This window comes from Aegilops tauschii, chromosome 3 (assembly GCF_002575655.3).
Source record: "Aegilops tauschii subsp. strangulata cultivar AL8/78 chromosome 3, Aet v6.0, whole genome shotgun sequence".
Classification (NCBI taxonomy): Eukaryota; Viridiplantae; Streptophyta; class Magnoliopsida; order Poales; family Poaceae; genus Aegilops; species Aegilops tauschii.
The window spans coordinates 197,692,742-197,764,830 of record NC_053037.3 but is presented as its reverse complement, the minus strand read 5'-3'; positions in this window follow the sequence as shown (position 1 = coordinate 197,764,830).

The window sequence follows — 72,089 nt, the reverse complement described above, 5'->3', positions numbered from 1 at the left end:
GACACGAGAAAAAAATTGAAAGCAATAAGAGGCAATGGATATTGTTTCGTCCCCAAAGGTGGGACGTTCCCTACCGAAAACCATCATGCTTGTGGTGACTAGCTCCAGTTTGTGAGAAGCATATACCCAAACCTGCCCCAAATGGGACAAAATTTGTACCACAGCATGTTGATGCCGCTCCATGATAGCATGCCAATTTTCATGAATTTCAGACGAGTTTTGGATTTACTAGAATTTAAAAACCAGGCATCTCAATGTTTTGCCGGCAATCAACGATGCCCCGGTGTTTGAAATTAATTCCCATTTCTTGCATGGGACCTATGCATGCACCCAACGACACAGATTTGATTTTTCAACCAATTTATATGCACTTGAGCATGTGCATGTAGTTCAAATTTAATTATGCACAATAAATGCATTGAAAACTCAGTTAATGCATAAAAATGTCCAAACGAACCCCAAAAAAATCACACAACACTCCTGTTGTTCTATGTTGACACGAGAAAAAAAATTGAAAGCAATAAGAGGCAATGGATATCGTTTCGTCCCCAAAGGTGGGACGTTCCCTACCGAAAACCATCATGCTTGTTGTGAGAAGCTCCGGTTTGAGAGAAGCATATACCCAAACCTGCCCCAAATGGGACAAAATTTGTACCATGGCAAGTTGATGCCGCTCCATGATAGCATGCCAAGTTTCATGAATTTCAGACGAGTTTTGGATTTACTAGAATTTAAAAACCTGGCATCTCAATGTTTTGCCGGCAATCAACGGTGCCCCGGTGTTTGAAATTCATGCCCATTTCTTGCATGGGACCTAAGCATGCACCCGATGACACAAATTTGATTTTTCAACCTATTTATATGCACTAGAGCATGTGCATGTAGTTCAAATTTGAATTATGCACATAAAATGCACTGAAAACCGAGTTAATGCATAAAAATGTCCAAATGAACCCCAAAAATCACAAAAAATCACACAACACTCCTGTTGTTCTATGTTGACACGAGAAAAAAATTGAAAGCAATAAGAGGCAATGGATATTGTTTCGTCCCCAAAGGTTAGACGTTCCCTACCGAAAACCATCATGCTTGTTGTGAGTAGCTCCGGTTTGTGAGAAGCATATACCCAAACCTGCCCCAAATGGGACAAAATTTGTACCACAACATGTTGATGCCGCTCCATGATAGCATGCCAATTTTCATGAATTTCAGACGAGTTTTGGATTTACTAGAATTTAAAAACCAGGCATCTCAATGTTTTGCCGGCAATCAACGATGCCCCGGTGTTTGAAATTCATTCCCATTTCTTGCATGGGACCTAAGCATGCACCCAACGACACAGATTTGATTTTTCAACCAATTTATATGCACTTGAGCATGTGCATGTAGTTCAAATTTAATTATGCACAATAAATGCATTGAAAACTCAGTTAATGCATAAAAATGTCCAAATGAACCCCGAAAAAAATCACACAACACTCCTGTTGTTCTATGTTGACACGAGAAAAAAATTGAAAGCAATAAGAGGCAATGGATATTGTTTCGTCCCCAAAGGTTAGACGTTCCCTACCGAAAACCATCATGCTTGTTGTGAGTAGCTCCGGTTTGTGAGAAGCATATACCCAAACCTGCCCCAAATGGGACAAAATTTGTACCACAACATGTTGATGCCGCTCCATGATAGCATGCCAATTTTCATGAATTTCAGACGAGTTTTAGATTTACTAGAATTTAAAAACCAGGCATCTCAATGTTTTGCTGGCAATCAACGATGCCCCGGTGTTTGAAATTCATTCCCATTTCTTGCATGGGACCTAAGCATGCACCCAACGACACAGATTTGATTTTTCAACCAATTTATATGCACTTGAGCATGTGCATGTAGTTCAAATTTAATTATGCACAATAAATGCATTGAAAACTCAGTTAATGCATAAAAATGTCCAAATGAACCCCGAAAAAAATCACACAACACTCCTGTTGTTCTATGTTGACTCGAGAAAAAAATTGAAAGCAATAAGAGGCAATGGATATCGTTTCGTCCCCAAAGGTGGGACGTTCCCTACCGAAAACCATCATGCTTGTTGTGAGAAGCTCCGGTTTGTGAGAAGCATATACCCAAACCTGCCCCACATGGGACAAAATTTGTACCACGGCATGTTGATGCCGCTCCATGATAGCATGCCAAGTTTCATGAATTTCAGACGAGTTTTGGATTTACTAGAATTTAAAAACCTGGCATCTCAATGTTTTGCCGGCAATCAACGGTGCCCCTGTGTTTGAAATTCATGCCCATTTCTTGCATGGGACGTACGCATGCACCCGATGACACAAATTTGATTTTTCAACCAATTTATATGCACTAGAGCATGTGCATGTAGTTCAAATTTGAATTATGCACATAAAATGCACTGAAAACGGAGTTAATGCATAAAAATGTCCAAATGAACCCTGAAAAATCACAAAAATTCACACAACACTCCTGTTGTTCTATGTTGACACGAGAAAAAAATTGAAAGCAATAAGAGGCAATGGATATTGTTTCGTCCCCAAAGGTGGGACGTTCCCTACCGAAAACCATTATGGTTGTGGTGAGTAGCTCCGGTTTGTGAGAAGCATATACCCAAACCTGCCCCAAATGGGACAAAATTTGTACCACAACATGTTGATGCCGCTCCATGATAGCATGCCAATTTTCATGAATTTCAGACGAGTTTTGGATTTACTAGATTTAAAAACCAGGCATCTCAATGTTTTGCCGGCAATCAACGATGCCCCGGTGTTTGAAATTCATTCCCATTTCTTGCATGGGACCTATGCATGCACCCAACGATACATATTTGATTTTTCAACCAATTTATATGCACTTGAGCATGTGCATGTAGTTCAAATTTAATTATGCACAATAAATGCATTGAAAACTCAGTTAATGCATAAAAATGTCCAGACGAACCCCAAAAAAAATCACACAACACTCCTGTTGTTCTATGTTGACACGAGAAAAAAAATTGACAGCAATAAGAGGCAATGGATATCATTTCGTCCCCAAAGGTGGGACGTTCCCTACCGAAAACCATCATGCTTGTTGTGTGAAGCTTCGGTTTGTGAGAAGCATATACCCAAACCTGCCCCAAATGGGACGAAATTTGTACCACGACATGTTGATGCCGCTCAATGATAGCATGCCAAGTTTCATGAATTTCAGACGAGTTTTGGATTTACTAGAATTTAAAAACCTGGCATCTCAATGTTTTGCCGGCAATCAACGGTGCCCCGGTGTTTGAAATTCATGCCCATTTCTTGCATGGGACCTAAGCATGCACCCAATGACACAAATTTGATTTTTCAACCAATTTATATGCACTAGAGCATGTGCATGTAGTTCAAATTTGAATTATGCACATAAAATGCACTGAAAACCGAGTTAATGCATAAAAATGTCCAAATGAACCCCGAAAAATCACAAAAATTCACACAACACTCCTGTTGTTCTATGTTGACCCAAAAAAAATTGAAAGCAATAAGAGGCAATGGATATTGTTTCGTTCCCAAAGGTGGGACGTTCCCTACCGAAAACCATCATGCTTGTTGTGAGTAGCTCCGGTTTGTGAGAAGCATATACCCAAACCTGCCCCAAATGGGACAAAATTTGTACCACAGCATGTTGATGCCGCTCCATGATAGCATGCCAATTTTCATGAATTTCAGACGAGTTTTAGATTTACTAGAATTTAAAAACCATGCATCTCAGTGTTTTGCCGGCAATCAACGATGCCCCGGTGTTTGAAATTCATTCCCATTTCTTGCATGGGACCTAAGCATGCACCCAACGACACAGATTTGATTTTTCAACCAATTTATATGCAATTGAGCATGTGCATGTAGTTCAAATTTAATTATGCACAATAAATGCATTGAAAACTCAGTTAATGCATAAAAATGTCCAAACGAACCCCGAAAAAAATCACACAACACTCCTGTTGTTCTATGTTGACACGAGAAAAAAAATTGAAAGCAATAAGAGGCAATGGATATCGTTTCGTCCCCAAAGGTGGGACGTTCCCTACCGAAAATCATCATGCTTGTTGTGAGTAGCTCCGGTTTGTGAGAAGCATATAACCAAACTTGCCCCAAATGGGACAAAATTTGTACCACGGCATGTTGATGCCGCTCGATGATAGCATGCCAAGTTTCATGAATTTCAGACGAGTTTTGGATTTACTAGAATTTAAAAACCAGGCATCTCAATGTTTTGCCGGCAATCAACGGTGCCCCTGTGTTTGAAATTCATGCCCATTTCTTGCATGGGACGTACGCATGCACCCGATGACACAAATTTGATTTTTCAACCAATTTATATGCACTAGAGCATGTGCATGTAGTTCAAATTTGAATTATGCACATAAAATGCACTGAAAACGGAGTTAATGCATAAAAATGTCCAAATGAACCCTGAAAAATCACAAAAATTCACACAACACTCCTGTTGTTCTATGTTGACACGAGAAAAAAATTGAAAGCAATAAGAGGCAATGGATATTGTTTCGTCCCCAAAGGTGGGACGTTCCCTACCGAAAACCATCATGGTTGTGGTGAGTAGCTCCGGTTTGTGAGAAGCATATACCCAAACCTGCCCCAAATGGGACAAAATTTGTTCCACAACATGTTGATGCCGCTCCATGATAGCATGCCAATTTTCATGAATTTCAGACGAGTTTTGGATTTACTAGATTTAAAAACCAGGCATCTCAATGTTTTGCCGGCAATCAACGATGCCCCGGTGTTTGAAATTCATTCCCATTTCTTGCATGGGACCTATGCATGCACCCAACGATACATATTTGATTTTTCAACCAATTTATATGCACTTGAGCATGTGCATGTAGTTCAAATTTAATTATGCACAATTAATGCATTGAAAACTCAGTTAATGCATAAAAATGTCCAGACGAACCCCAAAAAAATCACACAACACTCCTGTTGTTCTATGTTGACACGAGAAAAAAAATTGACAGCAATAAGAGGCAATGGATATCATTTCGTCCCCAAAGGTGGGACGTTCCCTACCGAAAACCATCATGCTTGTTGTGTGAAGCTTCGGTTTGTGAGAAGCATATACCCAAACCTGCCCCAAATGGGACGAAATTTGTACCACGACATGTTGATGCCGCTCCATGATAGCATGCCAAGTTTCATGAATTTCAGACGAGTTTTGGATTTACTAGAATTTAAAAACCTGGCATCTCAATGTTTTGCCGGCAATCAACGGTGCCCCGGTGTTTGAAATTCATGCCCATTTCTTGCATGGGACCTAAGCATGCACCCGATGACACAAATTTGATTTTTCAACCAATTTATATGCACTAGAGCATGTGCATGTAGTTCAAATTTGAATTATGCACATAAAATGCACTGAAAACCGAGTTAATGCATAAAAATGTCCAAATGAACCCCGAAAAATCACAAAAATTCACACAACACTCCTGTTGTTCTATGTTGACCCAAAAAAAATTTGAAAGCAATAAGAGGCAATGGATATTGTTTCGTTCCCAAAGGTGGGACGTTCCCTACCGAAAACCATCATGCTTGTTGTGAGTAGCTCCGGTTTGTGAGAAGCATATACCCAAACCTGCCCCAAATGGGACAAAATTTGTACCACAGCATGTTGATGCCGCTCCATGATAGCATGCCAATTTTCATGAATTTCAGACGAGTTTTAGATTTACTAGAATTTAAAAACCATGCATCTCAGTGTTTTGCCGGCAATCAACGATGCCCCGGTGTTTGAAATTCATTCCCATTTCTTGCATGGGACCTAAGCATGCACCCAACGACACAGATTTGATTTTTCAACCAATTTATATGCAATTGAGCATGTGCATGTAGTTCAAATTTAATTATGCACAATAAATGCATTGAAAACTCAGTTAATGCATAAAAATGTCCAAACGAACCCCGAAAAAAATCACACAACACTCCTGTTGTTGTATGTTGACACGAGAAAAAAAATTGAAAGCAATAAGAGGCAATGGATATCGTTTCGTCCCCAAATGTGGGACGTTCCCTACCGAAAACCATCAGGCTTGTTGTGAGAAGCTCCGGTTTGTGAGAAGCATATACCCAAACCTGCCCCAAATGGGACAAAATTTGTACCACGGCATGTTGATGCCGCTCCATGATAGCATGCCAAGTTTCATGAATTTCAGACGAGTTTTGGATTTACTAGAATTTGAAAACCTGGCATCTCAATGTTTTGCCGGCAATCAACGGTGCCTCGGTGTTTGAAATTCATGCCCATTTCTTGCATGGGACCTAAGCGTGCACCCGATGACACAAATTTGATTTTTCAACCAATTTATATGCACTAGAGCATGTGCATGTAGTTCAAATTTGAATTATGCACATAAAATGCACTGAATACTGAGTTAATGCATAAAAATGTAAAAATGAACCCCGAAAAATCACAAAAATTCACACAACACTCCTGTTGTTCTATGTTGACACGAGAAAAAAATGAAAGCAATAAGAGGCAATGGATATTGTTTCGTCCCCAAAGGTGGGACGTTCCCTACCGAAAACCATCATGCTTGTTGTGAGTAGCTCCGGTTTGTGAGAAGCATATAACCAAACCTGCCCCAAATGGGACAAAATTTGTACCACAGCATGTTGATGCCGCTCCATGATAGCATGCCAATTTTCATGAATTTCAGACGAGTTTTGGATTTACTAGAATTTAAAAACCAGGCATCTCAATGTTTTGCCGGCAATCAACGATGCCCCGGTGTTTGAAATTCATTCCCATTTCTTGTATGGGACCTAAGCATGCACCCAACGACATAGATTTGATTTTTCAACCAATTTATATGCACTTGAGCATGCGCATGTAGTTCAAATTTAATTATGCACAATAAATGCATTGAAAACTCAGTTAAGGCATAAAAATGTCCAAACGAACCCCGAAAAAAAATCACACAACACTCCTGTTGTTGTATGTTGACACGAGAAAAAAAATTGAAAGCAATAAGAGGCAATGGATATCGTTTCGTCCCCAAATGTGGGACGTTCCCTACCGAAAACCATCATGCTTGTTGTGAGAAGCTCCGGTTTGTGAGAAGCATATACCCAAACCTGCCCCACATGGGACAAAATTTGTACCACGGCATGTTGATGCCGATCCATGATAGCATGCCAAGTTTCATGAATTTCAGACGAGTTTTGGATTTACTAGAATTTAAAAACCTGGCATCTCAATGTTTTGCCGGCAACCAACGGTGCCCCGGTGTTTGAAATTCATGCCCATTTCTTGCATGGGACCTAAGCAAGCACCCGATGACACAAATTTGATTTTTCAACCAATGTATATGGACTAGAGCATGTGCATGTAGTTCAAATTTGAATTATGCACATAAAATGCACTGAAAACCGAGTTCATGCATAAAAATGTCCAAATGAACCCCGAAAAATCACAAAAATTCACACAACACTCCTGTTGTTCTATGTTGACACGAGAAAAAAATTGAAAGCAATAAGAGGCAATGGATATTGTTTCGTCCCCAAAGGTGGGACGTTCCCTACCGAAAACCATCATGCTTGTTGTGAGTAGCTCCGGTTTGTGAGAAGCATATACCCAAACCTGCCCCAAATGGGACAAAATTTGTACCACAGCATGTTGATGCCGCTCCATGATAGCATGCCAATTTCATGAATTTCAGACGAGTTTTGGATTTACTAGAATATAAAAACCAGGCATCTCAATGTTTTGCCGGCAATCAACGATGCCCCGGTGTTTGAAATTCATTCCCATTTCTTGCATGGGACCTAAGCATGCACCCAACGACACAGATTTGATTTTTCAACCAATTTATATGCAATTGAGCATGTGCATGTAGTTCAAATTTAATTATGCACAATAAATGCATTGAAAACTCAGTTAATGCATAAAAATGTCCAAACGAACCCCGAAAAAAATCACACAACACTCCTGTTGTTCTATGTTGACACGAAAAAAAACATTGAAAGCAATAAGAGGCAATGGATATTGTTTCGTCCCCAAAGGTGGGACGTTCCCTACCGAAAACCATCATGCTTGTTGTGAGTAGCTCCGGTTTGTGAGAAGCATATAACCAAACTTGCCCCAAATGGGACAAAATTTGTACCACAGCATGTTGATGCCGCTCCATGATAGCATGCCAATTTTCCTGAATTTCAGACGAGTTTTGGATTTACTAGAATTTAAAAACCAGGCATCTCAATGTTTTGCCGGCAATCAACGATGCCCCGGTGTTTGAAATTCATTCCCATTTCTTGCATGGGACCTAAGCATGCACCCAACGACACAGATTTGATTTTTCAACCAATTTATATGCACTTGAGCATGTGCATGTAGTTCAAATTTAATTATGCACAATAAATGCATTGAAAACTCAGTTAATGCATAAAAATGTCCAAACGAACCCCGAAAAAAATCGCACAACACTCCTGTTGTTCTATGTTGAAACGAGAAAAAAAATTGAAAGCAATAAGAGGCAATGGATATCGTTTCGTCCCCAAAGGTGGGACGTTCCCTACCGAAAACCATCATGCTTGTTGTGAGAAGCTCCGGTTTGTGAGAAGCATATACCCAAACCTGCCCCACATGGGACAAAATTTGTACCACGGCATGTTGATGCCGATCCATGATAGCATGCCAAGTTTCATGATTTTCAGACGAGTTTTGGATTTACTAGAATTTAAAAACCTGGCATCTCAATGTTTTGCCGGCAATCAACGGTGCCCCGGTGTTTGAAATTCATGCCCATTTCTTGCATGGGACCTAAGCAAGCACCCGATGACACAAATATTATTTTTCAACCAATGTATATGGACTAGAGCATGTGCATGTAGTTCAAATTTGAATTATGCACATAAAATGCACTGAAAACCGAGTTAATGCATAAAAATGTCCAAATGAACCCCGAAAAATCACAAAAATTCACACAACACTCCTGTTGTTCTATGTTGACACGAGAAAAAAATTGAAAGCAATAAGAGGCAATGGATATTGTTTCGTCCCCAAAGGTGGGACGTTCCCTACCGAAAACCATCATGCTTGTTGTGAGTAGCTCCGGTTTGTGAGATGCATATACCCAAACCTGCCCCAAATGGGACAAAATTTGTACCATAGCATGTTGATGCCGCTCCATGATAGCATGCCAATTTTCCTGAATTTCAGACGAGTTTTGGATTTACTAGAATTTAAAAACCAGGCATCTCAATGTTTTGCCGGCAATCAACGATGCCCCGGTGTTTGAAATTCATTCCCATTTCTTGCATGGGACCTAAGCATGCACCCAACGACACAGATTTGATTTTTCAACCAATTTATATGCACTTGAGCATGTGCATGTAGTTCAAATTTAATTATGCACAATAAATGCATTGAAAACTCAGTTAATGCATAAAAATGTCCAAACGAACCCCGAAAAAAATCGCACAACACTCCTGTTGTTCTATGTTGACACGAGAAAAAAAATTGAAAGCAATAAGAGGCAATGGATATCGTTTCGTCCCCAAAGGTGGGACGTTCCCTACCGAAAACCATCATGCTTGTTGTGAGAAGCTCCGGTTTGTGAGAAGCATATACCCAAACCTGCCCCAAATGGGACAAAATTTGTACCACGGCATGTTGATGCCGCTCCATGATAGCATGCCATGTTTCATGAATTTCAGACGAGTTTTGGATTTACTAGAATTTAAAAACCTAGCATCTCAATGTTTTGCCGGCAATCAACGGTGCCCCGGTGTTTGAAATTCATGCCCATTTCTTGCATGGGACCTAAGCATGCACCCGATGACACAAATTTGATTTGTCAACCAATTTATATGCACTAGAGCATGTGCATGTAGTTCAAATTTGAATTATGCACATAAAATGCACTGAAAACCGAGTTAATGCATAAAAATGTCCAAATGAACCCCGAAAAATCACAAAAATTCACACAACACTCCTGTTGTTCTATGTTGACACGAGAAAAAAATGAAAGCAATAAGAGGCAATGGATATTGTTTCGTCCCCAAAGGTGGGACGTTCCCTACCGAAAACCATCATGCTTGTTGTGAGTAGCTCCGGTTTGTGAGAAGCATATAACCAAACCTGCCCCAAATGGGACAAAATTTGTACCACAGCATGTTGATGCCGCTCCATGATAGCATGCCAATTTTCATGAATTTCAGACGAGTTTTGGATTTACTAGAATTTAAAAACCAGGCATCTCAATGTTTTGCCGGCAATCAACGATGCCCCGGTGTTTGAAATTCATTCCCATTTCTTGTATGGGACCTAAGCATGCACCCAACGACATAGATTTGATTTTTCAACCAATTTATATGCACTTGAGCATGCGCATGTAGTTCAAATTTAATTATGCACAATAAATGCATTGAAAACTCAGTTAAGGCATAAAAATGTCCAAAGGAACCCCGAAAAAAATCACACAACACTCATGTTGTTGTATGTTGACACGAGAAAAAAAATTGAAAGCAATAAGAGGCAATGGATATCGTTTCGTCCCCAAATGTGGGACGTTCCCTACCGAAAACCATCATGCTTGTTGTGAGAAGCTCCGGTTTGTGAGAAGCATATACCCAAACCTGCCCCACATGGGACAAAATTTGTACCACGGCATGTTGATGCCGATCCATGATAGCATGCCAAGTTTCATGAATTTCAGACGAGTTTTGGATTTACTAGAATTTAAAAACCTGGCATCTCAATGTTTTGCCGGCAATCAACGGTGCCCCGGTGTTTCAAATTCATGCCCATTTCTTGCATGGGACCTAAGCAAGCACCCGGTGACACAAATTTGATTTTTCAACCAATGTATATGGACTAGAGCATGTGCATGTAGTTCAAATTTGAATTATGCACATAAAATGCACTGAAAACCGAGTTAATGCATAAAAATGTCCAAATGAACCCCGAAAAATCACAAAAATTCACACAACACTCCTGTTGTTCTATGTTGACACGAGAAAAAAATTGAAAGCAATAAGAGGCAATGGATATCGTTTCGTCCCCAAATGTGGGACGTTCCCTTCCGAAAACCATCATGCTTGTTGTGAGAAGCTCCGGTTTGTGAGAAGCATATACCCAAACCTGCCCCAAATGGGACAAAATTTGTACCACAACATGTTGATGCCGCTCCATGATAGCATGCCAATTTCATGAATTTCAGACGAGTTTTGGATTTACTAGAATTTTAAAACCAGGCATCTCAATGTTTTGCCGGCAATCAACGATGCCCCGGTGTTTGAAATTCATTCCCATTTCTTGCATGGGACCTAAGCATGCACCCAATGACACAGATTTGATTTTTCAACCAATTTATATGCAATTAAGCATGTGCATGTAGTTCAAATTTAATTATGCACAATAAATGCATTGAAAACTCAGTTAATGCATAAAAATGTCCAAACGAACCCCGAAAAAAATCACACAACACTCCTCTTGTTCTATGTTGACACGAAAAAAAACATTGAAAGCAATAAGAGGCAATGGATATTGTTTCGTCCCCAAAGGTGGGACGTTCCCTACCGAAAACCATCATGCTTGTTGTGAGTAGCTCCGGTTTGTGAGAAGTATATAACCAAACTTGCCCAAATGGGACAAAATTTGTACCACAGCATGTTGATGCCGCTCCATGATAGCATGCCAATTTTCCTGAATTTCAGACGAGTTTTGGATTTACTAGAATTTAAAAACCAGGCATCTCAATGTTTTGCCGGCAATCAACGATGCCCCGGTGTTTGAAATTCATTCCCATTTCTTGCATGGGACCTAAGCATGCACCCAACGACACAGATTTGATTTTTCAACCAATTTATATGCATTTGAGCATGTGCATGTAGTTAAAATTTAATTATGCACAATAAATGCATTGAAAACTCAGTTAATGCATAAAAATGTCCAAACGAACCCCGAAAAAAATCACACAACACTCCTGTTGTTCTATGTTGACACGAGAAAAAAAATTGAAAGCAATAAGAGGCAATGGATATCGTTTCGTCCCCAAAGGTGGGACGTTCCCTACCGAAAACCATCATGCTTGTTGTGAGAAGCTCCGGTTTGTGAGAAGCATATACCCAAACCTGCCCCAAATGGGACAAAATTTGTACCACGACATGTTGATGCCGCTCCATGATAGCATGCCAAGTTTCATGAATTTCAGACGAGTTTTGGATTTACTAGAATTTGAAAACCTGGCATCTCAATGTTTTGCCGGCAATCAACGGTGCCCCGGTGTTTGAAATTCATGCCCATTTCTTGCATGGGACCTAAGCATGCACCCGATGACACAAATTTGATTTTTCAACCAATTTATATGCACTAGAGCATGTGCATGTAGTTCAAATTTGAATTATGCACATAAAATGCACTGAAAACCGAGTTAATGCATAAAAATGTCCAAATGAACCCCGAAAAATCACAAAAATTCACACAACACTCCTGTTGTTCTATGTTGACACGAGAAAAAAAATTGAAAGCAATAAGAGGCAATGGATATCGTTTCGTCCCCAAAGGTGGGACGTTCCCTACCGAAAACCATCATGCTTGTTGTGAGAAGCTCCGGTTTGTGAGAAGCATATACCCAAACCTGCCCCAAATGGGACAAAATTTGTACCACGGCATGTTGATGCCGCTCCATGATAGCATGCCAAGTTTCATGAATTTCAGATGAGTTTTGGATTTACTAGAATTTAAAAACCTGGCATCTCAATGTTTTGCCGGCAATCAACGGTGCCCCGGTGTTTGAAATTCATGCCCATTTCTTGCATGGGACCTAAGCATGCACCCGATGACACAAATTTGATTTTTCAACCAATTTATATGCACTAGAGCATGTGCATGTAGTTCAAATTTGAATTATGCACATAAAATGCACTGAAAACCGAGTTAATGCATAAAAATGTCCAAATGAACCCCGAAAAATCACAAAAATTCACACAACACTCCTGTTGTTCTATGTTGACACGAGAAAAAAAAGAAAGCAATAAGAGGCAATGGATATTGTTTCGTCCCCAAAGGTGGGACGTTCCCTACCGAAAACCATCATGCTTGTTGTGAGTAGCTCCGGTTTGTGAGAAGCATATAACCAAACCTGCCCCAAATGGGACAAAATTTGTACCACAGCATGCTGATGCCGCTCCATGATAGCATGCCAATTTTCATGAATTTCAGACGAGTTTTGGATTTACTAGAATTTAAAAACCAGGCATCTCAATGTTTTGCCGGCAATCAACGATGCCCCGGTGTTTGAAATTCATTCCCATTTCTTGTATGGGACCTAAGCATGCACCCAACGACATAGATTTGTTTTTTCAACCAATTTATATGCACTTGAGCATGCGCATGTAGTTCAAATTTAATTATGCACAATAAATGCATTGAAAACTCAGTTAAGGCATAAAAATGTCCAAAGGAACCCCGAAAAAAAATCACACAACACTCATGTTGTTGTATGTTGACACGAAAAAAAAAATTGAAAGCAATAAGAGGCAATGGATATCGTTTCGTCCCCAAATGTGGGACGTTCCCTACCGAAAACCATCATGCTTGTTGTGAGAAGCTCCGGTTTGTGAGAAGCATATACCCAAACCTGCCCCACATGGGACAAAATTTGTACCACGGCATGTTGATGCCGATCCATGATAGCATGCCAAGTTTCATGAATTTCAGACGAGTTTTGGATTTACTAGAATTTAAAAACGTGGCATCTCAATGTTTTGCCGGCAATCAACGGTGCCCCGGTGTTTGAAATTCATGCCCATTTCTTGCATGGGACCTAAGCAAGCACCCGGTGACACAAATTTGATTTTTCAACCAATGTATATGGACTAGAGCATGTGCATGTAGTTCAAATTTGAATTATGCACATAAAATGCACTGAAAACCGAGTTAATGCATAGAAATGTCCAAATGAACCCCGAAAAATCACAAAAATTCACACAACACTCCTGTTGTTCTATGTTGACACGAGAAAAAAATTGAAAGCAATAAGAGGCAATGGATATTGTTTCGTCCCCAAAGGTGGGACGTTCCCTACCGAAAACCATCATGCTTGTTGTGAGTAGCTCCGGTTTGTGAGAAGCATATACCCAAACCTGCCCCAAATGGGACAAAATTTGTACCACAGCATGTTGATGCCGCTCCATGATAGCATGCCAATTTCATGAATTTCAGACGAGTTTTGGATTTACTAGAATTTAAAAACCAGGCATCTCAATGTTTTGCCGGCAATCAACGATGCCCCGGTGTTTGAAATTCATTCCCATTTCTTGCATGGGACCTAAGCATGCACCCAACGACACAGATTTGATTTTTCAACCAATTTATATGCAATTGAGCATGTGCATGTAGTTCAAATTTAATTATGCGCAATAAATGCATTGAAAACTCAGTTAATGCATAAAAATGTCCAAACGAACCCCGAAAAAAATCACACAACACTCCTGTTGTTCTATGTTGACACGAAAAAAAACATTGAAAGCAATAAGAGGCAATGGATATTGTTTCGTCCCCAAAGGTGGGACGTTCCCTACCGAAAACCATCATGCTTGTTGTGAGTAGCTCCGGTTTGTGAGAAGCATATAACCAAACTTGCCCCAAATGGGACAAAATTTGTACCACAGCATGTTGATGCCGCTCCATGATAGCATGCCAATTTTCCTGAATTTCTGACGAGTTTTGGATTTACTAGAATTTAAAAACCAGGCATCTCAATGTTTTGCCGGCAATCAACGATGCCCCGGTGTTTGAAATTCATTCCCATTTCTTGCACGGGACCTAAGCATGCACCCAACGACACAGATTTGATTTTTCAACCAATTTATATGCACTTGAGCATGTGCATGTAGTTCAAATTTAATTATGCACAATAAATGCATTGAAAACTCAGTTAATTCATAAAAATGTCCAAACGAACCCCGAAAAAAATCACACAACACTCCTGTTGTTGTATGTTGACACGAGAAAAAAAATTGAAAGCAATAAGAGGCAATGGCTATCGTTTCGTCCCCAAAGGTGGGACGTTCCCTACCGAAAACCATCATGCTTGTTGTGAGAAGCTCCGGTTTGTGAGAAGCATATACCCAAACCAGCCCCAAATGGGACAAAATTTGTACCACGACATGTTGATGCCGCTCCATGATAGCATGCCAAGTTTCATGAATTTCAGACGAGTTTTGGATTTACTAGAATTTGAAAACCTGGCATCTCAATGTTTTGCCGGCAATCAACGGTGCCCCGGTGTTTGAAATTCATGCCCATTTCTTGCATGGGACCTAAGCATGCACCCGATGACACAAATTTGATTTTTCAACCAATTTATATGCACTAGAGCATGTGCATGTAGTTCAAATTTGAATTATGTACATAAAATGCACTGAAAACCGAGTTAATGCATAAAAATGTCCAAATGAACCCCGAAAAATCACAAAAATTCACACAACACTCCTGTTGTTCTATGTTGACACGAGAAAAAAAATTGAAAGCAATAAGAGGCAATGGATATCGTTTCGTCCCCAAAGGTGGGACGTTCCCTACCGAAAACCATCATGCTTGTTGTGAGAAGCTCCGGTTTGTGAGAAGCATATACCCAAACCTGCCCCAAATGGGAGAAAATTTGTACCACGGCATGTTGATGCCGCTCCATGATAGCATGCCAAGTTTCATGAATTTCAGACGAGTTTTGGATTTACTAGAATTAAAAACCTGGCATCTCAATGTTTTGCCGGCAATCAACGGTGCCCCGGTGTTTGAAATTCATGCCCATTTCTTGCATGGGACCTAAGCATGCACCCGATGACACAAATTTGATTTTTCAACCAATTTATATGCACTAGAGCATGTGCATGTAGTTCAAATTTGAATTATGCACATAAAATGCACTGAAAACCGAGTTAATGCATAAAAATGTCCAAATGAACCCCGAAAAATCACAAAAATTCACACAACACTCCTGTTGTTCTATGTTGACACGAGAAAAAAAAGAAAGCAATAAGAGGCAATGGATATTGTTTCGTCCCCAAAGGTGGGACGTTCCCTACCGAAAACCATCATGCTTGTTGTGAGTAGCTCCGGTTTGTGAGAAGCATATAACCAAACCTGCCCCAAATGGGACAAAATTTGTACCACAGCATGCTGATGCCGCTCCATGATAGCATGCCAATTTTCATGAATTTCAGACGAGTTTTGGATTTACTAGAATTTAAAAACCAGGCATCTCAATGTTTTGCCGGCAATCAACGATGCCCCGGTGTTTGAAATTCATTCCCATTTCTTGTATGGGACCTAAGCATGCACCCAACGACATAGATTTGTTTTTTCAACCAATTTATATGCACTTGAGCATGCGCATGTAGTTCAAATTTAATTATGCACAATAAATGCATTGAAAACTCAGTTAAGGCATAAAAATGTCCAAAGGAACCCCGAAAAAAAATCACACAACACTCATGTTGTTGTATGTTGACACGAAAAAAAAAATTGAAAGCAATAAGAGGCAATGGATATCGTTTCGTCCCCAAATGTGGGACGTTCCCTACCGAAAACCATCATGCTTGTTGTGAGAAGCTCCGGTTTGTGAGAAGCATATACCCAAACCTGCCCCACATGGGACAAAATTTGTACCACGGCATGTTGATGCCGATCCATGATAGCATGCCAAGTTTCATGAATTTCAGACGAGTTTTGGATTTACTAGAATTTAAAAACGTGGCATCTCAATGTTTTGCCGGCAATCAACGGTGCCCCGGTGTTTGAAATTCATGCCCATTTCTTGCATGGGACCTAAGCAAGCACCCGGTGACACAAATTTGATTTTTCAACCAATGTATATGGACTAGAGCATGTGCATGTAGTTCAAATTTGAATTATGCACATAAAATGCACTGAAAACCGAGTTAATGCATAGAAATGTCCAAATGAACCCCGAAAAATCACAAAAATTCACACAACACTCCTGTTGTTCTATGTTGACACGAGAAAAAAATTGAAAGCAATAAGAGGCAATGGATATTGTTTCGTCCCCAAAGGTGGGACGTTCCCTACCGAAAACCATCATGCTTGTTGTGAGTAGCTCCGGTTTGTGAGAAGCATATACCCAAACCTGCCCCAAATGGGACAAAATTTGTACCACAGCATGTTGATGCCGCTCCATGATAGCATGCCAATTTCATGAATTTCAGACGAGTTTTGGATTTACTAGAATTTAAAAACCAGGCATCTCAATGTTTTGCCGGCAATCAACGATGCCCCGGTGTTTGAAATTCATTCCCATTTCTTGCATGGGACCTAAGCATGCACCCAACGACACAGATTTGATTTTTCAACCAATTTATATGCAATTGAGCATGTGCATGTAGTTCAAATTTAATTATGCGCAATAAATGCATTGAAAACTCAGTTAATGCATAAAAATGTCCAAACGAACCCCGAAAAAAATCACACAACACTCCTGTTGTTCTATGTTGACACGAAAAAAAACATTGAAAGCAATAAGAGGCAATGGATATTGTTTCGTCCCCAAAGGTGGGACGTTCCCTACCGAAAACCATCATGCTTGTTGTGAGTAGCTCCGGTTTGTGAGAAGCATATAACCAAACTTGCCCCAAATGGGACAAAATTTGTACCACAGCATGTTGATGCCGCTCCATGATAGCATGCCAATTTTCCTGAATTTCTGACGAGTTTTGGATTTACTAGAATTTAAAAACCAGGCATCTCAATGTTTTGCCGGCAATCAACGATGCCCCGGTGTTTGAAATTCATTCCCATTTCTTGCACGGGACCTAAGCATGCACCCAACGACACAGATTTGATTTTTCAACCAATTTATATGCACTTGAGCATGTGCATGTAGTTCAAATTTAATTATGCACAATAAATGCATTGAAAACTCAGTTAATTCATAAAAATGTCCAAACGAACCCCGAAAAAAATCACACAACACTCCTGTTGTTGTATGTTGACACGAGAAAAAAAATTGAAAGCAATAAGAGGCAATGGCTATCGTTTCGTCCCCAAAGGTGGGACGTTCCCTACCGAAAACCATCATGCTTGTTGTGAGAAGCTCCGGTTTGTGAGAAGCATATACCCAAACCAGCCCCAAATGGGACAAAATTTGTACCACGACATGTTGATGCCGCTCCATGATAGCATGCCAAGTTTCATGAATTTCAGACGAGTTTTGGATTTACTAGAATTTGAAAACCTGGCATCTCAATGTTTTGCCGGCAATCAACGGTGCCCCGGTGTTTGAAATTCATGCCCATTTCTTGCATGGGACCTAAGCATGCACCCGATGACACAAATTTGATTTTTCAACCAATTTATATGCACTAGAGCATGTGCATGTAGTTCAAATTTGAATTATGTACATAAAATGCACTGAAAACCGAGTTAATGCATAAAAATGTCCAAATGAACCCCGAAAAATCACAAAAATTCACACAACACTCCTGTTGTTCTATGTTGACACGAGAAAAAAAATTGAAAGCAATAAGAGGCAATGGATATCGTTTCGTCCCCAAAGGTGGGACGTTCCCTACCGAAAACCATCATGCTTGTTGTGAGAAGCTCCGGTTTGTGAGAAGCATATACCCAAACCTGCCCCAAATGGGAGAAAATTTGTACCACGGCATGTTGATGCCGCTCCATGATAGCATGCCAAGTTTCATGAATTTCAGACGAGTTTTGGATTTACTAGAATTAAAAACCTGGCATCTCAATGTTTTGCCGGCAATCAACGGTGCCCCGGTGTTTGAAATTCATGCTCATTTCTTGCATGGGACCTAAGCATGCACCCGATGACACAAATTTGATTTTTCAACCAATTTATATGCACTAGAGCATGTGCATGTAGTTCAAATTTGAATTATGCACATAAAATGCACTGAAAACCGAGTTAATGCATAAAAATGTCCAAATGAACCCCGAAAAATCACAAAAATTCACACAACACTCCTGTTGTTCTATGTTGACACGAGAAAAAAATGAAAGCAATAAGAGGCAATGGATATTGTTTCGTCCCCAAAGGTGGGACGTTCCCTACCGAAAACCATCATGCTTGTTGTGAGTAGCTCCGGTTTGTGAGAAGCATATAACCAAACCTGCCCCAAATGGGACAAAATTTGTACCACAGCATGTTGATGCCGCTCCATGATAGCATGCCAATTTTCATGAATTTCAGACGAGTTTTGGATTTACTAGAATTTAAAAACCAGGCATCTCAATGTTTTGCCGGCAATCAACGATGCCCCGGTGTTTGAAATTCATTCCCATTTCTTGTATGGGACCTAAGCATGCACCCAAAGACATAGATTTGATTTTTCAACCAATTTATATGCACTTGAGCATGCGCATGTAGTTCAAATTTAATTATGCACAATAAATGCATTGAAAACTCAGTTAAGGCATAAAAATGTCCAAACGAACCCCGAAAAAAATCACACAACACTCCTGTTGTTGTATGTTGACACGAGAAAAAAAATTGAAAGCAATAAGAGGCAATGGATATCGTTTCGTCCCCAAATGTGGGACGTTCCCTACCGAAAACCATCATGCTTGTTGTGAGAAGCTCCGGTTTGTGAGAAGCATATACCCAAACCTGCCCCACATGGGACAAAATTTGTACCACGGCATGTTGATGCCGCTCCATGATAGCATGCCAAGTTTCATGAATTTCAGACGAGTTTTGGATTACTAGAATTTAAAAACCTGGCATCTCAATGTTTTGCCGGCAATCAACGGTGCCCCGGTGTTTGAAATTCATGCCCATTTCTTGCATGGGACCTAAGCAAGCACCCGATGACACAAATTTATTTTTCAACCAATGTATATGGACTAGAGCATGTGCATGTAGTTCAAATTTGAATTATGCACATAAAATGCACTGAAAACCGAGTTAATGCATAGAAATGTCCAAATGAACCCCGAAAAATCACAAAAATTCACACAACACTCCTGTTGTTCTATGTTGACACGAGAAAAAAATTGAAAGCAATAAGAGGCAATGGATATTGTTTCGTCCCCAAAGGTGGGACGTTCCCTACCGAAAACCATCATGCTTGTTGTGAGATGCTCCGGTTTGTGAGAAGCATATACCCAAACCTGCCCCAAATGGGACAAAATTTGTACCACAGCATGTTGATGCCGCTCCATGATAGCATGCCAATTTCATGAATTTCAGACGAGTTTTGGATTTACTAGAATTTTAAAACCAGGCATCTCAATGTTTTGCCGGCAATCAACGATGCCCCGGTGTTTGAAATTCATTCCCATTTCTTGCATGGGACCTAAGCATGCACCCAATGACACAGATTTGATTTTTCAACCAATTTATATGCAATTAAGCATGTGCATGTAGTTCAAATTTAATTATGCACAATAAATGCATTGAAAACTCAGTTAATGCATAAAAATGTCCAAACGAACCCCGAAAAAAATCACACAACACTCCTCTTGTTCTATGTTGACACGAAAAAAAACATTGAAAGCAATAAGAGGCAATGGATATTGTTTCGTCCCCAAAGGTGGGACGTTCCCTACCGAAAGCCATCATGCTTGTTGTGAGTAGCTCCGGTTTGTGAGAAGCATATAACCAAACTTGCCCAAATGGGACAAAATTTGTACCACAGCATGTTGATGCCGCTCCATGATAGCATGCCAATTTTCCTGAATTTCAGACGAGTTTTGGATTTACTAGAATTTAAAAACCAGGCATCTCAATGTTTTGCCGGCAATCAACGATGCCCCGGTGTTTGAAATTCATTCCCATTTCTTGCATGGGACCTAAGCATGCACCCAACGACACAGATTTGATTTTTCAACCAATTTTTATGCATTTGAGCATGTGCATGTAGTTCAAATTTAATTATGCACAATAAATGCATTGAAAACTCAGTTAATGCAAAAAATGTCCAAACGAACCCCGAAAAAAATCACACAACACTCCTGTTGTTCTATGTTGACACGAGAAAAAAAATTAAAAGCAATAAGAGGCAATGGATATCGTTTCGTCCCCAAAGGTGGGACGTTCCCTACCGAAAACCATCATGCTTGTTGTGAGAAGCTCCGGTTTGTGAGAAGCATATACCCAAACCTGCCCCAAATGGGACAAAATTTGTACCACGACATGTTGATGCCGCTCCATGATAGCATGCCAAGTTTCATGAATTTCAGACGAGTTTTGGATTTACTAGAATTTGAAAACCTGGCATCTCAATGTTTTGCCGGCAATCAACGGTGCCCCGGTGTTTGAAATTCATGCCCATTTCTTGCATGGGACCTAAGCATGCACCCGATGACACAAATTTGATTTTTCAACCAATTTATATGCACTAGAGCATGTGCATGTAGTTCAAATTTGAATTATGCACATAAAATGCACTGAAAACCGAGTTAATGCATAAAAATGTCAAAATGAACCCCGAAAAATCACAAAAATTCACACAACACTCCTGTTGTTCTATGTTGACACGAGAAAAAAAATTGAAAGCAATAAGAGGCAATGGATATCGTTTCGTCCCCAAAGGTGGGACGTTCCCTACCGAAAACCATCATGCTTGTTGTGAGAAGCTCCGGTTTGTGAGAAGCATACACCCAAACCTGCCCCAAATGGGACAAAATTTGTACCACGGCATGTTGATGCCGCTCCATGATAGCATGCCAAGTTTCATGAATTTCAGACGAGTTTTGGATTTACTAGAATTTAAAAACCTGGCATCTCAATGTTTTGCCGGCAATCAACGGTGCCCCGGTGTTTGAAATTCATGCCCATTTCTTGCATGGGACCTAAGCATGCACCCGATGACACAAATTTGATTTTTCAACCAATTTATATGCACTAGAGCATGTGCATGTAGTTCAAATTTGAATTATGCACATAAAATGCACTGAAAACCGAGTTAATGCATAAAAATGTCCAAATGAACCCCGAAAAATCACAAAAATTCACACAACACTCCTGTTGTTCTATGTTGACACGAGAAAAAAAAGAAAGCAATAAGAGGCAATGGATATGGTTTCGTCCCCAAAGGTGGGACGTTCCCTACCGAAAACCATCATGCTTGTTGTGAGTAGCTCCGGTTTGTGAGAAGCATATAACCAAACCTGCCCTAAATGGGACAAAATTTGTACCACAGCATGTTGATGCCGCTCCATGATAGCATGCCAATTTTCATGAATTTCAGACGAGTTTTGGATTTACTAGAATTTAAAAACCAGGCATCTCAATGTTTTGCCGGCAATCAACGATGCCCCGGTGTTTGAAATTCATTCCCATTTCTTGTATGGGACCTAAGCATGCACCCAACGACACAGATTTGATTTTTCAACCAATTTATATGCACTTGAGCATGCGCATGTAGTTCAAATTTAATTATGCACAATAAATGCATTGAAAACTCAGTTAAGGCATAAAAATGTCCAAACGAACCCCGAAAAAAATCACACAACACTCCTGTTGTTGTATGTTGACACGAGACAAAAAATTGAAAGCAATAAGAGGCAATGGATATCGTTTCGTCCCCAAATGTGGGACGTTCCCTACCGAAAACCATCATGCTTGTTGTGAGAAGCTCCGGTTTGTGAGAAGCATATACACAAACCTGCCCCACATGGGACAAAATTTGTACCACGGCATGTTGATGCCGCTCCATGATAGCATGCCAAGTTTCATTAATTTCGGACGAGTTTTGGATTTACTAGAATTTGAAAACCTGGCATCTCAATGTTTTGCCGGCAATCAACGGTGCCCCGGTGTTTGAAATTCATGCCCATTTCTTGCATGGGACCTAAGCATGCACCCGATGACACAAATTTGATTTTTCAACCAATTTATATGCACTAGAGCATGTGCATGTAGTTCAAATTTGAATTATGCACATAAAATGCACTGAAAACCGAGTTAATGCATAAAAATGTCCAAATGAACCCCGAAAAATCACAAAAATTCACACAACACTCCTGTTGTTCTATGTTGACACGAGAAAAAAAAATTGAAAGCAATAAGAGGCAATGGATATCGTTTCGTCCCCAAAGGTGGGACGTTCCCTACCGAAAACCATCATGCTTGTTGTGAGAAGCTCCGGTTTGTGAGAAGCATATACCCAAACCTGCCCCAAATGGGACAAAATTTGTACCACGGCATGTTGATGTCGCTCCATGATAGCATGCCAAGTTTCATGAATTTCAGACGAGTTTTGGATTTACTAGAATTTAAAAACCTGGCATCTCAATGTTTTGCCGGCAATCAACGGTGCCCCGGTGTTTGAAATTCATGCCCATTTCTTGCATGGGACCTAAGCATGCACCCGATGACACAAATTTGATTTTTCAACCAATTTATATGCACTAGAGCATGTGCATGTAGTTCAAATTTGAATTATGCACATAAAATGCACTGAAAACCGAGTTAATGCATAAAAATGTCCAAATGAACCCCGAAAAATCACAAAAATTCACACAACACTCCTGTTGTTCTATGTTGACACGAGAAAAAAAAGAAAGCAATAAGAGGCAATGGATATTGTTTCGTCCCCAAAGGTGGGACGTTCCCTACCGAAAACCATCATGCTTGTTGTGAGTAGCTCCGGTTTGTGAGAAGCATATAACCAAACCTGCCCCAAATGGGACAAAATTTGTACCACAGCATGTTGATGCCGCTCCATGATAGCATGCCAATTTTCATGAATTTCAGACGAGTTTTGGATTTACTAGAATTTAAAAACCAGGCATCTCAATGTTTTGCCGGCAATCAACGATGCCCCGGTGTTTGAAATTCATTCCCATTTCTTGTATGGGACCTAAGCATGCACCCAACGACACAGATTTGATTTTTTCAACCAATTTATATGCACTTGAGCATGCGCATGTAGTTCAAATTTAATTATGCACAATAAATGCATTGAAAACTCAGTTAAGGCATAAAAATGTCCAAACGAACCCCGAAAAAAATCACACAACACTCCTGTTGTTGTATGTTGACACGAGACAAAAAATTGAAAGCAATAAGAGGCAATGGATATCGTTTCGTCCCCAAATGTGGGACGTTCCCTACCGAAAACCATCATGCTTGTTGTGAGAAGCTCCGGTTTGTGAGAAGCATATACCCAAACCTGCCCCACATGGGACAAAATTTGTACCACGGCATGTTGATGCCGCTCCATGATAGCATGCCAAGTTTCATGAATTTCGGACGAGTTTTGGATTTACTAGAATTTAAAAACCTGGCATCTCAATGTTTTGCCGGCAATCAACGGTGCCCCGGTGTTTGAAATTCATGCCCATTTCTTGCATGGGACCTAAGCATGCACCCGATGACACAAATTTGATTTTTCAACCAATTTATATGCACTAGAGCATGTGCATGTAGTTCAAATTTGAATTATGCACATAAAATGCACTGAAAACCGAGTTAATGCATAAAAATGTCTAAATGAACCCCGAAAAATCACAAAAATTCACAACACTCCTGTTGTTCTATGTTGACACGAGAAAAAATTGAAAGCAATAAGAGGCAATGGATATTGTTTCGTCCCCAAAGGTGGGACGTTCCCTACCGAAAACCATCATGCTTGTTGTGAGAAGCTCCGGTTTGTGAGAAGCATATACCCAAACCTGCCCCAAATGGGACAAAATTTGTACCACGGCATGTTGATGCCGCTCCATGATAGCATGCCAAGTCTCATGAATTTCAGACGAGTTTTGGATTTACTAGAATTTAAAAACCTGGCATCTCAATGTTTTGCCGGCAATCAACGGTGCCCCGGTGTTTGAAATTCATGCCCATTTCTTGCATGGGACCTAAGCATGCACCCGATGACACAAATTTGATTTTTCAACCAATTTATATGCACTAGAGCATGTGCATGTAGTTTAAATTTGAATTATGCACATAAAATGCAGTGAAAACCGAGTTAATGCATAAAAATGTCCAAATGAACCCCGAAAAATCACAAAAATTCACACAACACTCCTGTTGTTCTATGTTGACACGAGAAAAAAAATTGAAAGCAATAAGAGGCAATGGATATCGTTTCGTCCCCAAAGGTGGGACGTTCCCTACCGAAAACCATCATGCTTGTTGTGAGAAGCTCCGGTTTGTGAGAAGCATATACCCAAACCTGCCCCAAATGGGACAAAATTTGTACCACGGCATGTTGATGCCGCTCCATGATAGCATGCCAATTTTCATGAATTTCAGACGAGTTTTGGATTTACTAGAATTAAAAAACCAGGCATCTCAATGTTTTGCCGGCAATCAACGATGCCCCGGTGTTTGAAATTCATTCCCATTTCTTGCATGGGACCTAAGCATGCACCCAACGACACAGATTTGATTTTTCAACCAATTTATATGCACTTGAGCATGTGCATGTAGTTCAAATTTAATTATGCACAATAAATGCATTGAAAACTCAGTTAATTCATAAAAATGTCCAAACGAACCTCGAAAAAAATCACACAACACTCCTGTTGTTGTATGTTGACACGAGAAAAAAAATTGAAAGCAATAAGAGGCAATGGATATCGTTTCGTCCCAAATTGTGGGACGTTCCCTACCGAAAACCATCATGCTTGTTGTGAGAAGCTCCGGTTTGGGAGAAGAATATACCCAAACCTGCCCCACATGGGACAAAATTTGTACCACGGCATGTTGATGTCGCTCCATGATAGCATGCCAAGTTTCATGAATTTCAGACGAGTTTTGGATTTACTAGAATTTAAAAACCTGGCATCTCAATGTTTTGCCGGCAATCAACGGTGCACCGGTGTTTGAAATTCATGCCCATTTCTTGCATGGGACCTAAGCATGCACCCGATGACACAAATTTGATTTTTCAACCAATTTATATGCACTAGAGCATGTGCATGTAGTTCAAATTTGAATTATGCACATGAAATGCACTGAAAACCGAGTTAATGCATAAAAATGTCCAAATGAACCCCGAAAAATCACAAAAATTCATACAACACTCCTGTTGTTCTATGTTGACACGAGAAAAAATTGAAAGCAATAAGAGGCAATGGATATTGTTTCGTCCCCAAAGGTGGGACGTTCCCTACCGAAAACCATCATGCTTGTTGTGAGTAGCTCCGGTTTGTGAGAAGCATATAACCAAACCTGCCCCAAATGGGACAAACTTTGTACCACAGCATGTTGATGCCGCTCCATGATAGCATGCCAATTTTCATGAATTTCAGACGAGTTTTGGATTTACTAGAATTTAAAAACCAGGCATCTCAATGTTTTGCCGGCAATCAATGATGCCCCGGTGTTTGAAATTCATTCCCATTTCTTGCATGGGACCTAAGCATGCACCCAACGACACAGATCTGATTTTTCAACCAATTTATATGCACTTGAGCATGTGCATGTAGTTCAAATATAATTATGCACAATAAATGCATTAAAAACTCAGTTAATGCATAAAAATGTCCAAACGAACCCCGAAAAAAATCACACAACACTCCTGTTGTTCTATGTTGACACGAGAAAGAAAATTGAAAGCAATAAGAGGCTATGGATATCATTTCGTTCCCAAAGGTGGGACATTCCCTACCGAAAACCATCATGCTTGTTGTGAGAAGCTCCGGTTTGTGAGAAGCATATACCCAAACCTGCCACAAATGGGACAAAATTTGTACCACGGCATGTTGATGCCGCTCCATGATAGCATGCCAAGTTTCATGAATTTCAGACGAGTTTCGGATTTCCTAGAATTTAAAAACCTGGTATCTCAATGTTTTGCCGGCAATCAACGGTACCCCGGTGTTTGAAATTCATGCCCATTTCTTGCTTGGGACCTAAGCATGCACCCGATGACACAAATTTGATTTTTCAACCAATTTATATGCACTAGAGCATGTGCATGTAGTTCAAATTTGAATTATGCACATAAAATGCACTGAAAACCGAGTTAATGCATAAAAATGTCCAAATGAACCCCGAAAAATCACAAAAATTCGCACAACACTCCTGTTGTTCTATGTTGACACGAGAAAAAAATTGAAAGCAATAAGAGGCAATGGATATTGTTTCGTCCCCAAAGGTGGGACGTTCCCTACCGAAAACCATCATGCTTGTTGTGAGTAGCTCCGGTTTGTGAGAAGCATACAACCAAACCTGCCCCAAATGGGACAAAATTTGTACCACAGCATGTTGATGCCGCTCCATGATAGCATGCCAAGTTTCATGAATTTCAGACGAGTTTTGGAGTTACTAGAATTTAAAAACCTGGTATCTCAATGTTTTGCCGGCAATCAACGGTGCCCCGGTGTTTGAAATTCATGCCCATTTCTTGCATGGGACCTAAGCATGCACCCGATGACACAAATTTGATTTTTCAACCAATTTATATGCACTAGAGCATGTGCATGTAGTTCAAATTTGAATTATTGACATAAAATGCACTGAAAACCGAGTTAATGCACAAAAATATCCAAATGAACCCCGAAAAATCACAAAAATTCACACAACACTCCTGTTGTTCTATGTTGACACGAGAAAAAAATTGAAAGCAATAAGAGGCAATGGATATTGTTTCGTCCCCAAAGGTGGGACGTTCCCTACCGAAAACCATCATGCTTGTTGTGAGAAGCTCCGGTTTGTGAGAAGCATATACCCAAACCTGCCCCAAATGGGACAAAATTTGTACCACGGCATGTTGATGCCGCTCCATGATAGCATGCCAAGTTTCATGAATTTCAGACGAGTTTTGGATTTCCTAGAATTTAAAAACCTGGTATCTCAATGTTTTGCCGGCAATCAACGGTGCCCCGGTGTTTGAAATTCATGCCCATTTCTTGCTTGGGACCTAAGCATGCACCCGATGACACAAATTTGATTTTTCAACCAATTTATATGCACTAGAGCATGTGCATGTAGTTCAAATTTGAATTATGCACATAAAATGCACTGAAAACCGAGTTAATGCATAAAAATGTCCAAATGAACCCCGAAAAATCACAAAAATTCACACAACACTCCTGTTGTTCTATGCTGACACGAGAAAAAAATTGAAAGCAATAAGAGGCAATGGATATTGTTTCGTCCCCAAAGGTGGGACGTTCCCTACCGAAAACCATCATGCTTGTTGTGAGTAGCTCCGGTTTGTGAGAAGCATATAACCAAACCTGCCCCAAATGGGACAAAATTTGTACCACAGCATGTTGATGCCGCTCCATGATAGCATGCCAATTTTCATGAATTTCAGACGAGTTTTGGATTTACTAGAATTTAAAAACCAGGAATCTCAATGTTTTGCCGGCAATCAACGATGCCCCGGTGTTTGAAATTCATTCCCATTTCTTGCATGGGACCTAAGCATGCACCCGATGACACAGATTTGATTTTTCAACCAATTTATATGCACTTGAGCATGTGCATGTAGTTCAAATTTGAATTATGCACATAAAATGCACTGAAAACCGAGTTAATGCATAAAAATATCCAAACGAACCCCGAAAAAAAATCACACAACACTCCTGTTTTTCTATGTTGACACGAGAAAAAAAATTGAAAGCAATAAGAGGCAATGGATATCGTTTCGTCCCCAAAGGTGGGACGTTCCCTACCGAAAACCATCATGCTTGTTGTGAGAAGCTCCGGTTTGTGAGAAGCATATACCCAAACCTGCCCCAAATGGGACAAAATTTGTACCACGGCATGTTGATGCCGCTCCATGATAGCATGCCAATTTTCATGAATTTCAGACGAGTTTTGGATTTACTAGAATTTAAAAACCAGGCATCTCAATGTTTTGCCGGCAATCAATGATGCCCCGGTGTTTGAAATTCATTCCCATTTCTTGCATGGGACCTAAGCATGCACCCAACGACACAGATCTGATTTTTCAACCAATTTATATGCATTTGAGCATGTGCATGTAGTTCAAATTTAATTATGCACAATAAATGCATTGAAAACTCAACTAATGCATAAAAATGTCCAAACGAACCCCGAAAAAAATCACACAACACTCCTGTTGTTCTATGTTGACACGAGAAAAAAAATTGAAAGCAATAAGAGGCAATGGATATCGTTTCGTCCCCAAAGGTGGGACGTTCCCTACCAAAAACCATCATGCTTGTTGTGAGAAGCTCCGGTTTGTGAGAAGCATATACCCAAACCTGCCCCAAATGGGACAAAATTTGTACCACGGCATGTTGATGCCGCTCCATGATAGCATGCCAAGTTTCATGAATTTCAGACGAGTTTTGGATTTACTAGAATTTAAAAACCTGGCATCTCAATGTTTTGCCGGCAATCAACGGTGCCCGGTGTTTGAAATTCATGCCCATTTCTTGCATGGGACCTAAGCATGCACCCGATGACACAAATTTGATTTTTCAACCAATTTATATGCACTAGAGCATGTGCAAGTAGTTCAAATTTGAATTATGCACATAAAATGCACTGAAAAACGAGTTAATGCATAAAAATGTCCAAATGAACCCCGAAAAATCACAAAAATTCACACAACACTCATGTTGTTCTACGTTGACACGAGAAAAAATTGAAAGCAATAAGAGGCAATGGATATTGTTTCGTCCCCAATGGTGGGACGTTCCCTACCGAAAACCATCATGCTTGTTGGGAGTAGCTCCGGTTTGTGAGAAGCATATAACCAAACCTTCCCCAAATGGGACAAAATTTGTACCACAGCATGTTGATGCCGCTCCATGATAGCATGCCAATTTTCATGAATTTCAGACGAGTTTTGGATTTACTAGAATTTAAAAACCAGGCATCTCAATGTTTTGCCGGCAATCAATGATGCCCCGGTGTTTGAAATTCATTCCCATTTCTTGCATGGGACCTAAGCATGCACCCAACGACACAGATCTGATTTTTCAACCAATTTATATGCACTTGAGCATGTGCATGTAGTTCAAATTTAATTATGCACAATAAATGCATTAAAAACTCAGTTAATGCATAAAAATGTCCAAACAACCCCGAAAAAAATCACACAACACTCCTGTTGTACTATGTTGACACGAGAAAGAAAATTGAAAGCAATAAGAGGCTATGGATATCGTTTCGTCCCCAAAGGTGGGACGTTCCCTACCGAAAACCAACATGCTTGTTGTGAGAAGCTCCGGTTTGTGAGAAGCATATACCCAAACCTGCCCCAAATGGGACAAAATTTGTACCACGGCATGTTGATGCCGCTCCATGATAGCATGCCAAGTTTCATGAATTTCAGACGAGTTTTGGATTTACTAGAATTTAAAAACCAGGAATCTCAATGTTTTGCCGGCAATCAACGATGCCCCGGTGTTTGAAATTCATTCCCATTTCTTGCATGGGACCTAAGCATGCACCCAACGACACAGATTTGATTTTTCAACCAATTTATATGCACTTGAGCATGTGCATGTAGTTCAAATTTAATTATGCACAATAAATGCATTGAAAACTCAGTTAATGCACAAAAATGTCCAAACGAACCCCGAAAAAAAATCACACAACACTCCTGTTGTTCTATGTTGACACGAGAAAAAAAATTGAAAGCAATAAGAGGCAATGGATATCGTTTCGTCCCCAAAGGTGGGACGTTCCCTACCGAAAACCATCATGCTTGTTGTGAGAAGCATATACCCAAACCTGCCCCACATGGGACAAAATTTGTACCACGGCATGTTGATGCCGCTCCATGATAGCATGCCAAGTTTCATGAATTTCAGACGAGTTTTGGATTTACTAGAATTTAAAAACCTGGCATCTCAATGTTTTGCCGGCAATCAACGGAGCCCCGGTGTTTGAAATTCATGCCCATTTCTTGCATGGGACCTAAGCATGCACCCGATGACACAAATTTGATTTTTCAACCAATTTATATGCACTAGAGCATGTGCATGTAGTTCAAATTTGAATTATGCACATAAAATGCACTGAAAACCGTGTTAATGCATAAAAATGTCCAAATGAACCCCAAAAAATCAGAAAAATTCACACAACACTCTTGTTGTTCTATGTTGACACGAGAAAAAATTGAAAGCAATAAGAGGCAATGGGTATTGTTTCGTCCCCAAAGGTCGGACGTTCCCTACCGAAAACCATCATGCTTGTTGGGAGTAGCTCCGGTTTGTGAGAAGCATATAACCAAACCTGCCCCAAATGGGACAAAATTTGTACCACAGCATGTTGATGCCGCTCCATGATAGCATGCCAATTTTCATGAATTTCAGACGAGTTTTGGATTTACTAGAATTTAAAAACCAGGCATCTCAATGTTTTGCCGGCAATCAATGATGCCCCGGTGTTTGAAATTCATTCCCATTTCTTGCATGGGACCTAAGCATGCACCCAACGACACAGATCTGATTTTTCAACCAATTTATATGCACTTGAGCATGTGCATGTAATTCAAATTTAATTATGCACAATAAATGCATTAAAAACTCAGTTAATGCATAAAAATTTCCAAACGAACCTCGAAAAAAATCACACAACACTCCTGTTGTTCTATGTTGACACGAGAAAAAAAATTGAAAGCAATAAGACGCTATGGATATCGTTTCGTCCCCAAAGGTGGGACGTTCCCTACCGAAAACCAACATGCCTGTTGTTAGAAGCTCCGGTTTGTGAGAAGCATATACCCAAACCTGCCCCAAATGGGACAAAATTTGTACCACGGCATGTTGATGCCGCTCCATGATAGCATGCCAAGTTTCATGAATTTCAGACGAGTTTTGGATTTACTAGAATTTAAAAACCTGGCATCTCAATGTTTTGCCGGCAATCAACGGTACCCCGGTGTTTGAAATTCATGCCCATTTCTTGCATGGGACCTAAGCATGCACCCGATGACACAAATTTGATTTTTCAACCAATTTATATGCACTAGAGCATGTGCAAGTAGTTCAAATTTGAATTATGCACATAAAATGCACTGAAAACCGAGTTAATGCATAAAAATGTCCAAATGAACCCCGAAAAATCACAAAAATTCACACAACACTCATGTTGTTCTACGTTGACATGAGAAAAAATTGAAAGCAATAGGAGGCAATGGATATTGTTTCGTCCCCAAAGGTGGGACGTTCCCTACCGAAAACCATCATGCTTGTTGTGAGTAGCTCCGGTTTGTGAGAAGCATATAACCAAACCTTCCCCAAATGGGACAAAATTTGTACCACAGCATGTTGATGCCGCTCCATGATAGCATGCCAATTTTCATGAATTTCAGACGAGTTTTGGATTTACTAGAATTTAAAAACCAGGCATCTCAATGTTTTGCCGGCAATCAATGATGCCCTGGTGTTTGAAATTCATTCCCATTTCTTGCATGGGACCTAAGCATGCACCCAACGACACAGATCTGATTTTTCAACCAATTTATATGCACTTGAGCATGTGCATGTAGTTCAAATTTAATTATGCACAATAAATGCATTAAAAACTCAGTTAATGCATAAAAATGTCCAAACGAACCCCAAAAAAATCACACAACACTCCTGTTGTTATATGTTGACACGAGAAAGAAAATTGAAAGCAATAAGAGGCTATGGATATCGTTTCGTCCCCAAAGGTGGGACGTTCCCTACCGAAAACCAACATGCTTGTTGTGAGAAAATCCGGTTTGTGAGAAGCATATACCCGAACCTGCCCCAAATGGGACAAAATTTGTACCACGGCATGTTGATGCTGCTCCATGATAGCATGCCAAGTTTCGTGAATTTCAGACGAGTTTTGGATTTACTAGAATTTAAAAACCAGGAATCTCAATGTTTTGCCGGCAATCAACGATGCCCCGGAGTTTGAAATTCATTCCCATTTCTTGCATGGGACCTAAGCATGCACCCAACGACACAGATTTGATTTTTCAACCAATTTATATGCACTTGAGCATGTGCATGTAGTTCAAATTTAATTATGCACAATAAATGCATTGAAAACTCAGTTAATGCACAAAAATGTCCAAACGAACCCCGAAAAAAAATCACACAACACTCCTGTTGTTCTATGTTGACACGAGAAAAAAAATTGAAAGCAATAAGAGGCAATGGATATCGTTTCGTCCCCAAAGGTGGGACGTTCCCTACCGAAAACCATCATGCTTGTTGTGAGAAGCTCCGGTTTGTGAGAAGCATATACCCAAACCTGCCCCACATGGGACAAAATTTGTACCACGGCATGTTGATGCCGCTCCATGATAGCATGCCAAGTTTCATGAATTTCAGACGAGTTTTGGATTTACTAGAATTTAAAAACCTGGCATCTCAATGTTTTGCCGGCAATCAACGGAGCCCCGGTGTTTGAAATTCATGCCCATTTCTTGCATGGGACCTAAGCATGCACCCGATGACACAAATTTGATTTTTCAACCAATTTATATGCACTAGAGCATGTGCATGTAGTTCAAATTTGAATTATGCACATAAAATGCACTGAAAACCGAGTTAATGCATAAAAATGTCCAAATGAACCCCGAAAAATCACAAAAATTCACACAACACTCTTGTTGTTCTATGTTGACACGAGAAAAAATTGAAAGCAATAAGAGGCAATGGGTATTGTTTCGTCCCCAAAGGTGGGACGTTCCCTACCGAAAACCATCATGCTTGTTGGGAGTAGCTCCGGTTTGTGAGAAGCATATAACCAAACCTGCCCCAAATGGGACAAAATTTGTACCACAGCATGTTGATGCCGCTCCATGATAGCATGCCAATTTTCATGAATTTCAGACGAGTTTTGGATTTACAAGAATTTAAAAACCAGGCATCTCAATGTTTTGCCGGCAATCAATGATGCCCCGGTGTTTGAAATTCATTCCCATTTCTTGCATGGGACCTAAGCATGCACCCAACGACACAGATCTAATTTTTCAACCAATTTATATGCACTTGAGCATGTGCATGTAATTCAAATTTAATTATGCACAATAAATGCATTAAAAACTCAGTTAATGCATAAAAATGTCCAAACGAACCTCGAAAAAAATCACACAACACTCCTGTTGTTCTATGTTGACACGAGAAAAAAAATTGAAAGCAATAAGAGGCTATGGATATCGTTTCGTCCCCAAAGGTGGGACGTTCCCTACCGAAAACCAACATGCTTGTTGTTAGAAGCTCCGGTTTGTGAGAAGCATATACCCAAACCTGCCCCAAATGGGACAAAATTTGTACCACGGCATGTTGATGCCGCTCCATGATAGCATGCCAAGTTTCATGAATTTCAGACGAGTTTTGGATTTACTAGAATTTAAAAACCTGGTATCTCGATGTTTTGCCGGCAATCAACGGTGCCCCGGTGTTTGAAATTCATGCCCATTTCTTGCATGGGACCTAAGCATGCACCCGATGACACAAATTTGATTTTTCAACCAATTTATATGCACTAGAGCATGTGCAGGTAGTTCAAATTTGAATTATGCACATAAAATGCACTGAAAACCGAGTTATTGCATAAAAATGTCCAAATGAACCCCGAAAAATCACAAAAATTCACACAACACTCCTGTTGTTCTATGTTGACACGAGAAAAAAATTGAAAGCAATAAGAGGCAATGGATATTGTTTCGTCCCCAAAGGTGGGACGTTCCCTACCGAAAACCATCATGCTTGTTGTGAGTAGCTCCGGTTTGTGAGAAGCATATAACCAAACCTGCCCCAAATGGGACAAATTTGTACCACAGCATGTTGATGCCGCTCCATGATAGCATGCCAATTTTCATGAATTTCAGACGAGTTTTGGATTTACTAGAATTTAAAACGAGGCATCTCAATGTTTTGCCGGCAATCAATGATGCCCCGGTGTTTGAAATTCTTTCCCATTTCTTGCATAGGACCTAAGCATGCACCCAACGACACAGATCTGATTTTTCAACCAATTTATATGCACTTGACCATGTGCATGTAATTCAAATTTAATTATGCACAATAAATGCATTAAAAACTCAGTTAATGCATAAAAATGTCCAAACGAACCTCGAAAAAAATCACACAACACTCCTGTTGTTCTATGTTGACACGAGAAAAAAAATTGAAAGCAATAAGAGGCTATGGATATCGTTTCGTCCCCAAAGGTGGGACGTTCCCTACCGAAAACCAACATGCTTGTTGTTAGAAGCTCCGGTTTGTGAGAAGCATATACCCAAACCTGCCCCAAATGGGACAAAATTTGTACCACGGCATGTTGATGCCGCTCCATGATAGCATGCCAAGTTTCATGAATTTCAGACGAGTTTTGGATTTACTAGAATTTAAAAACCTGGTATCTCGATGTTTTGCCGGCAATCAACGGTGCCCCGGTGTTTGAAATTCATGCCCATTTCTTGCATGGGACCTAAGCATGCACCCGATGACACAAATTTGATTTTTCAACCAATTTATATGCACTAGAGCATGTGCATGTAGTTCAAATTTGAATTATGCACATAAAATGCACTGAAAACCGAGTTATTGCATAAAAATGTCCAAATGAACCCCGAAAAATCACAAAAATTCACACAACACTCCTGTTGTTCTATGTTGACACGAGAAAAAAATTGAAAGCAATAAGAGGCAATGGATATTGTTTCGTCCCCAAAGGTGGGACGTTCCCTACCGAAAACCATCATGCTTGTTGTGAGTAGCTCCGGTTTGTGAGAAGCATATAACCAAACCTTCCCCAAATGGGACAAAATTTGTACCACAGCATGTTGATGCCGCTCCATGATAGCATGCCAATTTTCATGAATTTCAGACGAGTTTTGGATTTACTAGAATTTAAAAACCAGGCATCTCAATGTTTTGCCGGCAATCAATGATGCCCCGGTGTTTGAAATTCATTCCCATTTCTTGCATGGGACCTAAGCATGCACCCAACGACACAGATCTAATTTTTCAACCAATTTATATGCACTTGAGCATGTGCATGTAATTCAAATTTAATTATGCACAATAAATGCATTAAAAACTCAGTTAATGCATAAAAATGTCCAAACGAACCTCGAAAAAAATCACACAACACTCCTGTTGTTCTATGTTGACACGAGAAAAAAAATTGAAAGCAATAAGAGGCTATGGATATCGTTTCGTCCCCAAAGGTGGGACGTTCCCTACCGAAAACCAACATGCTTGTTGTTAGAAGCTCCGGTTTGTGAGAAGCATATACCCAAACCTGCCCCAAATGGGACAAAATTTGTACCACGGCATGTTGATGCCGCTCCATGATAGCATGCCAAGTTTCATGAATTTCAGACGAGTTTTGGATTTACTAGAATTTAAAAACCTGGTATCTCGATGTTTTGCCGGCAATCAACGGTGCCCCGGTGTTTGAAATTCATGCCCATTTCTTGCATGGGACCTAAGCATGCACCCGATGACACAAATTTGATTTTTCAACCAATTTATATGCACTAGAGCATGTGCATGTAGTTCAAATTTGAATTATGCACATAAAATGCACTGAAAACCGAGTTATTGCATAAAAATGTCCAAATGAACCCCGAAAAATCACAAAAATTCACACAACACTCCTGTTGTTCTATGTTGACACGAGAAAAAAATTGAAAGCAATAAGAGGCAATGGATATTGTTTCGTCCCCAAAGGTGGGACGTTCCCTACCGAAAACCATCATGCTTGTTGTGAGTAGCTCCGGTTTGTGAGAAGCATATAACCAAACCTGCCCCAAATGGGACAAATTTGTACCACAGCATGTTGATGCCGCTCCATGATAGCATGCCAATTTTCATGAATTTCAGACGAGTTTTGGATTTACTAGAATTTAAAACGAGGCATCTCAATGTTTTGCCGGCAATCAATGATGCCCCGGTGTTTGAAATTCTTTCCCATTTCTTGCATAGGACCTAAGCATGCACCCAACGACACAGATCTGATTTTTCAACCAATTTATATGCACTTGACCATGTGCATGTAATTCAAATTTAATTATGCACAATAAATGCATTAAAAACTCAGTTAATGCATAAAAATGTCCAAACGAACCTCGAAAAAAATCACACAACACTCCTGTTGTTCTATGTTGACACGAGAAAAAAAATTGAAAGCAATAAGAGGCTATGGATATCGTTTCGTCCCCAAAGGTGGGACGTTCCCTACCGAAAACCAACATGCTTGTTGTTAGAAGCTCCGGTTTGTGAGAAGCATATACCCAAACCTGCCCCAAATGGGACAAAATTTGTACCACGGCATGTTGATGCCGCTCCATGATAGCATGCCAAGTTTCATGAATTTCAGACGAGTTTTGGATTTACTAGAATTTAAAAACCTGGCATCTCAATGTTTTGCCGGCAATCAACGGTGCCCCAGTGTTTGAAATTCATGCCCATTTCTTGCATGGGACCTAAACATGCACCCGATGACACAAATTTGATTTTTCAACCAATTTATATGCACTAGAGCATGTGCAAGTAGTTCAAATTTGAATTATGCACATAAAATGCACTGAAAACCGAGTTAATGCATAAAAATGTCCAAATGAACCCCGAAAAATCACAAAAATTTACACAACACTCATGTTGTTCTACGTTGACATGAGAAAAAATTGAAAGCAATAAGAGGCAATGGATATTGTTTCGTCCCCAAAGGTGGGACGTTCCCTACCGAAAACCATCATGCTTGTTGTGAGTAGCTCCGGTTTGTGAGAAGCATATAACCAAACCATCCCCAAATGGGACAAAATTTGTACCACAGCATGTTGATGCCGCTCCATGATAGCATGCCAATTTTCATGAATTTCAGACGAGTTTTGGATTTACTAGAATTTAAAAACCAGGCATCTCAATGTTTTGCCGGCAATCAATGATGCCCCGGTGTTTGAAATTCATTCCCATTTCTTGCATGGGACCTAAGCATGCACCCAACGACACAGATCTGATTTTTCAACCAATTTATATGCACTTGAGCATGTGCATGTAATTCAAATTTAATTATGCACAATAAATGCATTAAAAACTCAGTTAATGCATAAAAATGTCCAAACGAACCTCGAAAAAAATCACACAACACTCCTATTGTTCTATGTTGACACGAGAAAAAAAATTGAAAGCAATAAGAGGCTATGGATATCGTTTCGTCCCCAAAGGTGGGACGTTCCCTACCGAAAACGAACATGCTTGTTGTTAGAAGCTCCGGTTTGTGAGAAGCATATACCCAAACCTGCCCCAAATGGGACAAAATTTGTACCACGGCATGTTGATGCCGCTCCATGATAGCATGCCAAGTTTCATGAATTTCAGACGAGTTTTGGATTTACTAGAATTTAAAAACCTGGTATCTCAATGTTTTGCCGGCAATCAACGGTGCCCCGGTGTTTGAAATTCATGCCCATTTCTTGCATGGGACCTAAGCATGCACCCGATGACACAAATTTGATTTTTCAACCAATTTATATGCACTAGAGCATGTGCATGTAGTTCAAATTTGAATTATGCACATAAAATGCACTGGAAACCGAGTTATTGCATAAAAATGTCCAAATGAACCCCGAAAAATCACAAAAATTCACACAACACTCCTGTTGTTCTATGTTGACACGAGAAAAAAATTGAAAGCAATAAGAGGCAATGGATATTGTTTCGTCCCCAAAGGTGGGACGTTCCCTACCGAAAACCATCATGCTTGTTGTGAGTAGCTCCGGTTTGTGAGAAGCATATAACCAAACCTGCCCCAAATGGGACAAAATTTGTACCACAGCATGTTGATGCCGCTCCATGATAGCATGCCAATTTTCATGAATTTCAGACCAGTTTTGGATTTACTAGAATTTAAAAACCAGGAATCTCAATGTTTGGCCGGCAATCAACGATGCCCCGGTGTTTGAAATTCATTCCCATTTCTTGCATGGGACCTAAGCATGCACCCAACGACAGAGATTTGATTTTTCAACCAATTTATATGCACTTGAGCATGTGCATGTAGTTCAAATTTAATTATGCACAATAAATGCATTGAAAACTCAGTTAATGCACAAAAATGTCCAAACGAACCCCAAAAAAAATCACACAACTCTCCTGTTGTTCTATGTTGACACGAGAAAAAAAATTGAAAGCAATAGGAGGCAATGAATATCGTTTCGTCCCCAAAGGTGGGACGTTCCCTACAGAAAACCATCATGCTTGTTGTGAGAAGCTCTGGTTTGTGAGAAGCATATACCCAAACCTGCCCCACATGGGACAAAATTTGTACCACGGCATGTTGATGCCGCTCCATGATAGCATGCCAAGCTTCATGAATTTCAGACGAGTTTTGGATTTACTAGAATTTAAAAACCTGGCATCTCAATGTTTTGCCGGCAATCAACGGTGCCCCGGTGTTTGAAATTCATGCCCATTTCTTGCATGGGACCTAAGCATGCACCCGATGACACAAATTTGATTTTTCAACCAATTTATATGCACTAGAGCATGTGCATGTAGTTCAAATTTGAATTATGCACATAAAATGAACTGAAAACCGAGTTAATGCATAAAAATGTCCAAATGAACCCCGAAAAATCACAAAAATTCACACAACACTCCTGTTGTTCTATGTTGACACGAGAAAAAAATTGAAAGCAATAAGAGGCAATGGATATTGTTTCGTCCCCAAAGCTGGGACGTTCCCTACCGAAAACCATCATGCTTGTTGTGAGTAGCTCCGGTTTGTGAGAAGCATATACCCAAACCTGCCCCAAATGCGACAAAATTTGTACCACAGCATGTTGATGCCGCGCCATGATAGCATGCCAATTTTCATGAATTTCAGACGAGTTTTGGATTTACAAGAATTTAAAAACCAGGCATCTCAATGTTTTGCCGGCAATCAACGATGCCCCGGTGTTTGAAATTCATTCCCATTTCTTGCATGGGACCTAAGCATGCACCCAACGACACAGATTTGATTTTTCAACCAATTTATATGCACTTGAGCATGTGCATGTAGTTCAAATTTAATTATGCACAATAAATGCATTGAAAACTCAGTTAATGCATAAAAATGACCAAACGAACCCTGAAAAAATCACACAACACTCCTGTTGTTCTATGTTGACATGAGAAAAAAATTGAAAGCAATAAGAGGCAATGGATATCTTTTCGTCCCCAAAGGTGGGACGTTCCCTACGGAAAACCATCATGCTTGTTGTGAGAAGCTCCGGTTTGTGAGAAGCATATACCCAAACCTGCCCCAAATGGGACAAAATTTGTACCACGGCATGTTGATGCCGCTCCATGATAGCATGCCAAGTTTCATGAATTTCAGACGAGTTTTGGATTTACTAGAATTTAAAAACCTAGCATCTCAATGTTTTGCCGGCAATCAACGGTGCCCCGGTGTTTGAAATTCATGCCCATTTCTTGCATGGGACCTAAGCATGCACCAGATGACACAAATTTGATTTTTCAACCAATTTATATGCACTAGAGCATGTGCATGTAGTTCAAATTTGAATTATGCACATAAAATGCACTGAAAACCGAGTTAATGCATAAAAATGTCCAAATGAACCCCGAAAAATCACAAAAATTCACACAACACTCCTGTTGTTCTACGTTGACACGAGAAAAAATTGAAAGCAATAAGAGGCAATGGATATTGTTTCGTCCCCAAAGGTGGGACGTTCCCTACCGAAAACCATCATGCTTGTTGTGAGTAGCTCCGGTTTGTGAGAAGCATATAACCAAACCTGCCCCAAATGGGACAAAATTTGTACCACAGCATGTTGATGCCGCTCCATGATAGCATGCCAATTTTCATGAATTTCAGACGAGTTTTGGATTTACTAGAATTTAAAAACCAGGCATCTCAATCTTTTGCCGGCAATCAATGATGCCCCGGTGTTTGAAATTCATTCCCATTCCTTGCATGGGACCTAAGCATGCACCCGACGACACAGATCTGATTTTTCAACCAATTTATATGCACTTGAGCATGTGCATGTAGTTCAAATTTAATTATGCACAATAAATGCATTAAAAACTCAGTTAATGCATAAAAATGTCCAAACGAACCCCGAAAAAAATCACACAACACTCCTGTTGTTCTATGTTGACACGAGAAAAAAATTGAAAGCAATAAGAGGCTATGGATATCGTTTCGTGCCCAAAGGTGGGACGTTCCCTACCAAAAACCAACATGCTTGTTGTGAGAAGCTCCGGTTTGTGAGAAGCATATACCCAAACCTGCCCCAAACGGGACAAAATTTGTACCACGGCATGTTGATGCCGCTCCATGATAGCATGCCAAGTTTCATGAATTTCAGACGAGTTTTGGATTTACTAGAATTTAAAAACCTGGTATCTCAATGTTTTGCCGGCAATCAACGGTGCCCCGGTGTTTGAAATTCATGCCCATTCCTTGCATGGGACCTAAGCATGCACCCGATGACACAAATTTGATTTTTCAACCAATTTATATGCACTAGAGCATGTGCATGTAGTTCAAATTTGAATTATGCACATAAAATTCACTGAAAACCGAGTTATTGCATAAAAATGTCCAAAGGAACCCCGAAAAATCACAAAAATTCACACAACACTCCTGTTGTTCTATGTTGACACGAGAAAAAAATTGAAAGCAATAAGAGGCAATGGATATTGTTTCGTCCCCAAAGGTGGGACGTTCCCTACCGAAAACCATCATGCTTGTTGTGAGTAGCTCCGGTTTTTGAGAAGCATATAACCAAACCTGCCCCAAATGGGACAAAATTTGTACCACGGCATGTTGATGCCGCTCCATGATAGCATGCCAAGTTTCATGAATTTCAGACGAGTTTTGGATTTACTAGAATTTAAAAACCAGGAATCTCAATGTTTTGCCAGCAATCAACGATGCCCCGGTGTTTGAAATTCATTCCCATTTCTTGCATGGGACCTAAGCATGCACCCAACGACACAGATTTGATTTTTCAACCAATTTATATGCATTTGAGCATGTGCATGTAGTTCAAATTTAATTATGCACAATAAATGCATTGAAAACTCAGTTAATGCACAAAAATGTCCAAACGAACCCCGAAAAAAAATCACACAACACTCCTGTTGTTCTATGTTGACACGAGAAAAATAATTGAAAGCAATAAGAGGCAATGGATATCGTTTCGTCCCCAAAGGTGGGACGTTCCCTACCGAAAACCATCATGCTTGTTGTGAGAAGCTCCGGTTTGTGAGAAGCATATACCCAAACCTGCCCCACATGGGACAAAATTTGTACCACGGCATGTTGATGCCGCTCCATGATAGCATGCCAAGTTTCATGAATTTCAGACGAGTTTTGGATTTACTAGAATTTAAAAACCTGGCATCTCAATGTTTTGCCGGCAATCAACGGTGCCCGGTGATTGAAATTCATGCCCATTTCTTGCATGGGACCTAAGCATGCACCCGATGACACAAATTTGATTTTTCAACCAATTTATATGCACTAGAGCATGTGCAAGTAGTTCAAATTTGAATTATGCACATAAAATGCACTGAAAAACGAGTTAATGCCTAAAAATGTCCAAATGAACCCCGAAAAATCACAAAAATTCACACAACACTCATGTTGTTCTACGTTGACACGAGAAAAAATTGAAAGCAATAAGAGGCAATGGATATTGTTTCGTCCCCAAAGGTGGGACGTTCCCTACCGAAAACCATCATGCTTGTTGGGAGTAGCTCCGGTTTGTGAGAAGCATATAACCAAACCTTCCCCAAATGGGACAAAATTTGTACCACAGCATGTTGATGCCGCTCCATGATAGCATGCCAATTTTCATGAATTTCAGACGAGTTTTGGATTTACTAGAATTTAAAAACCAGGCATCTCAATGTTTTGCCGGCAATCAATGATGCCCCGGTGTTTGAAATTCATTCCCATTTCTTGCATGGGACCTAAGCATGCACCCAACGACACAGATCTGATTTTTCAACCAATTTATATGCACTTGAGCATGTGCATGTAGTTCAAATTTAATTATGCACAATAAATGCATTAAAAACTCAGTTAATGCATAAAAATGTCCAAACGAACCCCGAAAAAAATCACACAACACTCCTGTTGTTCTATGTTGACACGAGAAAGAAAATTGAAAGCAATAAGAGGCTATGGATATCGTTTCGTCCCCAAAGGTGGGACGTTCCCTACCGAAAACCAACATGCTTGTTGTGAGAAGCTCCGGTTTGTGAGAAGCATATACCCAAACCTGCCCCAAATGGGACAAAATTTGTACCACGGCATGTTGATGCCGCTCCATGATAGCATGCCAAGTTTCATGAATTTCAGACGAGTTTTGGATTTACTAGAATTTAAAAACCTGGTATCTCAATGTTTTGCCGGCAATCAACGGTGCCCCGGTGTTTGAAATTCATGCCCATTCCTTGCATGGGACCTAAGCATGCACCCGATGACACAAATTTGATTTTTCAACCAATTTATATGCACTAGAGCATGTGCATGTAGTTCAAATTTGAATTATGCACATAAAATTCACTGAAAACCGAGTTATTGCATAAAAATGTCCAAAGGAACCCCGAAAAATCACAAAAATTCACACAGCACTCCTGTTGTTCTATGTTGACACGAGAAAAAAATTGAAAGCAATAAGAGGCAATGGATATTGTTTCGTCCCCAAAGGTGGGACGTTCCCTACCGAAAACCATCATGCTTGTTGTGAGTAGCTCCGGTTTTTGAGAAGCATATAACCAAACCTGCCCCAAATGGGACAAAATTTGTACCACGGCATGTTGATGCCGCTCCATGATAGCATGCCAAGTTTCATGAATTTCAGACGAGTTTTGGATTTACTAGAATTTAAAAACCAGGAATCTCAATGTTTTGCCGGCAATCAACGATGCCCCGGTGTTTGAAATTCATTCCCATTTCTTGCATGGGACCTAAGCATGCACCCAACGACACAGATTTGATTTTTCAACCAATTTATATGCATTTGAGCATGTGCATGTAGTTCAAATTTAATTATGCACAATAAATGCATTGAAAACTCAGTTAATGCACAAAAATGTCCAAACGAACCCCGAAAAAAAATCACACAACACTCCTGTTGTTCTATGTTGACACGAGAAAAAAAATTGAAAGCAATAAGAGGCAATGGATATAGTTTCGTCCCCAAAGGTGGGACGTTCCCTACCGAAAACCAACATGCTTGTTGTGAGAAGCTCCGGTTTGTGAGAAGCATATACCCAAACCTGCCCCAAATGGGACAAAATTTGTACCACGGCATGTTGATGCCGCTCCATGATAGCATGCCAAGTTTCATGAATTTCAGACGAGTTTTGGATTTACTAGAATTTAAAAACCTGGTATCTCAATGTTTTGCCGGCAATCAACGGTGCCCCGGTGTTTGAAATTCATGCCCATTCCTTGCATGGGACCTAAGCATGCACCCAACGACACAGATCTGATTTTTCAACCAATTTATATGCACTTGACCATGTGCATGTAGTTCAAATTTAATTATGCACAATAAATGCATTAAAAACTCAGTTAATGCATAAAAATGTCCAAACGAACCCCGAAAAAAATCACACAACACTCCTGTTGTTCTATGTTGACACGAGAAAGAAAATTGAAAGCAATAAGAGGCAATGGATATCGTTTCGTCCCCAAAGGTGGGACGTTCCCTACCGAAAACCAACATGCTTGTTGTGAGAAGCTCCGGTTTGTGAGAAGCATATACCCAAACCTGCCCCAAATGGGACAAAATTTGTACCACGGCATGTTGATGCCGCTCCATGATAGCATGCCAAGTTTCATGAATTTCAGACGAGTTTTGGATTTACTAGAATTTAAAAACCTGGTATCTCAATGTTTTGCCGGCAATCAACGGTGCCCCGGTGTTTGAAATTCATGCCCATTCCTTGCATGGGACCTAAGCATGCACCCAACGACACAGATCTGATTTTTCAACCAATTTATATGCACTTGACCATGTGCATGTAGTTCAAATTTAATTATGCACAATAAATGCATTAAAAACTCAGTTAATGCATAAAAATGTCCAAACGAACCCCGAAAAAAATCACACAACACTCCTGTTGTTCTATGTTGACACGAGAAAGAAAATTGAAAGCAATAAGAGGCTATGGATATCGTTTCGTCCCCAAAGGTGGGACGTTCCCTACCGAAAACCAACATGCTTGTTGTGAGAAGCTCCGGTTTGTGAGAAGCATATACCCAAACCTGCCCCAAATGGGAGAAAATTTGTACCACGGCATGATGATGCCGCTCCATGATAGCATGCCAAGTTTCATGAATTTCAGACGAGTTTTGGATTTACTAGAATTTAAAAACCAGGAATCTCAATGTTTTGCCGGCAATCAACGATGCCCCGGTGTTTGAAATTCATTCCCATTTCTTGCATGGGACCTAAGCATGCACCCAACGACACAGATTTGATTTTTCAACCAATTTATATGCACTTGAGCATGTGCATGTAGTTCAAATTTAATTATGCACAATAAATGCATTGAAAACTCAGTTAATGCACAAAAATGTCCAAACGAACCCCGAAAAAAAATCACACAACACTCCTGTTGTTCTATGTTGACACGAGAAAAAAAATTGAAAGCAATAAGAGGCAATGGATATCGTTTCGTCCCCAAAGGTGGGACGTTCCCTACCGAAAACCATCATGCTTGTTGTGAGAAGCTCCGGTTTGTGAGAAGCATATACCCAAACCTGCCCCACATGGGACAAAATTTGTACCACGGCATGTTGATGCCGCTCCATGATAGCATGCCAAGTTTCATGAATTTCAGACGAGTTTTGGATTTACTAGAATTTAAAAACCTGGCATCTCAATGTTTTGCCGGCAATCAACGGAGCCCCGGTGTTTGAAATTCATGCCCATTTCTTGCATGGGACCTAAGCATGCACCCGATGACACAAATTTGATTTTTCAACCAATTTATATGCACTAGAGCATGTGCATGTAGTTCAAATTTGAATTATGCACATAAAATGCACTGAAAACCGAGTTAATGCATAAAAATGTCCAAATGAACCCCGAAAAATCACAAAAATTCACACAACACTCTTGTTGTTCTATGTTGACACGAGAAAAAATTGAAAGCAATAAGAGGCAATGGGTATTGTTTCGTCCCCAAAGGTCGGACATTCCCTACCGAAAACCATCATGCTTGTTGGGAGTAGCTCCGGTTTGTGAGAAGCATATAACCAAACCTGCCCCAAATGGGACAAAATTTGTACCACAGCATGTTGATGCCGCTCCATGATAGCATGCCAATTTTCATGAATTTCAGACGAGTTTTGGATTTACTAGAATTTAAAAACCAGGCATCTCAATGTTTTGCCGGCAATCAATGATGCCCCGGTGTTTGAAATTCATTCCCATTTCTTGCATGGGACCTAAGCATGCACGCAACGACACAGATCTGATTTTTCAACCAATTTATATGCACTTGAGCATGTGCATGTAATTCAAATTTAATTATGCACAATAAATGCATTAAAAACTCAGTTAATGCATAAAAATGTCCAAACGAACCTCGAAAAAAATCACACAACACTCCTGTTGTTCTATGTTGACACGAGAAAAAAAATTGAAAGCAATAAGAGGCTATGGATATCGTTTCGTCCCCAAAGGTGGGACGTTCCCTACCGAAAACCAACATGCTTGTTGTTAGAAGCTCCGGTTTGTGAGAAGCATATACCCAAACCTGCCCCAAATGGGACAAAATTTGTACCACGGCATGTTGATGCCGCTCCATGATAGCATGCCAAGTTTCATGAATTTCAGACGAGTTTTGGATTTACTAGAATTTAAAAACCTGGCATCTCAATGTTTTGCCGGCAATCAACGGTGCCCCGGTGTTTGAAATTCATGCCCATTTCTTGCATGGGACCTAAGCATGCACCCGATGACACAAATTTGATTTTTCAACCAATTTATATGCACTAGAGCATGTGCAAGTAGTTCAAATTTGAATTATGCACATAAAATGCACTGAAAACCGAGTTAATGCATAAAAATGTCCAAATGAACCCCGAAAAATCACAAAAATTCACACAACACTCATGTTGTTCTACGTTGACATGAGAAAAAATTGAAAGCAATAAGAGGCAATGGATATTGTTTCGTCCCCAAAGGTGGGACGTTCCCTACCGAAAACCATCATGCTTGTTGTGAGTAGCTCCGGTTTGTGAGAAGCATATAACCAAACCTTCCCCAAATGGGACAAAATTTGTACCACAGCATGTTGATGCCGCTCCATGATAGCATGCCAATTTTCATGAATTTCAGACGAGTTTTGGATTTACTAGAATTTAAAAACCAGGCATCTCAATGTTTTGCCGGCAATCAATGATGCCCTGGTGTTTGAAATTCATTCCCATTTCTTGCATGGGACCTAAGCATGCACCCAACGACACAGATCTGATTTTTCAACCAATTTATATGCACTTGAGCATGTGCATGTAGTTCAAATTTAATTATGCACAATAAATGCATTAAAAACTCAGTTAATGCATAAAAATGTCCAAACGAACCCCAAAAAAAATCACACAACACTCCTGTTGTTCTATGCTGACACGAGAAAGAAAATTGAAAGCAATAAGAGGCTATGGATATCGTTTCGTCCCCAAAGGTGGGACGTTCCCTACCGAAAACCAACATGCTTGTTGTGAGAAAATCCGGTTTGTGAGAAGCATATACCCGAACCTGCCCCAATGGGACAAAATTTGTACCACGGCATGTTGATGCCGCTCCATGATAGCATGCCAAGTTTCATGAATTTCAGACGAGTTTTGGATTTACTAGAATTTAAAAACCAGGAATCTCAATGTTTTGCCGGCAATCAACGATGCCCCGGAGTTTGAAATTCATTCCCATTTCTTGCATGGGACCTAAGCATGCACCCAACGAAACAGATTTGATTTTTCAACCAATTTATATGCACTTGAGCATGTGCATGTAGTTCAAATTTAATTATGCACAATAAATGCATTGAAAACTCAGTTAATGCACAAAAATGTCCAAACGAACCCCGAAAAAAAATCACACAACACTCCTGTTGTTCTATGTTGACACGAGAAAAAAAATTGAAAGCAATAAGAGGCAATGGATATCGTTTCGTCCCCAAAGGTGGGACGTTCCCTACCGAAAACCATCATGCTTGTTGTGAGAAGCTCCGGTTTGTGAGAAGCATATACCCAAACCTGCCCCACATGGGACAAAATTTGTACCACGGCATGTTGATGCCGCTCCATGATAGCATGCCAAGTTTCATGAATTTCAGACGAGTTTTGGATTTACTAGAATTTAAAAACCTGGCATCTCAATGTTTTGCCGGCAATCAACGGAGCCCCGGTGTTTGAAATTCATGCCCATTTCTTGCACGGGACCTAAGCATGCACCCGATGACACAAATTTGATTTTTCAACCAATTTATATGCACTAGAGCATGTGCATGTAGTTCAAATTTGAATTATGCACATAAAATGCACTGAAAACCGAGTTAATGCATAAAAATGTCCAAATGAACCCCGAAAAATCACAAAAATTCACACAACACTCTTGTTGTTCTATGTTGACACGAGAAAAAATTGAAAGCAATAAGAGGCAATGGGTATTGTTTCGTCCCCAAAGGTGGGACGTTCCCTACCGAAAACCATCATGCTTGTTGGGAGTAGCTCCGGTTTGTGAGAAGCATATAACCAAACCTGCCCCAAATGGGACAAAATTTGTACCACAGCATGTTGATGCCGCTCCATGATAGCATGCCAATTTTCATGAATTTCAGACGAGTTTTGAATTTACTAGAATTTAAAAACCAGGCATCTCAATGTTTTGCCGGCAATCAATGATGCCCCGGTGTTTGAAATTCATTCCCATTTCTTGCATGGGACCTAAGCATGCACCCAACGACACAGATCTGATTTTTCAACCAATTTATATGCACTTGAGCATGTGCATGTAATTCAAATTTAATTATGCACAATAAATGCATTAAAAACTCAGTTAATGCATAAAAATGTCCAAACGAACCTCGAAAAAAATCACACAACACTCCTGTTGTTCTATGTTGACACGAGAAAAAAAATTGAAAGCAATAAGAGGCTATGGATATCGTTTCGTCCCCAAAGGTGGGACGTTCCCTACCGAAAACCAACATGCTTGTTGTTAGAAGCTCCGGTTTGTGAGAAGCATATACCCAAACCTGCCCCAAATGGGACAAAATTTGTACCACGGCATGTTGATGCCGCTCCATGATAGCATGCCAAGTTTCATGAATTTCAGACGAGTTTTGGATTTACTAGAATTTAAAAACCTGGTATCTCAATGTTTTGCCGGCAATCAACGGTGCCCCGGTGTTTGAAATTCATGCCCATTTCTTGCATGGGACCTAAGCATGCACCCGATGACACAAATTTGATTTTTCAACCAATTTATATGCACTAGAGCATGTGCATGTAGTTCAAATTTGAATTATGCACATAAAATGCACTGAAAACTGAGTTATTGCATAAAAATGTCCAAATGAACCCCGAAAAGTCACAAAAATTCACACAACACTCCTGTTGTTCTAAGTTTGACACGAGAAAAAAATTGAAAGCAATAAGAGGCAATGGATATTGTTTCGTCCCCAAAGGTGGGACGTTCCCTACCGAAAACCATCATGCTTGTTGTGAGTAGCTCCGGTTTGTGAGAAGCATATAACCAAACCTGCCCCAAATGGGACAAAATTTGTACCACAGCATGTTGACGCCGCTCCATGATAGCATGCCAATTTTCATGAATTTCAGACGAGTTTTGGATTTACTAGAATTTAAAACCAGGCATCTCAATGTTTTGCCGGCAATCAATGATGCCCCGGTGTTTGAAATTCATTCCCATTTCTTGCATGGGACCTAAGCATGCACCCAACGACACAGATCTGATTTTTCAACCAATTTATATGCACTTGAGCATGTGCATGTAATTCAAATTTAATTATGCACAATAAATGCATTAAAAACTCAGTTAATGCATAAAAATGTCCAAACGAACCTCGAAAAAAATCACACAACACTCCTGTTGTTCTATGTTGACACGAGAAAAAAAATTGAAAGCAATAAGAGGCTATGGATATCGTTTCGTCCCCAAAGGTGGGACGTTCCCTACCGAAAACCAACATGCTTGTTGTTAGAAGCTCCGGTTTGTGAGAAGCATATACCCAAACCTGCCCCAAATGGGACAAAATTTGTACCACGGCATGTTGATGCCGCTCCATGATAGCATGCCAAGTTTCATGAATTTCAGACGAGTTTTGGATTTACTAGAATTTAAAAACCTGGCATCTCAATGTTTTGCCGGCAATCAACGGTGCCCCGGTGTTTGAAATTCATGCCCATTTCTTGCATGGGACCTAAGCATGCACCCGATGACACAAATTTGATTTTTCAACCAATTTATATGCACTAGAGCATGTGCAAGTAGTTCAAATTTGAATTATGCACATAAAATGCACTGAAAACCGAGTTAATGCATAAAAATGTCCAAATGAACCCCGAAAAATCACAAAAATTCACACAACACTCATGTTGTTCTACGTTGACATGAGAAAAAATTGAAAGCAATAAGAGGCAATGGATATTGTTTCGTCCCCAAAGGTGGGACGTTCCCTACCGAAAACCATCATGCTTGTTGTGAGTAGCTCCGGTTTGTGAGAAGCATATAACCAAACCTTCCCCAAATGGGACAAAATTTGTACCACAGCATGTTGATGCCGCTCCATGATAGCATGCCAATTTTCATGAATTTCAGACGAGTTTTGGATTTACTAGAATTTAAAAACCAGGCATCTCAATGTTTTGCCGGCAATCAATGATGCCCGGTGTTTGAAATTCATTCCCATTTCTTGCATGGGACCTAAGCATGCACCCAACGACACAGATCTGATTTTTCAACCAATTTATATGCACTTGAGCATGTGCATGTAGTTCAAATTTAATTATGCACAATAAATGCATTAAAAACTCAGTTAATGCATAAAAATGTCCAAACGAACCCCGAAAAAAATCACACAACACTCCTGTTGTTCTATGTTGACACGAGAAAGAAAATTCAAAGCAATAAGAGGCTATGGATATCGTTTCGTCCCCAAAGGTGGGACGTTCCCTACCGAAAACCAACATGCTTGTTGTGAGAAGCTCCGGTTTGTGAGAAGCATATACCCAAACCTTCCCCAAATGGGACGAAATTTGTACCACGGCATGTTGATGCCGCTCCATGATAGCATGCCAAGTTTCATGAATTTCAGACGAGTTTTGGATTTACTAGAATTTAAAAACCAGGAATCTCAATGTTTTGCCGGCAATCAACGATGCCCCGGAGTTTGAAATTCATTCCCATTTCTTGCATGGGACCTAAGCATGCACCCAACGACACAGATTTGATTTTTCAACCAATTTATATGCACTTGAGAATGTGCATGTAGTTCAAATTTAATTATGCACAATAAATGCATTGAAAACTCAGTTAATGCACAAAAATGTCCAAACGAACCCCGAAAAAAAATCACACAACACTCCTGTTGTTCTATGTTGACACGAGAAAAAAAATTGAAAGCAATAAGAGGCAATGGATATCGTTTCGTCCCCAAAGGTGGGACGTTCCCTACCGAAAACCATCATGCTTGTTGTGAGAAGCTCCGGTTTGTGAGAAGCATATACCCAAACCTGCCCCACATGGGACAAAATTTGTACCACGGCATGTTGATGCCGCTCCATGATAGCATGCCAAGTTTCATGAATTTCAGACGAGTTTTGGATTTACTAGAATTTAAAAACCTGGCATCTCAATGTTTTGCCGGCAATCAACGGAGCCCCGGTGTTTGAAATTCATGCCCATTTCTTGCATGGGACCTAAGCATGCACCCGATGACACAAATTTGATTTTTCAACCAATTTATATGCACTAGAGCATGTGCATGTAGTTCAAATTTGAATTATGCACATAAAATGCACTGAAAACCGAGTTAATGCATAAAAATGTCCAAATGAACCCCGAAAAATCACAAAAATTCACACAACACTCTTGTTGTTCTATGTTGACACGAGAAAAAATTGAAAGCAATAAGAGGCAATGGGTATTGTTTCGTCCCCAAAGGTGGGACGTTCCCTACCGAAAACCATCATGCTTGTTGGGAGTAGCTCCGGTTTGTGAGAAGCATATAACAAACCTGCCCCAAATGGGACAAAATTTGTACCACAGCATGTTGATGCCGCTCCATGATAGCATGCCAATTTTCATGAATTTCAGACGAGTTTTGAATTTACTAGAATTTAAAAACCAGGCATCTCAATGTTTTGCCGGCAATCAATGATGCCCCGGTGTTTGAAATTCGTTCCCATTTCTTGCATGGGACCTAAGCATGCACCCAACGACACAGATCTGATTTTTCAACCAATTTATATGCACTTGAGCATGTGCATGTAATTCAAATTTAATTATGCACAATAAATGCATTAAAAACTCAGTTAATGCATAAAAATGTCCAAACGAACCTCGAAAAAAATCACACAACACTCCTGTTGTTCTATGTTGACATGAGAAAAAAAATTGAAAGCAATAAGAGGCTATGGATATCGTTTCGTCCCCAAAGGTGGGACGTTCCCTACCGAAAACCAACATGCTTGTTGTTAGAAGCTCCGGTTTGTGAGAAGCATATACCCAAACCTGCCCCAAATGGGACAAAATTTGTACCACGGCATGTTGATGCCGCTCCATGATAGCATGCCAAGTTTCATGAATTTCAGACGAGTTTTGGATTTACTAGAATTTAAAAACCTGGTATCTCAATGTTTTGCCGGCAATCAACGGTGCCCCGGTGTTTGAAATTCATGCCCATTTCTTGCATGGGACCTAAGCATGCACCCGATGACACAAATTTGATTTTTCAACCAATTTATATGCACTAGAGCATGTGCATGTAGTTCAAATTTGAATTATGCACATAAAATGCACTGAAAACCGAGTTATTGCATAAAAATGTCCAAATGAACCCCGAAAAATCACAAAAATTCACACAACACTCCTGTTGTTCTATGTTGACACGAGAAAAAAATTGAAAGCAATAAGAGGCAATGGATATTGTTTCGTCCCCAAAGGTGGGACGTTCCCTACCGAAAACCATCATGCTTGTTGTGCGTAGCTCCGGTTTGTGAGAAGCATATAACCAAACCTGCCCCAAATGGGACAAAATTTGTACCACAGCATGTTGATGCCGCTCCATGATAGCATGCCAATTTTCATGAATTTCAGACCAGTTTTGGATTTACTAGAATTTAAAAACCAGGAATCTCAATGTTTGGCCGGCAATCAACGATGCCCCGGTGTTTGAAATTCATTCCCATTTCTTGCATGGGACCTAAGCATGCACCCAATGACACAGATTTGATTTTTCAACCAATTTATATGCACTTGAGCATGTGCATGTAGTTCAAATTTAATTATCCACAATAAATGCATTGAAAACTCAGTTAATGCACAAAAATGTCCGAACGAACCCCAAAAAAAATCACACAACTCTCCTGTTGTTCTATGTTGACACGAGAAAAAAAATTGAAAGCAATAGGAGGCAATGAATATCGTTTCGTCCCCAAAGGTGGGACGTTCCCTACCGAAAACCATCATGCTTGTTGTGAGAAGCTCTGGTTTGTGAGAAGCATATACCCAAACCTGCCCCACATGGGACAAAATTTGTACCACGGCATGTTGATGCCGCTCCATGATAGCATGCCAAGCTTCATGAATTTCAGACGAGTTTTGGATTTACTAGAATTTAAAAACCTGGCATCTCAATGTTTTGCCGGCAATCAACGGTGCCCCGGTGTTTGAAATTCATGCCCATTTCTTGCATGGGACCTAAGCATGCACCCGATGACACAAATTTGATTTTTCAACCAATTTATATGCACTAGAGCATGTGCAAGTAGTTCAAATTTGAATTATGCACATAAAATGCACTGAAAACCGAGTTAATGCATAAAAATGTCCAAATGAACCCCGAAAAATCACAAAAATTCACACAACACTCATGTTGTTCTACGTTGACATGAGAAAAAATTGAAAGCAATAAGAGGCAATGGATATTGTTTCGTCCCCAAAGGTGGGACGTTCCCTACCGAAAACCATCATGCTTGTTGTGAGTAGCTCCGGTTTGTGAGAAGCATATAACCAAACCTTCCCCAAATGGGACAAAATTTGTACCACAGCATGTTGATGCCGCTCCATGATAGCATGCCAATTTTCATGAATTTCAGACGAGTTTTGGATTTACTAGAATTTAAAAACCAGGCATCTCAATGTTTTGCCGGCAATCAATGATGCCCGGTGTTTGAAATTCATTCCCATTTCTTGCATGGGACCTAAGCATGCACCCAACGACACAGATCTGATTTTTCAACCAATTTATATGCACTTGAGCATGTGCATGTAGTTCAAATTTAATTATGCACAATAAATGCATTAAAAACTCAGTTAATGCATAAAAATGTCCAAACGAACCCCGAAAAAAATCACACAACACTCCTGTTGTTCTATGTTGACACGAGAAAGAAAATTCAAAGCAATAAGAGGCTATGGATATCGTTTCGTCCCCAAAGGTGGGACGTTCCCTACCGAAAACCAACATGCTTGTTGTGAGAAGCTCCGGTTTGTGAGAAGCATATACCCAAACCTTCCCCAAATGGGACGAAATTTGTACCACGGCATGTTGATGCCGCTCCATGATAGCATGCCAAGTTTCATGAATTTCAGACGAGTTTTGGATTTACTAGAATTTAAAAACCAGGAATCTCAATGTTTTGCCGGCAATCAACGATGCCCCGGAGTTTGAAATTCATTCCCATTTCTTGCATGGGACCTAAGCATGCACCCAACGACACAGATTTGATTTTTCAACCAATTTATATGCACTTGAGAATGTGCATGTAGTTCAAATTTAATTATGCACAATAAATGCATTGAAAACTCAGTTAATGCACAAAAATGTCCAAACGAACCCCGAAAAAAAATCACACAACACTCCTGTTGTTCTATGTTGACACGAGAAAAAAAATTGAAAGCAATAAGAGGCAATGGATATCGTTTCGTCCCCAAAGGTGGGACGTTCCCTACCGAAAACCATCATGCTTGTTGTGAGAAGCTCCGGTTTGTGAGAAGCATATACCCAAACCTGCCCCACATGGGACAAAATTTGTACCACGGCATGTTGATGCCGCTCCATGATAGCATGCCAAGTTTCATGAATTTCAGACGAGTTTTGGATTTACTAGAATTTAAAAACCTGGCATCTCAATGTTTTGCCGGCAATCAACGGAGCCCCGGTGTTTGAAATTCATGCCCATTTCTTGCATGGGACCTAAGCATGCACCCGATGACACAAATTTGATTTTTCAACCAATTTATATGCACTAGAGCATGTGCATGTAGTTCAAATTTGAATTATGCACATAAAATGCACTGAAAACCGAGTTAATGCATAAAAATGTCCAAATGAACCCCGAAAAATCACAAAAATTCACACAACACTCTTGTTGTTCTATGTTGACACGAGAAAAAATTGAAAGCAATAAGAGGCAATGGGTATTGTTTCGTCCCCAAAGGTGGGACGTTCCCTACCGAAAACCATCATGCTTGTTGGGAGTAGCTCCGGTTTGTGAGAAGCATATAACCAAACCTGCCCCAAATGGGACAAAATTTGTACCACAGCATGTTGATGCCGCTCCATGATAGCATGCCAATTTTCATGAATTTCAGACGAGTTTTGGATTTACTAGAATTTAAAAACCAGGCATCTCAATGTTTTGCCGGCAATCAATGATGCCCGGTGTTTGAAATTCATTCCCATTTCTTGCATGGGACCTAAGCATGCACCCAACGACACAGATCTGATTTTTCAACCAATTTATATGCACTTGAGCATGTGCATGTAGTTCAAATTTAATTATGCACAATAAATGCATTAAAAACTCAGTTAATGCATAAAAATGTCCAAACGAACCCCGAAAAAAATCACACAACACTCCTGTTGTTCTATGTTGACACGAGAAAGAAAATTCAAAGCAATAAGAGGCTATGGATATCGTTTCGTCCCCAAAGGTGGGACGTTCCCTACCGAAAACCAACATGCTTGTTGTGAGAAGCTCCGGTTTGTGAGAAGCATATACCCAAACCTTCCCCAAATGGGACGAAATTTGTACCACGGCATGTTGATGCCGCTCCATGATAGCATGCCAAGTTTCATGAATTTCAGACGAGTTTTGGATTTACTAGAATTTAAAAACCAGGAATCTCAATGTTTTGCCGGCAATCAACGATGCCCCGGAGTTTGAAATTCATTCCCATTTCTTGCATGGGACCTAAGCATGCACCCAACGACACAGATTTGATTTTTCAACCAATTTATATGCACTTGAGAATGTGCATGTAGTTCAAATTTAATTATGCACAATAAATGCATTGAAAACTCAGTTAATGCACAAAAATGTCCAAACGAACCCCGAAAAAAAATCACACAACACTCCTGTTGTTCTATGTTGACACGAGAAAAAAAATTGAAAGCAATAAGAGGCAATGGATATCGTTTCGTCCCCAAAGGTGGGACGTTCCCTACCGAAAACCATCATGCTTGTTGTGAGAAGCTCCGGTTTGTGAGAAGCATATACCCAAACCTGCCCCACATGGGACAAAATTTGTACCACGGCATGTTGATGCCGCTCCATGATAGCATGCCAAGTTTCATGAATTTCAGACGAGTTTTGGATTTACTAGAATTTAAAAACCTGGCATCTCAATGTTTTGCCGGCAATCAACGGAGCCCCGGTGTTTGAAATTCATGCCCATTTCTTGCATGGGACCTAAGCATGCACCCGATGACACAAATTTGATTTTTCAACCAATTTATATGCACTAGAGCATGTGCATGTAGTTCAAATTTGAATTATGCACATAAAATGCACTGAAAACCGAGTTAATGCATAAAAATGTCCAAATGAACCCCGAAAAATCACAAAAATTCACACAACACTCTTGTTGTTCTATGTTGACACGAGAAAAAATTGAAAGCAATAAGAGGCAATGGGTATTGTTTCGTCCCCAAAGGTGGGACGTTCCCTACCGAAAACCATCATGCTTGTTGGGAGTAGCTCCGGTTTGTGAGAAGCATATAACCAAACCTGCCCCAAATGGGACAAAATTTGTACCACAGCATGTTGATGCCGCTCCATGATAGCATGCCAATTTTCATGAATTTCAGACGAGTTTTGAATTTACTAGAATTTAAAAACCAGGCATCTCAATGTTTTGCCGGCAATCAATGATGCCCCGGTGTTTGAAATTCGTTCCCATTTCTTGCATGGGACCTAAGCATGCACCCAACGACACAGATCTGATTTTTCAACCAATTTAGATGCACTTGAGCATGTGCATGTAATTCAAATTTAATTATGCACAATAAATGCATTAAAAACTCAGTTAATGCATAAAAATGTCCAAACGAACCTCGAAAAAAATCACACAACACTCCTGTTGTTCTATGTTGACATGAGAAAAAAAATTGAAAGCAATAAGAGGCTATGGATATCGTTTCGTCCCCAAAGGTGGGACGTTCCCTACCGAAAACCAACATGCTTGTTGTTAGAAGCTCCGGTTTGTGAGAAGCATATACCCAAACCTGCCCCAAATGGGACAAAATTTGTACCACGGCATGTTGATGCCGCTCCATGATAGCATGCCAAGTTTCATGAATTTCAGACGAGTTTTGGATTTACTAGAATTTAAAAACCTGGTATCTCAATGTTTTGCCGGCAATCAACGGTGCCCCGGTGTTTGAAATTCATGCCCATTTCTTGCATGGGACCTAAGCATGCACCCGATGACACAAATTTGATTTTTCAACCAATTTATATGCACTAGAGCATGTGCATGTAGTTCAAATTTGAATTATGCACATAAAATGCACTGAAAACCGAGTTATTGCATAAAAATGTCCAAATGAACCCCGAAAAATCACAAAAATTCACACAACACTCCTGTTGTTCTATGTTGACACGAGAAAAAAATTGAAAGCAATAAGAGGCAATGGATATTGTTTCGTCCCCAAAGGTGGGACGTTCCCTACCGAAAACCATCATGCTTGTTGTGAGTAGCTCCGGTTTGTGAGAAGCATATAACCAAACCTGCCCCAAATGGGACAAAATTTGTACCACAGCATGTTGATGCCGCTCCATGATAGCATGCCAATTTTCATGAATTTCAGACCAGTTTTGGATTTACTAGAATTTAAAAACCAGGAATCTCAATGTTTGGCCGGCAATCAACGATGCCCCGGTGTTTGAAATTCATTCCCATTTCTTGCATGGGACCTAAGCATGCACCCAATGACACAGATTTGATTTTTCAACCAATTTATATGCACTTGAGCATGTGCATGTAGTTCAAATTTAATTATCCACAATAAATGCATTGAAAACTCAGTTAATGCACAAAAATGTCCAAACGAACCCCAAAAAAAATCACACAACTCTCCTGTTGTTCTATGTTGACACGAGAAAAAAAATTGAAAGCAATAGGAGGCAATGAATATCGTTTCGTCCCCAAAGGTGGGACGTTCCCTACCGAAAACCATCATGCTTGTTGTGAGAAGCTCTGGTTTGTGAGAAGCATATACCCAAACCTGCCCCACATGGGACAAAATTTGTACCACGGCATGTTGATGCCGCTCCATGATAGCATGCCAAGCTTCATGAATTTCAGACGAGTTTTGGATTTACTAGAATTTAAAAACCTGGCATCTCAATGTTTTGCCGGCAATCAACGGTGCCCCGGTGTTTGAAATTCATGCCCATTTCTTGCATGGGACCTAAGCATGCACCCGATGACACAAATTTGATTTTTCAACCAATTTATATGCACTAGAGCATGTGCATGTAGTTCAAATTTGAATTATGGACATAAAATGAACTAAAAACCGAGTTAATGCATAAAAATGTCCAAATGAACCCCGAAAAATCACAAAAATTCACACAACACTCCTCTTGTTCTATGTTGACACGAGAAAAAAATTGAAAGCAATAAGAGGCAATGGATATTGTTTCGTCCCCAAAGCTGGGACGTTCCCTACCGAAAACCATCATGCTTGTTGTGAGTAGCTCCGGTTTGTGAGAAGCATATACCCAAACCTGCCCCAAATGCGACAAAATTTGTACCACAGCATGTTGATGCCGCTCCATGATAGCATGCCAATTTTCATGAATTTCAGACGAGTTTTGGATTTACAAGAATTTAAAAACCAGGCATCTCAATGTTTTGCCGGCAATCAACGATGCCCCGGTGTTTGAAATTCATTCCCATTTCTTGCATGGGACCTAAGCATGCACCCAACGACACAGATTTGATTTTTCAACCAATTTATATGCACTTGAGCATGTGCATGTAGTTCAAATTTAATTATGCACAATAAATGCATTGAAAACTCAGTTAATGCATAAAAATGACCAAACGAACCCTGAAAAAATCACACAGCACTCCTGTTGTTCTATGTTGACATGAGAAAAAAATTGAAAGCAATAAGAGGCAATGGATATCTTTTCGTCCCCAAAGGTGGGACGTTCCCTACGGAAAACCATCATGCTTGTTGTGAGAAGCTCCGGTTTGTGAGAAGCATATACCCAAACCTGCCCCAAATGGGACAAAATTTGTACCACGGCATGTTGATGCCGCTCCATGATAGCATGCCAAGTTTTGGATTTACTAGAATTTAAAAACCTGGCATCTCAATGTTTTGCCGGCAATCAACGGTGCCCCGGTGTTTGAAATTCATGCCCATTTCTTGCATGGGACCTAAGCATGCACCCGATGACACAAATTTGATTTTTCAACCAATTTATATGCACTAGAGCATGTGCATGTAGTTCAAATTTGAATTATGCACATAAAATGCACTGAAAACCGAGTTAATGCATAAAAATGTCCAAATGAACCCCGAAAAATCACAAAAATTCACACAACACTCCTGTTGTTCTACGTTGACACGAGAAAAAATTGAAAGCAATAAGAGGCAATGGATATTGTTTCGTCCCCAAAGGTGGGACGTTCCCTACCGAAAACCATCATGCTTGTTGTGAGTAGCTCCGGTTTGTGAGAAGCATATAACCAAACCTGCCCCAAATGGGACAAAATTTGTACCACAACATGTTGATGCCGCTCCATGATAGCATGCCAATTTTCATGAATTTCAGACGAGTTTTGGATTTACTAGAATTTAAAAACCAGGCATCTCAATCTTTTGCCGGCAATCAATGATGCCCCGGTGTTTGAAATTCATTCCCATTCCTCGCATGGGACCTAAGCATGCACACGACGACACAGATCTGATTTTTCAACCAATTCATATGCACTTGAGCATGTGCATGTAGTTCAAATTTAATTATGCACAATAAATGCATTAAAAACTCAGTTAATGCATAAAAATGTCCAAACGAACCCCGAAAAAAATCACACAACACTCCTGTTGTTCTATGTTGACACGAGAAAAAAATTGAAAGCAATAAGAGGCTATGGATATCGTTTCGTCCCCAAAGGTGGGACATTCCCTACCGAAAACCAACATGCTTGTTGTGAGAAGCTCCGGTTTGTGAGAAGCATATACCCAAACCTGCCCCAAATGGGACAAAATTTGTACCACGGCATGTTGATGCCGCTCCATGATAGCATGCCAAGTTTCATGAATTTTAGACAAGTTTTGGATTTACTAGAATTTAAAAACCTGGTATCTCAATGTTTTGCCGGCAATCAACGGTGCCCCGGTGTTTGAAATTCATGCCCATTGCTTGCATGGGACCTAAGCATGCACCCGATGACACAAATTTGATTTTTCAACCAATTTATATGCACTAGAGCATGTGCATGTAGTTCAAATTTGAATTATGCACATAAAATTCACTGAAAACCGAGTTATTGCGTAAAAATGTCCAAATGAACCCCGAAAAATCACAAAAATTCACACAACACTCCTGTTGTTCTATGTTGACACGAGAAAAAAATTGAAAGCAATAAGAGGCAATGGATATTGTTTCGTCCCCAAAGGTGGGACGTTCCGTACCGAAAACCATCATGCTTGTTGTGAGTAGCTCCGGTTTTTGAGAAGCATATAACCAAACCTGCCCCAAATGGGACAAAATTTGTACCACAGCATGTTGATGCCGCTCCATGATAGCATGCAAATTTTCATGAATTTCAGACCAGCTTTGGATTTACAAGAATTTAAAAACCAGGCATCTCAATGTTTTGCCGGCAATCAACGATGCCCCGGTGTTTCAAATTCATTCCCATTTCTTGCATGGGACCTAAGCATGCACCCAACGACACAGATTTGATTTTTCAACCAATTTATATGCACTTGAGCATGTGCATGTAGTTCAAATTTAATTATGCACAATAAATGCACTAAAAACTCAGTTAATGCACAAAAATGTCCAAACGAACCCCGAAAAAAAATCACACAACTCTCCTGTTGTTCTATGTTGACAGGAGAAAAAAATTGAAAGCAATAGGAGGCAATGGATATCGTTTCGTCCCCAAAGGTGGGACGTTCCCTACCGAAAACCATCATGCTTGTTGTGAGAAGCTCTGGTTTGTGAGAAGCATATACCCAAACCTTCCCCACATATGACAAAATTTGTACCATGCCATGTTGATGCCGCTCCATGATAGCATGCCAAGCTTCATGAATTTCAGACGAGTTTTGGATTACTAGAATTTAAAAACCTGGCATCTCAATGTTTTGCCGGCAATCAACGGTGCCCTGGTGTTTGAAATTCATGCCCATTTCTTGCATGGGACCTAACCATGCACCCGATGACACTAATTTGATTTTTCAACCAATTTATATGCACTAGAGCATGTGCATGTAGTTCAAATTTGAATTATGCACATAAAATGCACTGAAAACCGAGTTAATGCATAAAAATGTCCAAATGAACCCCGAAAAATCACAAAAATTCACACAACACTCCTGTTGTTATATGTTGACACGAGAAAAAAATTGAAAGCAATAAGAGGCAATGGATATTGTTTCGTCCCCAAAGCTGGGACGTTCCCTACCGAAAACCATCATGCTTGTTGTGAGTAGCTCCGGTTTGTGAGAAGCATATACCCAAACCTGCCCCAAATGCGACAAAATTTGTACCACAGCATGTTGATGCCGCTCCATGATAGCATGCCAATTTTCATGAATTTCAGACGAGTTTTGGATTTACTAGAATTTAAAAACCAGGCATCTCAATGTTTTGCCGGCAATCAACGATGCCCCGGTGTTTGAAATTCATTCCCATTTCTTGCATGGGACCTAAGCATGCACCCAACGACACAGATTTGATTGTTCAACCAATTTATATGCACTTGAGCATGTGCATGTAGTTCAAATTTAATTATGCACAATAAATGCATTGAAAACTTAGTTAATGCATAAAAATGTCCAAACGAACCCTGAAAAAAAATCACACAACACTCCTGTTGTTCTATGTTGACATGAGAAAAAAAATTCAAAGCAATAAGAGGCAATGGATATCGTTTCGTCCCCAAATGTGGGACGTTCCCTACCGAAAACCATCATGCTTGTCGTGAGAAGCTCCGGTTTGTGAGAAGCATATACCCAAACCTGCCCCACATAGGACAAAATTTGTACCACGCCATGTTGATGCCGCTCCATGATAGCATGCCAAGTTTCATGAATTTCAGACGAGTTTTGGATTTACTAGAATTTAAAAACCTGGCATCTCAATGTTTTGCCGGCAATCAACGGTGCCCCAGTGTTTGAAATTCATGCCCATTTCTTGCATGGGACCTAAGCATGCACCCGATGACACTAATTTGATTTTTCAACCAATTTATATGCACTAGAGCATGTGCATGTAGTTCAAATTTGAATTATGCACATAAAATGCACTGAAAACCGAGTTAATGCATAAAAATGTCCAAATGAACCCCGAAAAATCACAAAAATTCACACAACACTCCTGTTGTTATATGTTGACACGAGAAAAAAATTGAAAGCAATAAGAGGCAATGGATATTGTTTCGTCCCCAAAGGTGGGACGTTCCCTACCGAAAACCATCATGCTTGTTGTGAGTAGCTCCGGTTTGTGAGAAGCATATAACAAAACCTGGCCCAAATGCGACAAAATTTGTACCACAGCATATTGATGCCGCTCCATGATAGCATGACAATTTTCATGAATTTCAGACGAGTTTTGGATTTAGTAGAATTTAAAAACCAGGCATCTCAATGTTTTGCCGGCAATCAACGATGCCCCGGTGTTTGAAATTCATTCCCATTTCTTGCATGGGACCTAAGCATGCACCCAACGACACAGATTTGATTGTTCAACCAATTTATAAGCACTTGAGCATGTGCATGTAGTGCAAATTTAATTATGCACAATAGATGCATTGAAAACTCAGTTAATGCATAAAAATGTCCAAACGAACCCCGAAAAAAAATCACACAACACTCCTGTTGTTCTATGTTGACATGAGAAAAAAAAATTAAAGCAATAAGAGGGAATGGATATCGTTTCGTCCCCAAAGGTGGGACGTTCCCTACCGAAAACCATCATGCTTGTTGTGAGAAGCTCCGGTTTGTGAGAAGCATATACCCAAACCTGCCCCACATGGGACAAAATTTGTACCACGGCATGTTGATGCCGCTCCATGATAGCATGCCAAGTTTCATGAATTTCAGACGAGTTTTGGATTTACTAGAATTTAAAAACCTGGCATCTCAATGTTTTGCCGGCAATCAACGGTGCCCCGGTGTTTGAAATTCATGCCCATTTCTTGCATGGGACCTAAGCATGCACCCGATGACACAAATTTGATTTTTCAACCAATTTATATGCACTAGAGCATGTGCATGTAGTTCAAATTTGAATTATGCACAGAAAATGCACTAAAAACCGAGTTAATGCATAAAAATGTCCAAATGAACCCCGAAAAATCACAAAAATTCACACAACACTCCTGTTGTTCTATGTTGACACGAGAAAAAATTGAAAGCAATAAGAGGTAATGGATATTGTTTCGTCCCCAAAGGTGGGACGTTCCCTACCGAAAACCATCATGCTTGTTGTGAGTAGCTCCGGTTTGTGAGAAGCATATAACCAAACCTGCCCCAAATGGGACAAAATTTGTACCACAGCATGTTGATGCCGCTCCATGATAGCATGCCAATTTTCATGAATTTCAGATGAGTTTTGGATTTACTAGAATTTAAAAACCAGGCATCTCAATGTTTTGCCGGCAATCAACGATGCCCCGGTGTTTGAAATTCATTCCCATTTCTTGTATGGGACCTAAGCATGCACCCAACGACACAGATTTGATTTTTCAACCAATTTATATGCACTTGAGCATGTGCATGTAGTTCAAATTTAATTATGCACAATAAATGCATTGAAAACTCAGTTAACGCATAAAAATGTCCAAACGAACCCCGAAAAAAAATCACACAACACTCCTGTTGTTCTATGTTGACACGAGAAAAAAAATTGAAAGCAATAAGAGGCTATGGATATCGTTTCGTCCCCAAAGGTGGGACGTTCCCTACCAAAAACCATCATGCTTGTTGTGAGAAGCTCCGGTTTGTGAGAAGCATATACCCAAACCTGCCCCAAATGGGACAAAATTAATACCACGGCATGTTGATGCCGCTCCATGATAGCATGCCAAGTTTCATGAATTTCAGACGAGTTTTGGATTTACTAGAATTTAAAAACCTGGTATCTCAATGTTTTGCCGGCAATCAACGGTGCCTCGGTGTTTGAAATTCATGCCCATTTCTTGCATGGGACCTAAGCATGCACCCGATGACACAAATTTGATTTTTCAACCAATTTATATGCACTAGAGCATGTGCATGTAGTTCAAATTTGAATTATGCACATAAAATGCACTGAAAACCGAGTTAATGCATAAAAATGTCCAAATGAACCCCGAAAAATCACAAAAATTCACACAACACTCCTGTTGTTCTATGTTGACACGAGAAAAAAAATTGAAAGCAATAAGAGGCAATGGATATTGTTTCGTCCCCAAAGGTGGGACGTTCCCTACCGAAAACCATCATGCTTGTTGTGAGTAGCTCCGGTTTGTGAGAAGCATATAACCAAACCTGCCCCAAATGGGACAAAATTTGTACCACAGCATGTTGATGCCGCTCCATGATAGCATTCATGAATTTCAGACGAGTTTTGGATTTAGTAGAATTTAAAAACCAGGCATCTCAATGTTTTGTCGGCAATCAACGATGCCCCGGTGTTTGAAATTCATTCCCATTTCTTGCATGGGACCTAAGCATGCACCCAACGACATAGATTTGATTTTTCAACCAATTTATATGCACTTGAGCATGTGCATGTAGTTCAAATTTAATTATGCACAATAAATGCATTGAAAACTCAGTTAATGCACAAAAATGTCCAACCGAACCCCAAAAAAAAATCACACAACACTCCAGTTGTTCTATGTTGACACGAGAAAAAAAATTGAAAGCAAAAAGAGGCAATGGATATCGTTTCGTCCCCAAAGGTGGGACGTTCCCTACCGAAGACCATCATGCTTGTTGTGAGAAGCTCCGGTTTGTGAGAAGCATATACCCAAACCTGCCCCACATGGGACAAAATTTGTACCACGGCATGTTGATGCCGCTCCATGATAGCATGCCAAGTTTCATGAATTTCAGACGAGTTTTGGATTTACTAGAATTTAAAAACCTGGCATCTCAATGTTTTGCCGGCAATCAAAGGTGCCCCGGTGTTTGAAATTCATGCCCATTTCTTGCATGGGACCTAAGCATGCACCCGATGACACAAATTTGATTTTTCAACCAATTTATATGCACTGGAGCATGTGCATGTACTTCAAATTTGAATTATGCACATAAAATGCACAGAAAACTCAGTTAATGCATAAAAATGTCCAAACGAACCCTAAAAAATCACACAACACTCCTGTTGTTCTATGTTGACATGAGAAAAAAATTGAAAGCAATAAGACGCAATGGATATCTTTTCGTCCCCAAAGGTGGGACGTTCCCTACGGAAAACCATCATGCTTGTTGTGAGAAGCTCCGGTTTGTGAGAAGCATATACCCAAACCTGCCCCAAATGGGACAAAATTTGTACCACGGCATGTTGATGCCGCTCCATGATAGCATGCCAAGTTTCATGAATTTCAGACGAGTTTTGGATTTACTAGAATTTAAAAACCTGGCATCTCAATGTTTTGCTGGCAATCAACGGTGCCCCGGTGTTTGAAATTCATGCCCATTTCTTGCATGGGACCTAAGCATGCACCCGATGAAACAAATTTTATTTTTCAACCAATTTATATGCACTAGAGCATGTGCATGTAGTTCACATTTGAATTATGCACATAAAATGCACGGAAAACCGAGTTAATGCATAAAAATGTCCAAATGAACCCCGAAAAATCACAAAAATTCACACAACACTCTTGTTGTTCTATGTTGACACGAGCAAAAAAATTGAAAGCAATAAGAGGCAATGGATATTGTTTCGTCCCCAAAGCTGGGACGTTCCTTACCGAAAACCATCATGCTTGTTGTGAGTAGCTCCGGTTTGTGAGAAGCATATACCCAAACCTGCCCCAAATGGGACAAAATTTGTACCACAGCATGTTTATGCCGCTCCATGATAGCATGCCAACTTTCATGAATTTCAGACAAGTTTTGGATTTACTAGAATTTAAAACCAGGAATCTCAATGTTTTGCCGGCAATCAACGATGCCCCGGTGTTTGAAATTCATTCCCATTTCTTGCATGGGACCTAAGCATGCACCCAACGACACAGATTTGATTTTTCAACCAATTTATATGCACTTGAGCATGTGCATGTAGTTCAAATTTAATTATGCACAATAAATGCATTGAAAACTCAGTTAGTGCATAAAAATGTCCAAACGAACCCCGGAAAAAAATCACACAATACTCCTGTTGTTCTATGTTGACACGAGAAAAAAAAATTGAAAGCAATAAGAGGCAATGGATATCGTTTCGTCCCCAAAGGTGGGACGTTCCCTACCGAAAACCATCGTGCTTGTTGTGAGAAGCTCCGGTTTGTGAGAAGCATATACCCAAACCTGCCCCAAATGGGACAAAATTTGTACCACGGCATGTTGATGCCGCTCCATGATAGCAAGCCAAGTTTCATGAATTTCAGACGAGTTTTGGATTTACTAGAATTTAAAAACCTGGCATCTCAATGTTTTGCCGGCAATAAACGGTGCCCCGGTGTTTGAAATTCATGCCCATTTCTTGCATGGGACCTAAGCATGCACCCGATGACACAAATTTGATTTTTCAACCAATTTATATGCACTGGAGCATGTGCATGTAGTTCAAATTTGAATTATGCACATAAATTGCATTGAAAACTCAGTTAATACATAAAAATGTCCAAACGAACCCCGAAAAATCACAAAAATTCACACAACACTCCTGTTGTTCTATGTTGGCACGAGAAAAAAAATTGGAAGCAATAAGAGGCAATGAATATCGTTTCGTCCCCAAAGGTGGGACGTTCCCTACCGAAAACCATCATGCTTCTTGTGAGAAGCTCCGGTTTGTGAGAAGCATATACCCAAACCAGCCCCAAATGGGACAAAATTTGTACCACGGCATGTTGATGCCGCTCCGTGATAGCATGCCAAGTTTCATGAATTTCAGACGAGTTTTGGATTTAATAGAATTTTAAAACCAGGCATCTCAATGTTTTGCCGGCAATCAACGGTGCCCCAGTGTTTGAAATTCATTCCCATTTCTTGCATGGGACCTAAGCTTCACCCAAGGACACATATTTGATTTTTCAACCAATTTATATGCACTGGAGCATGTGCATGTAGTTCAAATTTAAATTGTGCACATAAAACGCACTGAAAACTTAGTTAATGCATAAAAATGTCCAAACGAACCCCGAAAAATCACAAAAATTCACACAACACTCCTGTTGTTCTATGTTGACACGAGAAAAAAATTGAAAGCAATAAGAGGCAATGGATATTGTTTCGTCCCCAAAGGTGGGATGTTCCCTACCGTAAACCATCATGCTTGTTGTCAGAAGCTCCGGTTTGTGAGAAGCAGACACCCAAACCTGCCCCAAACCGGACAAATTTTGTACCACGGCATGTTGATGCCGCTCCATGATAGCATGCCAATTTTCATGAATTTCAGACGAGTTTTGGATTTACTAGAATTTAAAAAACAGGCATCTCAATGTTTTGCCGGCAATCAACGGTGCCCCGGTGTTTGCAATTCATGCCCATTTCTAGCATGGGACCTAAGCATGCACCCGATGACACAAATTTGATTTTTCAACCAATTTATATGCACTTGAGCATGTGCATGTAGTTCAAATTTAATTATGCACAATAAATGCATTGAAAACTCAGTTAGTGCATAAAAATGTCCAAACGAACCCCGAAAAAAAATCACACAACACTCTTGTTGTTCTATGTTGACACGAGAAAAAAAATTGAAAGCAATAAGAGGCAATGGATATCGTTTCGTCCCCAAAGGTGGGACGTTCCCTACCGAAAACCATCATGCTTGTTGTGAGAAGCTCCGGTTTGTGAGAAGCATATACCCAAACCTGCCCCAAATGGGACAAAATTTGTACCACGGCATGTTGATGCCGCTCCATGATAGCAAGCCAAGTTTCATGAATTTCAGACGAGTTTTGGATTTACTAGAATTTAAAAACCTGGCATCTCAATGTTTTGCCGGCAATCAACGGTGCCCCGGTGTTTTAAATTCATGCCCATTTCTTGCATGGGACCTAAGCATGCACCTGATGACACAAATTTGATTTTTCAACCAATTTATATGCACTGGAGCATGTGCATGTAGTTCAAATTTGAATTATGCAAATAAAATGCATTGAAAACTCAGTTAATACATAAAAATGTCCAAACGAACCCCGAAAAATCACAAAAATTCACACAACACTCCTGTTGTTCTATGTTGGCACGAGAAAAAAATTGGAAGCAATAAGAGGCAATGAATATCGTTTCGTCCCCAAAGGTGGGACGTTCCCTACCGAAAACCATCATGCTTGTTGTGAGAAGCTCCGGTTTGTGAGAAGCATATACCCAAACCTGCCCCAAATGGGACAAAATTTGTACCACGGCATGTTGATGCCGCTCCGTGATAGCATGCCAAGTTTCATGAATTTCAGACGAGTTTTGGATTTAATAGAATTTTAAAACCAGGCATCTCAATGTTTTGCCGGCAATCAACGGTGCCCCAGTGTTTGAAATTCATTCCCATTTCTTGCATGGGACCTAAGCATGCACCCAAGGACACATATTTGATTTTTCAACCAATTTATATGCACTGGAGCATGTGCATGTAGTTCAAATTTAAATTGTGCACATAAAACGCACTGAAAACTTAGTTAATGCATAAAAATGTCCAAACGAACCCCGAAAAATCACAAAAATTCACACAACACTCCTGTTGTTCTATGTTGACACGAGAAAAAAATTGAAAGCAATAAGAGGCAATGGATATTGTTTCGTCCCCAAAGGTGGGATGTTCCCTACCGTAAACCATCATGCTTGTTGTCAGAAGCTCCGGTTTGTGAGAAGCAGACACCCAAACCTGCCCCAAACCGGACAAATTTTGAACCACGGCATGTTGATGCCGCTCCATGATAGCATGCCAATTTTCATGAATTTCAGACGAGTTTTGGATTTACTAGAATTTAAAAAACAGGCATCTCAATGTTTTGCCGGCAATCAACGGTGCCCCGGTGTTTGCAATTCATGCCCATTTCTTGCATGGGACCTAAGCATGCACCCGATGACACAAATTTGATTTTTCAACCAATTTATATGCACTTGAGCATGTGCATGTAGTTCAAATTTAATTATGCACAATAAATGCAAAGAAAACTCAGTTAGTGCATAAAAATGTCCAAACGAACCCCGAAAAAAATCACACAACACTCCTGTTGTTCTATGTTGACACGAGAAAAAAAAATTGAAAGCAATAAGAGGCAATGGATATCGTTTCGTCCCCAAAGGTGGGACGTTCCCTACCGAAAACCATCGTGCTTGTTGTGAGAAGCTCCGGTTTGTGAGAAGCATATACCCAAACCTGCCCCAAATGGGACAAAATTTGTACCACGGCATGTTGATGCCGCTCCATGATAGCATGCCAAGTTTCATGAATTTCAGACGAGTTTTGGATTTACTAGAATTTAAAAACCTGGCATCTCAATGTTTTGCCGGGAATAAACGGTGCCCCGGTGTTTGAAATTCATGCCCATTTCATGCATGGGACCTAAGCATGCACCCAACGACACAGATTTGATTTTTCAACCAATTTATATGCACTTGAGCATGTGCATGTAGTTCAAATTTAATTATGCACAATAAATGCATTGAAAACTCAGTTAATGCATAAAAATGTCCAAACGAACCCCGAAAAAAAATCACACAACACTCCTGTTGTTCTATGTTGACACGAGAAAAAAAATTGAAAGCAATAAGAGGCAATGGATATCGTTTCGTCCCCAAAGGTGGGACGTTCCCTACCGAAAACCATCATGCTTGTTGTGAGAAGCTCCAGTTTGTGAGAACCATATACCCAAACCTGCCCCAAATGGGACAAAATTTGTACCACGGCATGTTGATGCCGCTCCATGATAGCATGCCAAGTTTCATGAATTTCAGACGAATTTTTGATTTACTAGAATTTGAAAACCTGGCATCTCAATGTTTTGCGACAATCAACGGTGCCCGGTGTTTGAAATTCATGCCCATTTCTTGCATGGGACCTAAGCATGCACCCGATGCCACAAATTTGATTTTTCAACCAATTTATATGCACTGGAGCATGTGCATGTAGTTCAAATTTGAATTATGCACATAAAATGCATTGAAAACTCAGTTAATGCATAAAAATGTCCAAACGAACCCCCAAAAATCACAAAAATTCACACAACACTCCTGTTGTTCTATGTTGACATGAAAAAAAATTGGAAGCAATAAGAGGCAATGGATATCGTTTCGTCCCCAAATGTGCGACGTTCCCTACCGAAAACCATCATGCTTCTTGTGAGAAGCTCCGGTTTGTGAGAAGCATATACCCAAACCTGCCCCAAATGGGACAAAATTTGTACCATGACATGTTGATGCCGCTCCATGATAGCATGCCAAGTTTCATGAATTTCAGACGAGTTTTGGATTTACTAGAATTTAAAAACCAGGCATCTCAATGTTTTGCCGGCAATCAACGGTGCCCCGGTGTTTGCAATTCATGCCCATTTCTAGCATGGGACCTAAGCATGCACCCGATGACACAAATTTGATTTTTCAACCAATTTATATGCACTTGAGCATGTGCATGTAGTTCAAATTTAATTATGCACAATAAATGCATTGAAAACTCAGTTAGTGCATAAAAATGTCCAAACGAACCCCGAAAAAAAATCACACAACACTCTTGTTGTTCTATGTTGACACGAGAAAAAAAATTGAAAGCAATAAGAGGCAATGGATATCGTTTCGTCCCCAAAGGTGGGACGTTCCCTACCGAAAACCATCGTGCTTGTTGTGAGAAGCTCCGGTTTGTGAGAAGCATATACCCAAACCTGCCCCAAATGGGACAAAATTTGTACCACGGCATGTTGATGCCGCTCCATGATAGCAAGCCAAGTTTCATGAATTTCAGACGAGTTTTGGATTTACTAGAATTTAAAAACCTGGCATCTCAATGTTTTGCCGGCAATCAACGGTGCCCCGGTGTTTTAAATTCATGCCCATTTCTTGCATGGGACCTAAGCATGCACCTGATGACACAAATTTGATTTTTCAACCAATTTATATGCACTGGAGCATGTGCATGTAGTTCAAATTTGAATTATGCAAATAAAATGCATTGAAAACTCAGTTAATACATAAAAATGTCCAAACGAACCCCAAAAAATCACAAAAATTCACACAACACTCCTGTTGTTCTATGTTGGCACGAGAAAAAAATTGGAAGCAATAAGAGGCAATGAATATCGTTTCGTCCCCAAAGGTGGGA